This window comes from Euphorbia lathyris, chromosome 8, assembly GCF_963576675.1.
Source record: "Euphorbia lathyris chromosome 8, ddEupLath1.1, whole genome shotgun sequence".
Lineage (NCBI taxonomy): Eukaryota > Viridiplantae > Streptophyta > Magnoliopsida > Malpighiales > Euphorbiaceae > Euphorbia > Euphorbia lathyris.
The window spans coordinates 11,195,562-11,256,642 of record NC_088917.1 but is presented as its reverse complement, the minus strand read 5'-3'; the positions used below and the strand labels follow the sequence as shown (position 1 = coordinate 11,256,642).

General features: G+C 35.7%; 2 protein-coding genes across 2 annotated transcripts; one reads left to right on the top strand and one right to left on the bottom strand.

Annotated features, from left to right (window-relative positions):
- Positions 1-5,652: 5,652 nt before the first annotated feature.
- LOC136203376 (NADP-dependent glyceraldehyde-3-phosphate dehydrogenase-like) lies at positions 5,653-15,045 on the bottom strand. Its single transcript, XM_065994506.1, has 9 exons — positions 14,826-15,045; positions 13,177-13,370; positions 11,916-12,044; positions 10,299-10,418; positions 9,535-9,671; positions 9,303-9,458; positions 8,836-9,214; positions 7,904-8,020; positions 5,653-5,883 (listed from the first exon to the last, which is right to left on the bottom strand). The coding sequence occupies exons 1-9, from the start codon at positions 14,974-14,976 to the stop codon at positions 5,770-5,772; spliced, it is 1,497 nt and encodes a 498-aa protein (XP_065850578.1). The 5' UTR covers positions 14,977-15,045; the 3' UTR covers positions 5,653-5,769.
- A 34,581-nt stretch (positions 15,046-49,626) lies between these two features.
- Positions 49,627-54,303, top strand: LOC136203022 (stromal cell-derived factor 2-like protein). The gene is made up of 6 exons (XM_065994054.1): positions 49,627-50,031; positions 50,305-50,445; positions 51,323-51,463; positions 52,556-52,605; positions 52,695-52,824; positions 53,829-54,303. The coding sequence occupies exons 1-6, from the start codon at positions 49,924-49,926 to the stop codon at positions 53,910-53,912; spliced, it is 654 nt and encodes a 217-aa protein (XP_065850126.1). The 5' UTR covers positions 49,627-49,923; the 3' UTR covers positions 53,913-54,303.
- Positions 54,304-61,081: the final 6,778 nt, after the last annotated feature.

Below are 61,081 nucleotides of genomic sequence, written 5' to 3'. Positions count from 1 at the left end.
TACATTCACAAATTGAACTTAACTGTTTTGTTTTTTGTTTTTGTAGTGGGTTACTCGCTTTTCTAATGTGTGCTTTGGCATGTTAGAAGATTTCAAACAGGTAGATGCGAAAAAGTCAACAGAGTGGGCGAAGGTCCTGGAGCAGGTTATGAGTGATTGGCATTCGGCCAAATGATTAGGGACTGTATTTTGAGTTGTTTTGTTACTAAACAGTATTTTCAGTCGTTTTGTTACTAAACAGTATTTTGATTTGTTTTCTGGCATTTTTTTAGTATTTTGATTTGTAACTAAACAGTAATATTACTAAACATTAATATTACTAAAAAACCAATAATATTTAACAAACAATAATGTTTAACAATATCCTGCAACTCTAGCTAGTCTATCCCACTGTGCTCTTTGATCCGCATACAAGAGGTCTCATCCTTCAATGCTACTTTGACGACATCTACTCCAATTAAGCAATATAGGAGGTACCGGAAAATCTCTAGATAAATCTAGCCGAATATAATGTTGGTAGAAATCACCTAAATGAGCTATAACAATCTCTCGTTGTGGTCGTGTAGCAGTTGAGGGTGCATACAGCGATAGCACAGTACCACATGAAATTAAGCTCTCTCCATTCCCGTATCCGAAAAAATACAGCCGCATTATATAACGAAGCAATCAGATACAAGTCTTCTCAAGCTGTCAACTAATGTGCTATTTTACAATGACCACCATCCTAAGAAATCTGCTTGATTGCCGCATCAATTCCGTCAAAGTAAATTGGCTCATATACTCTACGTTTAGCAAAAATTTCATTTGCTATACTCACTCTTACTATATGCCAACTTTCTTGATCGCCGAATACTCAGTCCGTCACAACGCGGAACCCGCAGTTACCATCGCCTATGACGTCGAGATATGCTTCAATATATGGTAATAATCAATCTCGTCACCATTCCAAACTCCAACTGGCTCCTGAAAATAAATGAAATTCATGAATATTTATAGCAAATGTACGTTAAACGGCTGAAAAATGGACCGAAGGAGTTGATTTTATCAAAATTTGGAAACTTTATAATATATTTCTAAAAATATAGATGGACTGATAAGTGTAATATACATATCATTAGGGATTAATAAATTATTTAGCCTTAGGTAAAAAAAATTACCCTAAATATTAACTTTTTAAATTATACTAGCTATTTTTTTTTATGAAATACTAATTAGACTAATATAACATATTCTAGTACATTATATGTTGAATTAGAAATTTTAAATTAGGTCAAAACATTATTAATTATAAACTGATATGGTATGTAAATATAAATATCTTATATTATGAAAATTAAACCAATTTAACATTTTGTAGTACTCTTCAAATCAAAAAAAAAAAAACATTTTGTAGTATGTTAGCTGAGACTTTAGAGCATCTCCAACAGCCTTTTAAGTTGGCTCTTAAGTTAAAATTTGAGGAGGGAGAATGAAAATTCATCTCCAACAGCCTCTTAGTGGCTCCTCAAATCACTAAGAGCCTCTCAATCCTCTTTATTAATAGAGAGCCTCTTTCCACCTCTTAGTGCCTCCTAACTTTATTTTTTATTAACAATTTATTATTGATATGTCTCTCTCCTCACACTATTGGTAATGTAACAATAAAAAATAATCTTAATAATAAAATAATAAATAAGGAGTGAATATAAGGAGCATTATTGGAGATGATATATCTTAGCCACTCTTAAATCACTAAGAGTCAATTTTTTATATTATTTTTAGAGATCTTACTAAGAGTCTCTTGGAGATGCTCTTAGTCTATAGCTAAAGAATGACATGTCAAAACGTTTTTTTTTTTTTTTTTTTTAGTAATTAAAAACGTTTTGGTTTCTAGTAATGGACAGGAAATATGTGATATCAGTAGCAAAGTTGTGAAAGAAATAATGAAAATCTATATTAAATTGTTATAAATACTAGATTAAATATATAATAAATTAGAAATTAAAAATGATGGATCTAACAACAAAATATAAGATCAATTTTAATCATGTACTAGTACAATCTTTGGTTGATAATAAATAAGAAGAAAACATGTATGATTTAGATAATTAATAAATTACATACATAGTATACAAGAAATTATTAGAAACATCTGGTTCTTAATATCAAATGAAAAACATATGATACATATTTTTTCATGTGTAATATGGATCCACGTATATTATAAGAAGTCTCACCATTTTATTTATTAAACATGATCATAATATTTGTGTCTAAATGTGAATTAGAATTTCTTCAAGTGACATGGAAGTCCATATATTTAATATAAGAACTCATCGTTACATACTCTATTTCATTTCATATTTTTGTATACACCCTTTAAGAGAATGAGGAGAGAGAAGAAAAAAAGATAGGAGAGAGAAGAGAGAATTTGTCGAATTTTGTATAAAATAATAATAATAAAAGTTGGGCAAATTTGTCATTTGCAACGCTAGTAAATTAACGATGTCAACTTAAAAGTCTCGATTTTGATAAAAGTGATGACTGCAGTCATGTGTTTATAAAATAGCACATGCACCCATTTGTAAAATAGTGAAAGCATGTGTTATATTTATCAGTTGTCCAAAAAATTAATAGACATATAGTTAACTGATTTTGATAGACTAATTAATAGACATTTTTTTTACAAAGATAAACTTTCAATTAATGAGAATTAAGATATAAAGCATTAAAAAAAGAAAATGAGAGTCCTGAGACCAAACTATAAACCCTAATATAAAATAACTACGTCAGCTAGCTGGTGAGCAATTTTATTCGAAGAGCGACTAAAATAAGAGACAACAACATCATTAAAAAGATAAAAAGACCTTTACAATAAACTAAAATAAGACTATAAGGAGAAACAAAAGAAGATTGTTGCAGATGATCCACAACAGTAAAAGCGTTTGATTCCACCATACAACTATTTTTTTTAACAGCGTTACGATTTTGGATTGATTTTGCTAACGAAGCGTATCATAAGGTATCTCTTTGCAAATTTTTAAACTACGGTTTATGTTAGAAAATGACCCAAACCATAGAATTTATTTTTGTATTTTTTTTAATATTACTACTGATTTGGAGACAATTAGATAAATAACATTTTTCAGAACATAATGTGGCAGATGCTATAGCGATTTAGCAAGCACTATCGTAGATTAAATTGTCAGATAGAAATAATGTGGTAATTCAATCGAATTGCCTTTCGGTTGTTCAAGCCATTAATAATTCGGCTCACTATTATCATATTTGGCCGACGTGGTTTAGGAGTGTGTCAATTGTTGGATTAAAAGCCATAATGTGGGCTTTACATGTATAATATTGTAAATAATGAGTTATCATAATGTTAGTCCGCTAAGTGATCTAATTTAGTTTATGGGACTGATTTGTATTACGGGTATGGACTTAATTATGTGTAGATATCTGGTTGTAATTATCTAATTCTATGATGGGCAGAATAGTAATTACACCCATTATATTTTACTATAAGTAGGGGTTATGGTCCCTAGGACAGACACTTTACTAATTCTACATTCTCCCCAATCAAAACATAGAGATTCAAGTCGTGTATTGTCCTAGAAGACCAATAAACCCAAGACAATGTCGATTACGTTCAATCCGCTGCGTTATGGATTCAGGTACACTTCCGTTATTGATCCCAATGAATTAACATGAGTTTAGATCTTGTGGTTCTATTGAATAATCTACAGATTATTTCTAACATCAATTTCATTAAAGAGTTAGATAACGTATCAATCTCTTATGTCAAGCATTCAGCAAATTATACAGTCCTTTGCTTAGTTAAGACGGTGATTTATGTGTTTGTTCGTGGAATGTGAGAATGTTCACCTCATTTTTTTATAGATGTATTGGTTTCAGATTTAGTTTAATAAAATTTAAAAAGAAAAGATAAATAACATTTTTAAATGTATTTGCGTAAAAGATATTTTTATCATATGTATACAGTTAATAAAATTTTTTTAACTAACATTGTCATGCTTAAAGTCAATATGTCACATTAATAAAAATCAATATTTCATTATATCGCATCAATAAAATCAACAACTTAACATGTCACATCATCAAATTCAAAGTGTCACAGTTAGTCAAATTCTTTTTCTTAATTATGTAAATCACTTTTCTTGAAAAAAAAATACATTCATAGTACTTACAAATTGGTAAATCGTTTTTTATTTTACTTTCTCTAAATTGAAAATAATTTTTGGATGAACGATGATGCATTCTCATTCAGTAGTTGAATTATTCATATTAAAAATATTTTTGAAACCTAAAGAATGATTTGATAAATGATTCTAAAAGTTTTAGATGTTTGGTTAGGAAACTAACTTTTGCTTTTTTACATATGAAAAATAGTTTTTTTTTTTTTACAAAAACAGTGTTTTTTTTGGAAAATTAGTTTTTTCTAACAGCGAATAACAACCAACGGATAAACCAAATAGGCTTAAAAAGTAGAATCCTTTGATAGATCATGACAACATGAATATTTCTTTTTTGTTTGTTACTTTAAGTGATAAATATAAGAATGCTTGATTAAGATTAAGAAATAAATGCCGACAATTATTTGAGATAAAGTGTCAAAATAGTCACAAAGTTTGTGGGGAAGAGCTAATTTAGCATTCACGTATAAAATAATACAATTCCAATCCCACGTTTAGCAAATGACAAAATCAAAGGTCTTATTAACACAAATTAACACATCAGATGTTGGTGCCATTAACTCCTCTACACCTAGGCGCCACATCATATTTCCACCAACATTAGATGTTGGGTTCTAGGTGTAGAGAGGTTAAGAATACCGACACGTAAGAGCATCTCCAATGGAGTGTTATAAAAATATAAAATAGTAAGCAATTTCAAAAGTTGACACTATGGTCCTACAAATCATTATTTTATATATAATTTATTTTAATTATAAATATTGTAATAAAAATGCATCAACATATCAATAGTAAACAACTATATCATTTTTTATATTAAAAAAAAAAGTTAAGCAACCTTACCAACAAGGTTGTCAAAAAGTGACAAAATTACTTAAAAATCTCAAGCACCCAACATCACTCCAGTAGATGACACTCTTTGAAAGTTGCTAAATCCATTGCCACATCATCAAGCACTCAATCAAACACCCTCTATTGAAAGAGAAATTATTAGGAGCACCCAGTTCTCTATGTCAAATGGAGGACATCCCATACATATTTTATCATTTGTAATATGAATCCACATATATTATAAGAGGGTTCACTCTTTTAAATATTAGATGGGTCACAATACATGTGTCCAAATGTGAATTTGGGGTCCTCCAAGTAACATGGAAGACCCAATACTTAATACAAGAACTCCTATAGAAAATGTTCTAATGCATCAATTTCTGTTAGTGAGGTGTTCAGTTGCGTAACTTGATAAACTTTGAGATTGAAATTATACTGTTTTATAGAATGTTAAATTAGTGTTTCCCTGAAACTTATGACTATTTTAATACCTTAATTTTAATTATTTTGAAAGTAAAATCAGCTAACGTCTACGAGCAAAACCCGAACTAAACACATCCAAAATATGAATTGAAAAGCTACAAAACACTCATTTTTAGCCATTAAAGCTTCTCACTAAGAGAAATAAATAAACAATGAAAGCATAAATTGATCTAATTGACTATACTTGAAGTGTTCATTTTGTTTTGTAAAGCTTATTTAGGCCTAAAAATGGCCATATTGACAAATTAAAGGGAAAAAGTCAACCCATAGTGTATGAAGGTGTAGGCAAATTAATGACAGTACTCTTCACCTTTGTCATCATATCAATGCTATTAGTTATTCCTTGAGACCCTATTCCACTGTCCTTCACACCCTGCATTTTCAAACAAAGATGATTCTAATTAAACAATGGTTTGCAGCTATGTTGCACGGAAACTTTTTTTTAATAATATTTTTTTTGCGTGTCCATTTTGGAAGTAGAAACTTCGGGAAGCTAGTACAATATGTTTTCGGATGCGTGTATTTAAATATTGAAAATAGAAAATGTGTTTCTGGTTTAAGAAACTGTTTTTTCCGGCAAATGCATTCTCACTGTCATTCTGGCTAATTCAAACTTCCTCTTTAGCTTTAACTTCTTAATTGATGATAATTTTTAGGAAAAAAATATAAAAATAGATCTTATAGTTTGGCCAATTTGTAAAGACAATTCTCGTAATTTAAAAGTTTCCAAACAGCGATTTGTACTTTATAAATTTTGCAGTTAAAGAATATGTTGTCGATTTTCCAGCCAAACAATACTTGTGATTTAGTTAATTTACAAAATTAGACCTTGAATTTTGAATAATTTGCAAAGTTAGTCTTTTTAAATGCTCCAAATCGCTCCGTTTTGAAGGTAAGTATTCTCGACAATAATTTTTTAAAAGAATAACTGAGTTTGTAAACTGTAAAAAGCATAGAGCATGTTTACAAACTTTTAAACCACAAAAAATTTCTTTATAAATCGGTCAAATCATAAGATTTATTTTTATACTTTTCTCCAATTTTTAATCCACAATTTCAAATTATTTCTATTTTTCTACTCAGGGTTATAATCATGTAGAGTATAGATCCTAACTTTTTTTTTTATTATACTTTTAATATTTATAAATATGTTCCTACATTTTTAAAATTTACACATTACCCATGTTTCTAATTCCTATGTTTTTTAGAAATAAACCGTCATGCAACATAGAGTGTGCAATGAGGTATCTAAAATTGTCATTTGCCCTCCACAGTACCATTTGGTAATATTTGTCCCATGAGGTATTTCATACGTGACATTTAACCAATTTTGGATGAAAATTTAACTAATTTGTTAATTATTGTCACATAACACAATATTTAATACGTGATATATACACATAACAATTGTTTTAATTATTATTTTTCCATACAGACTTAATATATGGATACATAAAAAAATGATTTCTTATTTATCCACATATTAAGTCTATATGGATTTTTTTTAAACAATTGCCTCGTGTACATGTCACGTGTTACAAATTGTGTCATGTGAAAAAAAAATAACAAAATAAATAATTTTCTATTCAAAATGGATTAAATGTCAACTATCAGAATATCTCGAGGCAAATGTTCCCAAATGATACCACCAAAAGGGGCAAATGATAAAATTTTGAATACCAGAAGGGACAAATAAAGCTTTAATCCTTGAATTTTTTTGGGTACCTTAACTCTAAAAATAAAAGATACATATACAAGTTCAATGGAATTTTCCAGTGACCAATGAGTGCTCAAACCCTGTCCCCTTAGATTGATCCTTGATGATGTTCAAATTTGTTATATTTGTCAAACTATTTGTATTCGACACAATGTGCCAATCGAGCTTGTGTATTTCGAGTTCATGATATTCGGCTTGACAACATAACACGAACCTAATATAAATTTAATGGTGATGAGTAATTTTTTAATTAACACGAAATTGATACACAATTTTTTATATCGGGTTAGAATTGGTCTGCTCTCATATTATTATTATTATTATTATTATTATTATTATTATTATATGCTCTCATATTTTTATACATAGTCATAATTAATGTAATAAAATTACTATTCTCACCGGCGATCATGACTCAAACCTCTCATATTTTACATGTCATCCTTAATAGTATAATTAAAAATTACACGTAACCTCAGAGCACATTACATGAACCTAACATGATATTAACAGATTAGAAGTCTTTTAAATAAATTTCGGGTAAAACTTTTGAATCATCAAGATTAACCTCTTAATCCCAACATAACATGTATTACCATATCCGAAAATATTTTTAAACGACACCATTAACAGAGATAGTAAGATCACACGAACACAACACGAGATAACAGTTCACCTGGAATGGGAAGTGATCAGGTCCCCTAGCTGGTGCTGAATTGATCTGAACCGTTCCTGTCTCCATAGCATCACTGATCAAAATTGCTTTGTTTATATCTCTTGTAAACACACATCCCTGCAACAATATTGCAGCAGCTTAAGGCTTAGATATCACCAGTAGCGGAGCCAAAAATAAATACTCGAGAGCCAATGGACGGGATAATATTAACTATTAAAGATTTTTTTTGAGTAAATTGTATCGACGGTCACTGAAGTTTGGGGTATATTTTACGAAGTTAACTGAGTTCATTTTCTTCCACTGAATTATTGAACTTCAAATTTGATTCAATAAAGTCATTTTGGTCCGTTTATGCATAAAAAACTCATCAGAATGTTGACGTGACACGTAAAACAGTTGATTATATGCTAATTAAATGCCACGTCAGACAAGGATACGATTTTTTTTTTTTTTTGTGGTTTAGGATTCACCATGTGGCTGCCATGTCATCCATAAAAGTCAGATATGTCCTACGTGATGCTTAGTTGGAATATAATCAACTGTCTTCTGTATCACATCAATATTCCAGTGAGGTTTTGTAGAAATTAACCGGTCAGCGTGAAGTCAACACAAAGTCAACGCTCCACATCAACAATTTGACCTTCCTAAAAGCCAAAAGTTGACCGGTCAACGTGCCACATCAGCAATTTTAACTTTTAGGGAGGTCAAATTGATGACGTGACATGTTGACTTCGCGTTGACCGGTCATAATTACCACGTATGTTACTCCAAAACTGTTTTGAGAAAAAACATCTGCGCTCGGCAAATTTTCTGTCCGTATTCTGTGTTTAACCCACAAGCTACGTCCAAAAATTGGTGTTAGACTGAATTTTCGCGACAATTCCGTTGCAGATTGCACTTGCGGACGAAAGTTTTCGCGATAATGGCCATACCTGAAGACCGAAATTACTAGCATTACAATGGTTGATTCCTTCTTGAACAGATTTTATCCTGATAACCGGTAAAACTGGACCAAAAGGCTCTTCCCATGCTATTCTCATTTCCGGCCGGACATTATCCAACAAAACCGGCCATATGAGGTTGCCTTCTCTTTTATATTCGTGACAAAATGTTGCTCCTTTCTGCTTCGCATCCATCACCAACCCTTCGATGAAATTCGCAGACGACTCTGTAACAACTGGAGTTATATCGCAGTCATCCTCAGGCGGTCCAACAGTTAATTTCGCGACTTTTGCTGTAACTTTCTCGACAACAACATCAGCTACCGATTCCATCACTAAAACGACCTTCACGGCCGTGCACCTTTGACCACTGTTTAAAATGACAATCAAATGATTTGAAATCTATATATAACTTGAGAAGTTTCGAAACATTCGCAATGAAAGTTCCTTTCGTTTACCTGTATGAGAAGCCTCCTTTAACAATATTTGCTGCAACTAAATCCAAATCTGCATCCTCTATAATGATACAGGCATCTTTACCACCCAATTCCATCTGAAAAGGTACCATTCCCGCCTTCTTCGAGATTGCTATGCCCGTGTCTCCGCCTGTGAAGCTGATCAAACAAGGCTATCAGATAGGAGAATAGCTTCAACCGGAAAAGGTAAACGAGTTTGATATCGAAATATCACCTTATACAGTTAACACCTGGGTGCATTGTGAGGAAGTCACCGATCTCCGAACCCTTTCCCGTAACACAGCTAATAAGGCCCTTGGGAAAACCAGCCAAGTGAAAGCAATGCATCATGTGAAGTGCAGCTACTGCACCCTGCAAGGAATTGAGGCGTGATGTCGTTAATATAATTAGAAACGACCCGATAACATATGATGAAATGAATTATCTATATAAGGGCAGCCCGGTGCACTACGCGTCTCCGCTAAGCGAGGGTCCGGGGTCCCACCACAAGGGTGTATTGGGGACAAACCTTCCCCTGCCAAGTTTTTTTTGGCAAGAGGCCGCTCCTAAGACTCAAACCCGTGACGTCTCGGTCACACGACAACAATGTTTACCATTACGCCAAGGCTCACCCTCAAATGAATTATCTATATATACAATATAAAAGAACTATTATAACATACAGTTTGAACATGCACTGCGGCAGAGTTACAGGGGGCACAGAGGGTTCCATTGACCCTCCAACTTAGGGGAAAATAAATAAAAATTACAATTACCGACAGATATTTCTGCGCTCAATGTTAAAGCTCCGTCCGTAATTATAGTCTATTCTCAACAAATTTTGTAGTACTGACGGACCTACGACGGAATTGTCCATCGTTGATGCTTAGTCTACAAAATTTTTGTAATTTTTAACAGTTGTTGTCCATGGACACCCGAAAGTTTTGTTCTAGCTCCGCCACTGAACATGAAAATGAGCAGTTAATATTGGATCAATACCTGGGTTGGAGGCTTGAGCACAAGGGCGTTTCCGGAAATTAATGCAGGAGCGAGTTTCGAAACAGCAAGATTGACCGGATAGTTGAAAGGTGGGATAGCTAAAACAACGCCTAGAGGAATCTGCATATCAGAAGTGCAAAATTACACATTCTAAATTAAACTTCAAATCAAATCACGTTACGGAAATTGTTGCTCGTTTGGTCTCCTTTTTACCTTTCTTTTTTGTTGTTTTACTCCAAACAATAGATATATCGTATTCAGTTAACTTATGATTGAAAAACAATTGTTTATAGCTATTTTTTACTTGGCCTCTGACCTATCAAACATATTTGCATTTATCCGCTAACCTATTATTTTTTGACATTGACCTATGACGTATAACAACCAATCACATTTGATCCAATTTAGATGGAAATTAGTGCGTATTTAAGAAGACACGTTAAATTGCGCGTTAGATGATTGCTAATCAGGTGGAGAAGAACTGAGTTCTCCAAGGTTGTAGAAACAAGTGGTTTCGGGTGTGAAATATCATATGTAAATTTAGGGAACTAAGCAGATTGCCGAATAGTTATGTCGCGATTAGCAATCATCAAAAACGAACATTTAACGAGTCTTCTTATATACATATTAATTTTCATTTAAATTAGACCACATGCAATTGATTGATACGCACCAGGGGGTTAATGTCACGAATTAATGATCAGGGTTCAAAAATAGAAACATTTTTTATAGGTTATGAGCCAATGTCACAAAACGTTAGGAAATAAAAGGCGGCCCGGTGCACTACGCGTCCCTGCTAAGTGAGGATCCGGGGAGGGGTCCCACCACAAGTAGGGCTGTAAATGAGCTGACCCGCTCATGAGCGGCTCGATAAAAGCTCGGCTCGACTCGGCTTGATTTGTAAACAAGCCGCTCATGAGCACGATTTATTGGCTCAATTCATAAACGAACCGAGCTTGAGCAGACCAAAGCTTGCGAGCAGGCTCAATTAGAATATTTATGAACAAATTTTAGTTTTGTAGAAAACTATATAGTTTTGTGTTAGTTCACAAATATCTAAATTAATATTATTTCATTTGTTATTAGATGAGTTCGTTCACAAACATAATAAATGAGTAATAGACGAACTATTTGTAAGCATCTTGTTTATTTATTCACGAACTTTGCTTGTGAGCTTATTTATGTACACAATTAAAGAGCTATTTGTGAGCAAACTTCATAAATATAATTAACGATTTACTCACAAACAATTCACGGTTAAATAATTTTCTTAACAAACCAAGTTCAAAAAGGATTTTGGGCTCAAAACAAGCTTGAAGCTCGACTCGAGCTCGTTTATTTTCTAATGAGCTGAGCCGAGCTTGAGCAAGCTAAAGCTCGGTCGTTAATTTTATAGCGAGCCGAGCTTGAGCAGGTCAAAGCTCGGCTCGGCTCGATTACAGCCTTAACCATAAGGGTGTATTGGGGGCAAGCTTTCCCTGTCAAGTTTTTTAGTAAGAGGCCGCTCATAAGACTAGAACCCATGACCTCTCGGTCACATGACAACAAAATGTTAGGAAATAATTTCCCAAATTTCCATCCAAATATATGAAGTAAGAAGGAAAAAAGGCAGATTACCTTAGAAGTGAGACAGTATTTGGTTCTTTCATTGCCAGGAAAACTATCAGACACCAAAAACTTGCCTTCTCCAAGAATTCTGACCCCTTCTTCAGCACAATATGACACCAAATCTCCAGATCTCACTACCTATTTCAAAAAACCAGATATCAATAAATCATGTTTAAGCATGATTTCAATATAGTCGTTCCGCTCAATTTGTGTGCGAAACTCACTGGTATATTGACGTAACACAGAAGATAGTTAACTATATGTCAACTAAGTATCGTGTCAGGCTTTTATGGCTGACGCGGAAAAAACGTGGCACATAAGAAAATTAAACAAAAATAATCTTTTTATTGCTTAGAATGTGCCATATGACAAATATACGACTGCCACGTTTCTATTTCGTCAGCTATAGACATGTCCAGCGTGGCATTTAATTGGTATATAATCAATTATCTTTAATGTCATGTCAATATACCTGTGAGTGTTTTGTATACAAATTAAGCAGAATGATCTTATTGGAATCAAATGTAACTATTATAAGTTCGGTGATCTTTGCGAAACACATTTGAGACTAGGATTGTTAATTTCTAACACGACAATACAATTTATTTCTTTTGGTTTAGACCACATGTTGAGATAATCCTGATCAGGAATTAGTCACAGTTAAGACTCAGCACCCATCCCTACAGGTGGGAATTGAACCTGAAATCTCTTCCTACAAACTCAGATTGCGTTGCCAACTGAACCTTGTAAGTACGACAACACGATTTACGGAAACAATCTTCTTTACACTGTTATCATTTATGTGAATTTATATATTAGATATAAGGCTTATTACATCAGGGTTCCCGTCAACCTAGCCAGAAAAATCGATTGACCATCTGAACTTTAAGGATTTCAATTAGCCCTCCCCCTAAGTCCACGTGGCAACGAGAGTTTTGAAAAATTAAAATGTGTATCACCTTAAGCAAGTTCAGGGAGCCAATAGATCGTTGTAACCATTTCAACAAGTCAATATCTCATTTGAAGCAAGTTTAGGGCGAATAGCTCATTGTAAGCATGTTCATGAAGCTAACAAGACACCTTTAAAGTTCAGATAGCGAATCTATTTATCTGGCGAAGTTTAGTGGACCTGATGTAATTCAGCCTCAGATATAATATGTTGAACATATAAATCACCTAACATGATTATGACACGATATGATATGGCAATCCATTTGATCAATTTCACATTGGCATTTCATCAAACAATAAGAGTGCATAAAAAACATACTTCAGTGACTGCATCTTTAGCTGGTTTTGCAATCTCTTTAACAAGACACTCAGCAATCGGAGCTTTGTGTTCTTTCAAAATCGCTGCTGCTTTATGAAGCAACTCAGCCCTTCTCCAAAGTGGAGTTTTCGCCCATAATTTCTGTGCTACTTTTGCTGATTCTATCATCTTGTTCACCTCTTCTTGAGTACAAGCTGAGAAATAAACAACAAATCAACCAACAACATCCTAATTACGGATCCAGAATTCGCTGATAGTGGTGTTTAGATACCCTCCGCTGATCAATTGATTTTTTTTTTTTTTTTTGTGCTCTTACAGAAAAAAGAAATTCCATGAAGTTTCCTGGCTGTCAGTGGATGCTCAACCCCTTTAGCCCGTCAAAGCATATAATCAGTGATGGATCTAGAGGGGCTAAAGAGGGCTTGAGCACCCGGAAAACAATGAAAGCTGTGTACAATGATAATGGGTAGGGGAAGTCCGGAGCAAATTTGGAAGAGGGCCATTGAATTTACCGGGGATTATGGAAAATATGACGCCAACACCATTTTATTTTATGGTTTTGTACGACTGTTCATGTTAGTCGACCGTGAATCATTTTAGGATTAAAGCTTTGTTGTTGTCTGTAAAAACATCTAAAATACATAAATTGTGCAACCATTGATCAACATAGAGTATCTAAACACTCTATCAATGAATTCTGAATCGGACACTTCAAATAATTATCATAAAATTAACAACATAAATGAGAAATTAACCAACAAGATCCTGCTAAATTGATTTTTTTGGTGCTTTTGCAGTAAAAAATGAAAGCTTCATTCACATCTTTCATGAAGTTTTCTGACAGACAGTGGGTGCTCAGACGATGAAACACTTGTGTACAAAGCTTTAATTTTTGTTTAATACAAAAGCACCTAAAAATACGAATTAAGCACCCATAAATCAACAAAGAGTACCCTAAACACCCTTATCAGTAAATACTGAATCCGACACTTCATATACTTATCATAAAATCAACAACAAAAATGAGAAATTAACCAATAAAGGTACCGTGTAGCAAATAGTTATTAGCTGTTAACTGATTTGACTAGTTGATCGTGTAAACTTGTTTGGTAAAATAACAAATAAGGGCATTGGTAAAGTCTTTATTTGGGGTTAGAGAGTAGTAAATAGGGTAAAAATATCATTTAAAGAGATTGAGTAATAAGTTAATTAAAAAAGCTCGTAAAATTAGCTTTTTTTGACTCGATAAGCTCTTTCAAATCTCTACCCACCAAACACCACTGTTAGGAGTTTGGCTAGTCAAAACCTATAATTTTGTTAAAAAAAAAAAAAACTCTTTACCAAATAGGGCCAAAATCCATTGATATAATCGCTAACCGATCTAGGATTCAGTGACAATGATACTCTCATGATTCATAACTACTCCATTGAAAAAACAATTTCAGAAATTTTCTGGCAATCAATAGGTGCTCAAACTCTCTGTCCCCTTGACCCGTCATTGTATTCATCAGTGACGGATCCAAGGGTCTGTCAGAAAATGTTGATCACCTATAGATCAGCAGAGAGTACTCTAAAGACGCGTGTTAGTGAATCTGAATCCGTAATTGTTTAGAATTGTGAGAAAATCAACAAGGGAAATGAGAAATTACCTTGGACATTGAAGTGGGTATTTCTAGTGGTGGGATTGATGATTGGTACTGATTTAGCAGAGGAAGATATTTTCCATTCTCCATTTGTGTAGAATTTGTAAATTCCAGTATCATTATCAAGAATTTCAGCAAAAACTCCAGTTCCAGCCATTTTTGGAGTAGTTAGTAAGTGAAGTTTTCTGCTGAGTTATTGAGCTAAATTTTAGCTCTTTTAGTTATGATTTTATAAGAAAGGAGGGATCTTTACTGCTTTTTAGGCTTGACCCTTTTCAAAGCAATTGTTTTCTTTTGATCATTTCTTTCAAAGGGTAAATTATATATATGGTCCCTGAATTATATCGTTTTTAACAACGTGCTCTTTAACTTCATTTTTTGATATAAAAAGAGATAAAGGTACAAAAATACGATTAATATTGATAAATTGGGTCGATTCGAGAAATAATTTGTCAAATTATCTTCCCACTCATGAATTTTGTCATCTCTAAATTCGTCTGATTTTATTACAGATCACAAATATATGTATACACATGAAAGAAAAAAATTATATTGTGTTTCGTACCAATTAGACAAAAAATATCCAAATATTTCGTCAAATTTAAAAGTATAAATAATTTATTAGTTCCTATATGGTTATCTAACACAATGTAGTCCAAGAATTTTAATAATACTGTTTAGTTTTTAACTTTTGTTTTATTCAGCAGTTTAGTCCTTAAATATTTGAATAATTATTTTTTCCCTTTATAAGAGACTAAAGTTTTTAATGGAACACAAGTTAAGGACAAAACGGTGTGTTATTTTTTTTTTTTGGTAAGAACCAAGCGGTGTGTTATTAAAATATGGGGACTAAATATTAAGTTAGGCAAAATTGTAGGACTAATAAATTATTTACCCAATTTAAAAATAATTAATCTCCAATTCTATTTGAAATTATAGAAAACATAAAAAAATTAAGAACCCGCTGATACACAACTAATGCAAAATATGGTAACATAATTGATAACATCGGGATATTATCGCAAGGACCAAATGAGATAATCGCCTCAAATATGCCACGTGGCATAGGAAACCGCCCGGCGGATCCCCCTGGGTTAGCTCTAAGAGATCCGTTGGCGGATCTCTAAGGCGAATCTCTCCATTTACTTAAGTAACGGCTAACCGTCAACTCGGCCATAATGATCATTAAATGAATCATTAATAGTCTTAACCCGCCAGGTTAAGAGTAACTTGTAACCGCCATTAAATGAGCATTAATGGAGACTCTCTAGTTACCTAGGAGTTACAAATCTATCTACTATAAATAGCCTACGTCTAGGCTATCAAGGTACATTCACTCATACTTACTTTTCGCTAAGCTTTGTCCATTCAGTTTATTCGCCATATTTGTTACTGACTTTAGCATCGGAGTGTCCCCGGCCGATCCCAACGACGCCTCACAGGGACGTGGTCCGATCAGAAGTTTCATTTGTGTTATCAATTGGTGCGGTGAACGTGGAATCCTTGACCCAATAAAGGATTTTCGGTCACATTGAAACATCATGAATGATGAAATACTAAATCCCTCCTCAGGGATCGAGTCGCCAGTAATCACACCATCCAGTGCTGGGCACACGGGTACGACCGCTCCCATAATGAATATCGATGGAAATATGCCCCCAACATCCTTCCTTGATATGTGTGTTCTGGATATCGAGGCGCGATATGGGATTGAAATTGGAGACCGCCTTCGAGCGTTCACAACTATTCCTTATAGTAGTACGGTTTCTACGTCAGTGGTCTCGTCTCTACCTCCGTTAAACTTTGGTCTAGGACCAGGGGCTCGTAGCTCTTCATTCCTTCAAGCTCATAATGTTGACTCTACGGTAACTACCACGGCGCCAAGTGGATCACGACCAGTTATGAGGGAGCTGTTTCCTGGCGAAGGAAGCCGTAGGAATGACGTGGTCCCCCCTGGCGGATCAGAAGTTCCAAGGTTTAATCTTGATGGGCCGAATGTACCCAGACGACCACGGACGAATTCGTCCCTTGGGGGATTTAAAGAGCCCATTCATAAAAAGCACAGAAAGAACAAAGATAAGCAGCGAAGATCTCCTTCGCCCCGGCGAATAAAATCTTCACGCCGTGGCAGATCTCCTCCATCTACTGGTCGTAAAAAGAGTAAGAGACCGGAAAAAACATCTCATTTAGGAGGACCGCCACCCCATCCATCCTCGGGAACTGTTGGACACACTCTGACGGGAGGTCAACAAGGAGGAAACGAGCTGAATCCTCCAAACAAAGGAAGTGGGGGAGGAGGCAATGGAGGAGGAAGGGGAGGCGGACGAGGAGGACATTCGCCATCGGATTCATCGTCCGAATCGAGTTCTTCATCTTCTCCGAGCAGATCGCCACGAAGAGATCATCCCAGGGCGGAGCCGGAGAATTTTGATGACAGAGTCAGAGCCCTAGTGCTTCAAATGAATGAAGAAAATGCTAGGCATAATCCATTCGCCAACAGGGATTCGCCTTTTGCGGCTTGGATTGAAGCAGAGGAAACGGAAAGAGCGTTTAAAATCCCTAATCTGGCAATTTATACAGGTAAGGACAACCCGGAAGCTCATGTTCGAAAATACAGAATCATGGCCAGACTCAATCGAGCCACCGAACCTGTGCTTTGCAAAATGTTTGTCACCACGTTAGGAGGTCCGGCTTATTTGTGGTTTCAATCCCTACCTCCAGGCTCAATAAACAGCTTCGATCAATTGAGCAGGGAATTTTGTGCTAAATTCGCCGGTTGCATTCCTGCAGTGGTGAAATCCGGAAAGCTTTTTGAGTTAAAACAAAAGGCGAATGAATCCCTCCGAGACTATGTAGACACTTTCAATCAATTGTGTATACAGATCGTTGACGTAGACATCTCCGTAGCTGTGGAATGCTTTGTGAGAAATACTACTTGTAAAAGTTTGCAAGAAGACCTCATCCGCAAGAAACCAACCAGCATGGCGGAATTAATGGAACGTTGCAAAGATTTTATAGAGGTAGATGATATTCGCCGAGGCTCACCATCATCGCCAAAGAAGGATCGAGGCGAATCCCGCTCCCGAGACCGAGATCGGGACAGAGACAAACGTCAAGATTCTCCTCGAAACAAACGAAGAGATTCCAGGAACAAATCAACATTTGTCACCTCCTTCACACCTCTTAATGCTTCTAAAAGTGAGGTTCTTATGTGGATCGAGAACAGCCAGCACAAACGGAACATTTCATACCCCGAGCCAAAAAGGGGGGAGTATACCAATAAAGGCAAGGATCCTAAAAATTATTTCAAATATCACAGGAAAAATGGCCATGATACGGATGCTTGCTGGGAGTTAGCTCGAGAAATTGAACGACTCATTGAAAGAGGTAAATTGGATCGGTTCATCCAAACGGAAGGAAAAGACGATGATAGATCCAAGGAGGATTCAAAGAAGAAAGGAAAGGGAACTATTAATGTCATAGCTGGCGGACCTGGTTATCAGCCAGCATCAAAAAAGGCAAAAATGATCAACCTTGATGGGATATCGTTAAATCGCCCTTTTTCAGACGCAGGTCTGGAGATTGCACCCCATGCGGATGCACTGGTCGTCACAATGATGGTTGAAGGCTGGGAAATTAGACGGGTGATGATTGATACGGGAAGTTCATGTAACGTCATCACTCGAGAAGCATTCATCAAACTCAAAGTTGATCCTGTCCAAGTGGAACCAACTATGGTCGATATTTTGGGAGTCACTGGTCATACCATTCAGACGAAAGGCCAAGTTATTTTGGAGTGCGAACTTGCTGGGGATGATCAAGTTTGGAAAGGAGATCTGGAGTTCTCAGTCCTAGATAGACAATTGGCCTACAATATTATTCTCGGACGACCATTTATCTCCGAAGTTGCGGCCCTTATCTCTATTCGCCATCTAACACTTTACATTCCTACGGTCAAGGGGGGAGGGGAGTGATGGTTAGAGGTTGTCAAAAAGTGGCTCAAGAAACTTATTCGGTTTCGTTAATGATTCGCCCTCAATCTAAAAAGGAAACAGAAGAGGAATGCACTACAATAGCAGTGGATAAGGATGATGCGGAGGACAATACATTACCACACATGGCGAATCTCTTGAGCCGACATAAACACTTGGTCAGAGAATGAAATGCACCTATGGTCTTGAGTACTCTTTTTTTCTTTAACAAGCTTTTTCCCACGAGGTTTTTCTTGTTAAAGGTTTTAATGAGGCTCATTTGCAAAGACCTATTTCCTGTAATAAGGTGTTTCTTCCATTAATAAAGATTGTTGGTTTCATTATCCATTTTCTTTTTTATGATTCACTACTGCAATATCAATATTCCAGTGATAAAAAGGAGGCATCCAACGCTCCTCACAATCACAACAGATCTGCCACTTGGCAGATCATGGTCACCAATAGAGTTAAAACGATCCTTGGACGCAAGGTCTTTACACTCTCTTGTCCTTCCCTAAGAAGGACTTACAAGTCCTACGGGCGGATCGTTTCACCTCAAAGATAGGTGGCAAAACGAACCCCTGGGCAGCTTTACTTCCTCTAAGGAGGAATAGAACAGCTTCAAACCTTCACAAAGGTTCATACGGTGAAGTATGGCTGGCCACCTACTTCAAACAAAAATCCTGAACATATTCACATTCAAAACACTATCGGGCACAAAGTGTAAAAGTGAATTAAATAGCAATGTTTGGAATCGTACTGGTTTTTACAAAAACTTACACAAACAAAAACTAAATGATAGCAGGGGCATCCCCTTTTACGCTTCCCTCACCCGCAGGGCACACCGAAGGATCCTTTTTCTCCACAGTTGTAGATTCGCCACCAAGAGATACCTCCTTGTCCCCTTTTGGTTCTGAATCAGCCTTAGACGGTATCTCCTGAGGATCATCCTCCACAGCTATGGTAGAAGTCTTAGCCTCAGGCAAGGTTCCTTTCATCCATCTTCTTACATAATCGCGGAGATACCCCTTGGCATCAGGCATCTTCTTGAACCTCGCCACATCCTCCGGCTCAGGAACGGCGAACTCAGGATCTGTGAAATCGATTCCGGGATGAGCTAAGGAGAAATACGCCATAAGCATCTCTCCATAAAAGAATGCTTGTTCGCCTGCCGTGTATTCCGCCTCCCCGAGAGCATCTTTATGATTTTTAGCATCGGAGGCTATCTTTGCCTTTAACTTCTGTATCTCCTCATCTCGGAGAATCAAAGCAGCTGTGGCAGAGGCCAAGTTCGCGTTAGCAGAAGAAAGGTTGGCATTGGCAACGGCAAAAGAAGAATTGGCATTTGCCAACTCTTTCTCCAGCTTCTCAACAGTAACCCTATCCTGAAGCAGCCCGTTCTCCAAGGTACGTAGGCGGGCGTACAGCTGAGAAAAGCAAAACAAGTTAGCCAAAAAGCAGAAACAAAGAAATCATCACACTCTTCCAAAAAACTTACTGAAAGAAGCTCCGATTTCCCCTTTTGGACGTGGATCGATCTGGGGATTTGGTCATAGCCCCTTTGTACTTCTCCTACTTATCCTAGAGCTTCGTCCAGGTTATTCAAAAGCGATTCATCCTCGAAAGTTCGTCTAGCCAACTTGGCGGACCAAGATTCGCCAGTACTGGGCTTCGCCGTCTGCATAAGTAAGAAAGACCATACGCCACTTCAAAATCTGACAAGCTGGCAAAAGAATTAAGAGATGCATTACCTGAACCGTTTTTTCAGTAGTCTTGGCAGATTTAATGGCATCCGCCATTATCTTGGTACTCCCAACGGTATTGGGCCGCCTCTTCTTTAGTGGCGGGTCAGCAGTCGTCTCCATAGGGCGTTTGCCCGTATCAGTTTGAGGGATAGCCTCTTGATTTTTCTTGCGGGCTTCCTCTTCTCGAAATTGCCTGCGCGTCTCTGCAAGAGCACGACTTGCCTTAGATGCAGCCCTGCCAAAAGAAGATATCAAAATAAATTAAAGCTCCAAAAATAAATAAGGTACCTTGATCAAATTGAGTTATTTTCGAGTAAACAAGTTGATCCTCCACTCGGCGGATCAAAGGAACGTCGCTCATCATGAAGGCTAAGGCATCCTCATAAGTCCAGGCATCCGCCTTAATTTGCTTCATGAGATCCGCCACAGCCTCATCACCAAGCGTTAAGATTCGCATGTCTCCCGCCATGTGTAGTGGACGAGAGTTCCAGACTAAAGGAAAGTCCAATGGCTCGTCCTCCTTTATCCTCACATAGAAGAAACTCTCATCCCAGCTATGCACGTTAGACATTTTGTGGTAGAAGGACGAATAAACACCAAATTTGGCGAATGTAAGATAGGACTCGGACTTCCTCTTAGAAGGTTTGTGAAAGGCTCTGAAGATACGGCCATTATACGTTACGCCTAAATTCGACGCCAGATAACAATCCAAGGCCATATCGAGCCAACCATTAGGATGTAGTTGGCTGACAGCGATGTCAAAATACGAGAGGATATCCGCCAACATCTTGGGAAGAGGAAGGCGAAACCCTCTCTCAACATGACTACAAAAAACAGTAAAAAAGCCTGTCGGCGGATTGGAAGGGCGTTGATGTGAAGCAGGGAGTTGGGTTTCGTAGTTTTTAATCCATGGAAAGCGATCTGATAGGTTCGCCAAATCCGCGGCACTCATGCGAGACGAAGTGGATTCTGCTCGAGGTGTCTTCTTCCTAACAGGAACAGAAGAAGAAGCCATTGAACCCAGAAACCGGTTACGGGCACCGGCCGGAGTGAAACTAGAAGGAAAAGAAGGATTTCCAGAGGAACGAGTCCGATAATGGCTCTGCGCCGAGTTATTGAACTCAGCTAAACCGGAATTAATTTCTCCGGCAAGAGATTGGGAATCCTCCGACGAAGATGGAGACGAGGACCAACTAAAATCTACTTCAATGTGAGGAGAAGATGGCAAATTAAAAAGTTCTGAAGTTGACCCCGAAGACGAAGATGAACTTCTAAACATTCAAAAAATGATGTAAAGAACACTTACATAGAAATGCAGAAGCTTGAGGTTTCTGAGAAAAAGCTCCGAAAAACAGAAGAAAATGGAAAGCAAGGGAGAAAGAGAGCTCCGGAGAAGGAAGACGGCTTTTTAAAAAATGCTCCTAGGGTAGTGTGATTACACGTGTCAACCATCAAAGAGCCTCGAACAGAGTGCTCATTAATGCGGAAGCGTGTGACGGCGCACAGAAGTCTAAAAGCCCTAAAGAACTTTAAAGGAATTTTGGGGGGGCTTCTGATAACATCGGGATATTATCGCAAGGACCAAAGGAGATAATCGCCTCAAATATGCCACGTTGCATAGGAAACCGCCCGGCGGATCCCCCTGGGTTAGCTCTAAGAGATCCGCTGGCGGATCTCTAAGGCGAATCTCTCCATTTACTTAAGTAACGGCTAACCGTCAACTCGGCCATAATGATCATTAAATGAATCATTAATAGTCTTAACCCGCCAGGTTAAGAGTAACTTGTAACCGCCATTAAATGAGCATTAATGGAGACTCTCTAGTTACCTAGGAGTTACAAATCTATCTACTATAAATAGCCTACGTCTAGGCTATCAAGGTACATTCACTCATACTTACTTTTCGCTAAGCTTTGTCCATTCAGTTTATTCGCCATATTTGTTACTGACTTTAGCATCGGAGTGTCTCCGGCCGATCCCAACGGCGCCTCACAGGGACGTGGTCCGGTCAGAAGTTTCATTTGTGTTATCAATAATATTTATGTTTTTTTTTTTAATAATGTCAATGTTATGGGTATAACTACTTTGGCTGCCAACCTTAAAAGTAAAATTGAACAATTTTAGACGTTAACTGTTTAATAATTCAAATATTTGAGGAGCTAAATTGTTGAATAGAATAAATGTTAAGAACTAAACAATAAATACGATGACTAAACAATGTGTTAGATAAAACTGTACGAACTAATAAATTATTTATCCAATTTAAAATATATTAATCTCTAATTCTATTTGAAGCAAAATCATTTTTTTTAAATCAACTGATGTGCAACTGATATCAAATACGAAATATAACATCTATATTTTTTAATAATGTATGAAATTGACTCAATTTATCTACATTAAAGCTAAAACTATTATTGGCTGCCAATCTTAGAAAAGAAATTACATCATTTTAAATGTTAGAAGTAAAACGACTTCTAACAATCAATATTAGAGGTATTTTTACAGTTTATCCCTATAAAAAAAATTACGAAACTTTGTATCATTGTCATATAAAAGTCCAATGGAGGAAAATCTGTTAAAAATCTAACATAATGCCAACTTTGATTACTTGAACTACATTATTGAGTCTATTTTGGCTTAGTTGTTGGCTACAAATTTCAACTGCCTCATTAAACTTTTAAAAGTTATAATTCATCTTTTATTTTTATCCAATTATTTTATAACCTCCTATATTTTAATAGAATTTATTGAATACATAAAGTAGGAGATACACTTTGTCATGTGTCAAAAAGAAAATACTTTTTTTTTTTGAAGAAAAAATAAGAAAAAACGCCGTTGCTGGGGATCGAACCCGGGTCACCCGCGTGGTCAAAAAGAAAATACTAAATAGACAAATAGTTAGGAACTTCTAAAAATTCACTGGACAGTTGAAGTTTTGGGATTTTTTAAAGCAATTGGATAAAAATAAAGGGTTACTGAATGTAATTGGACAAAAATTAGAGATTATTTGGAATTTTTGAAAATTTAAGAAGAAATTAAAATTTTGAACCAAATACAGAGAACAACAAATATATTAAGCCGTTTATTTTATTTATGTTACTGTATGATACATCGTTATATACATATCCTTTCAAGTTTGATTTTACTTTTTTTTTTTTTGTGTGCATTTAAACTTCAAAACATGATATAAAAATCTACAAATTTAATCATTATGTTAATAGTTTGTTATGAAAGTAAATAACCACAAAATGACAGTTGAAAGCCCCAAAATGAAAAAAAAAACTTCAAGGAATGAAGTTATTTAGAAGCACATTTTTTTTACGTTTTAGATTTTTCAAAATCGCTATTTTCATTTCAAAGCTGTTTTATCTCAAAATAACAATTTTATTTTTTCTAACCAAACAATACCCAAATAACTCTAAAATCAAAAAGTTTAATAATGAAGTTGCTTAAAATATTATTTTTATCAACTTTAAAATGGAGGATTACTTATTATTAGAGTGTTCAAAAGTTAAAAGTCTTTTATATTTCGGAACGCTTATTAATGACTGCCGAGTTATTCTAGGGTCTAATCCTACTTTTTCAGTATCATATGTTAGTCGTTTAGCGAATATGGCTGCTCATTTGGTAGCTAGACATGCTTATTCCAATGCTAGCGATTTTTTTTTCGTCTGAAGTGCCAAATTGGCTATCAAACGCTATTTTTGAGGATGTAAATCCTATTTATTTATGAAGTGATTTCTTTGGGTTAAAAAAAAAAAAAATCTTTTATATTCCGTTTTGAAGGTTGGAACATAAAAAATGTAAAGTCCAAGTTAAGGGTCATGGATATAATTTTGTGATTATACATTCATTTTATCTCTCTCTTATATATATATATATATATATATATATAGTTTTAATAATATTATAAAGAAAATTATATGAGAGTAAAACATGTATTTAACCATAAATTGTGATATTATATATATAGTTATTTTTATATATTATTTTGAGATCGTTAACGGTTATTTTGAGGCATTATGTTATGTTTTGAAATTTAGTACTCATATCGTAAAAATGAGGCCATGAGCGTAATTCACCCATTATTATATGAAAAACTTATTAAAATTATATGCTGAAATAATATTGATCTTCATTATTATCATATGCTTTATAAAGACGAAATTTAAGCCAATTTATTTATCGTTTTTATTAAGAAAATAGAAAAATATATGGCTAAAAAAATACATAACATGAAAATCATTATATTTTTAGTGAAATAGTGAGTTGCTCTATTATACGGTAAAACGTTGTTGCCGTGTGACCAGAGGTCACGGGTTCGAGTCTTAGGAGCGGCCTCTTGCCAATTAAATTGGCAAGGGAAGGCTTGCCCCCAATACACCCTTGTGGTGGGACCCCTTCCCGGACCCTCGCTCAGCGGGGACGCGTAATGCGACCGGGCCGCCTTTTTAGGAGGGCGAGCCTTGGCGCAACGGTAAAACGTTGTTACCGTGTGACCAGAGGTCACGGGTTCGAGTCTTAGGAGCGGCCTCTTGCCAATTAAATTGGTAAGGGAAGGCTTGCCCCCAATACACCCTTGTGGTGGGATCCCTCCCCGGACCCTCGCTCAGCGGGGACGCGTAATGCGACCGGGCCGCCCTTTTTTTTACTGAGTTGCTCTATTAATAAAATGAGAAAAACACCTTTGGAAAATAATAACATAAAAGGAGTAAAATTATCAATTTAATTATTTTTTCATTTTTTAGTACTTTGAATAATAAATTAATGTTATAATCAAAAGCACTATAATAATGAATTTATAGAAATATATAATATGTGCAAATCACTCAAAAAGAAAATTCTCATTTTAGTAAAGCAAACTATAAAGTAACGTAATGAAAAAAATAAAATTAATTATTATACTTTTTCTTTTTTTTTTTGGTAGAAAATGAAAGGAAAGTAAAGCAAAACAAGCAACTACACCGGGATTAGCCTAGGAAAGCTAACCCCAATCCTATCCTCTAAAAGAAGAGGAGAAAGAGCGATATGGGGAACGGTAAGGGTAGAAACACCTAACACCCCCTCATGGCCTGCCGCCGCCAAGTGATCTGCAACACGGTTCTGCTCCCGGAAAATGTGGCTGAACTCAAGGATATCAAATGAGGGGCTAAGCCTCTTAATAGCTTTAATAAGGTTGCGGCTATGAAGACCCATGGCATGACTACCCAAAATCATATTGATGGCCTCCAAGTTATCTGACTCCACAGAAAGCCTCTTAACACCTAGCCTAATCGCCAGCTGGATCCCAGAGAGAATGCCCCAGAGCTCCGCAGAGAAGGAAGAACCCAAACCCAAATTCTGGGTAAACCCAGAAAGCCAGGCGCCTCCCGCATCCCTAAGAACACCTCCGGCAGCAATCTTACCATTACTGAGGCAGGAACCATCAGTATTCAGCTTCACAACCCTCTCTCTCGGCCTGCTCCAGCTCACGAGGTGGACATCACTACTCGGGGAAGATCTGGCAAGGGACTCACCTTTGAAACTATCAATAATATAGGAGAGTTTCTTCAAGAAGAACTCAGCTAAGTTATACTTTTTCTGATTATTTAGCTGAAAAATAATTTACCTCAAATATATTTCCACGCTCCCAAATAATCATCGAAAAGAATATCTCGGATGCCTGCAAGAGGCACACCACACTCGTCGTGGTCCAAATGTAAAGACCCTACATAATTCGGCATTCAATCGGCAGCTCAATTGCCCTTACGAGTGAATAAACCGAATCTCCCACCTCAGGTCCCAAATCTCATGGCACCAGTCATGTACCTTACAATAATAATAGAATGACTTAATACATCATTTGCCTTCTAAACTTGTATAAAAAGTTTGGTTGACCCCTCTGATATTATCTCGATAACCTCTTCAACTTGCATAAAATGTTTAGATAACTCATTTGACTTGCGTAAAATGTAATCAATTAATCACTCGGTTGTAAAAAAGTAAGTTACATGTAGAAGGTGTGGTGCACGTGCCTTAGAAAAGTAAAACAACCAAAGTCGGGTATCTGATTCTAATATTAGAGATGAAAATAAGTTTTACAATTGAGAAATGAAGAACTTCCTTTTCAATATGTTTTAATTCATTCTATAAATTGTGTAATAACATTTTAATGTGCGTGCAATACATCTTTCTCATGCATCTTACATTTTTGTAACCGATTACATTTTGCGCAAGTTGAAGGGGCTGCCTGAACTTTTTATACAAGTTGAGGGGGCTATCAAGATACTTTGAAAGTTCGGAGAGCCAATCAAGCTTTTTGAATAAGTTCAGAGAGCAAATGATGTATTAAGCCTAATAGAATTAAACTTCATAACCTCCTTCCTGTACCTAGGGGTGTTCAAAAACCGAACCTAAACGAAATAATCAACCGAACCGATAAATTTCGGTTTTCCGGTCTATTAAGTTCGGTTTCAGTTTTAGTTTATGAAATATATCGGTAATATTGATAGGTTCAATTTTTGTAACAAAATAACCGAATTAACCGAACTGGCCGAATAAGTTATATAATAGTTTATATAGGATATCTTTTTATGGAATTAAATTTACTAACTTATTTATAAATTATTTATTTGTATAAATTATATCTAAATTATTTATTACTTACTTATAGATTATATAGGTTATCTCGATTTGAATTTACGAGTTATGTTCTCAATTTTGAATTTTCAATAACTCTAGTTCATTCTATGATAAAATAAGAGAGTAACGTTATATAAGTTGATATATAATAAATACATTTGATAAGTTAATATATAATAATTTATTAATTCTAAATAGTATAGATATTATAATTACATAACATAAAGCAAGAAATAAAAATAATTTATCTAGTATATGTTGAAATCAAAAACCGAACCGAATCAAAATATTTGATTTATAAATATTATTTGAATAAGTTTGGTTTTCATTTTGAATGTTATTAAATTTTTTGTTATTTCGGTTCGGTTTGATTTTCAAGCCGAATCGACTGATAAATACCCCTATCTGAATCCACTCTCCGAGCCTGTTTGAGTTTAAAGTAAGCAACCCAAAGCTTAGCTAAAGACAGATTTAAAAACTTTAACATGTAATATTTGTTGCTTTTAAATGAATATTCAAAATAACTCCTATTTTTTAAGGGATAAATCGTTTTTTTCTTGGTTTTAAAAATATTTTCGATGACGATTTAATATAAATAGTAAGTATTTAAATCCGGAGATTTTATACTATGATATTAAATGGACATTTTACTTGGAACTAATAACGAGTAATTAAGATGCTCCATTTACGTGGGTCTCGTGATAAATTAAGTGAGGTCCAATCCATTAGTTTTAAAATGTGTTGAAGGACTTTATTGATTGTTAGTTCCAAATAGAATGCTCACTTGGAAATATGATAGCATGGTATAGTTTCTTTTAACTTGCGGTTTAGAGCGTCGTGATAAGATCCTAAGATATAGAAATCAATATAGTGAATAAGAAATTCCATTATTTGCTTCCTGAAATTGTCCAAAAAGTTTGATTGGCTCCTGAATTTTCAAAGTGTCCCGATAATGCCATCAATTTGCATAAAATATTTAGTTAGCCTCTTAAACTTGCGCAAAATATAATCAATTGATCACCCGGTTGTAAAAAAGTAAGTTAAATACGGAAAATGTATTGTAGGCATCTTAGAAAAAGTAAAACGACCAAGATCAGAGTATACGATTCTAATATTAGAGAAGACAAGTTTTATAGTTGAGCAAGTAATAACTTCTTTTTTAATCTATTATTAAATTATGTAACAACTTGCATAAAATGTGTGGAGTACATCTTCTGCATTTAACTTACTTTTTTACAACCGAGTAATCAATTGATTACATTTTACGCAAGTTGAAGGGGCTATCGGGACACTTTGGAAGTTCAGGGGGTCAATCAAACTTTTTGGACAAGTTCAAGAGGTAGAAGATGTATTAAACCAATTAAAACAAAAAGATACATCCTACATATATAAAAGGGATAAGAAATATGCGTATAGAAGTATCAATTTAAACTCTACGTACATAATAATACTAATATAGACTTAACGTTTAAAAAAAGGTGCCAATTTAGACATTAACTAGTTTTTAGCACGTACATGCACGGATTCATCTTAACATATAAATATTAATAAAATTATAATCTAATAATTACAATTAATGATATAAAGATGCTATATAAATTAAATATTATTATTTTATTTTCACATTTATTTTAAATAATCTTTTTATAGATAAATATAATAATATAATTAAAATTAATATATTATATATTATATTATATATTTTGTTTGTGTTTCTTTTCCTTTTCCTACAAAAAAATATATATTATATTATATTATATTTTTTATCTGTAAAAAATGAAGAAGTGATATCTCAGCTCCATCGTTACTGTTTTATATTATATATAGATATAGATATGCAGAGAATTAGAGAGATTTTAGGGATTAATTTCAATTCTGTAGAACTTTTAGATATAATACGGATAAAATAATCTTTTATACATAAATATAATAATATAATTCAAATTAATATATTATATATTACATTATATTTTTTATCAATAAAAAAAAGAAAGAAGTGACACTTAAACTCCATCGTTACTGTGTTATAGGAGTATTATATATAGATAACGAAACGTTATGTGATCAAAATAAGCTTATGTTATCTCAAAATAACACCACGTGTAGAATCCTGAGGTTTGGTGAATAAATTTGCTATGTGATCATGTGAACGAATGGGAAGTAAGTAGATGAATGATTTGCTGGAGAAATTTTTGTCTAATAAGGTGATAATCCATTTCAATATGTTTGGTACGTTCACGAAAGATAGAGTTATGAGCTACAATTTAATTAATTGATCACTCGATTGCAAAAAAAAAAATAACTTGCATAAAATATTCAGTTAGCTATCTAAACTTGCGTAAAATGTAATTAATTGATTACTCGATTGCAAAAAAGTAACTTAAATACGAAAGATGTAATCCATGTGTCTTAAAAAAGTAAAACAATCAAGATCGGAAGTATGCGACTGTAATATTAAAGAATACAATGTTTATAGTTGAGCAAGTAATAACTTTATTTTTAATTTATTCTTGAATTATGTAATAACATTCTAAAACACATGGAATACATCTTCCACATTTAAGTTATTTTTTTTACAATCGAGTGATCAATTGTTTAAATTTTACACAAATTCAGAGAGCTAACTGAATATTTTATGTAAATAGAGGTTATTCAGACACGTTCATGGTGCCAATCAAACTTTTTAAACAAATTCAGTGTCACACCCGACCCTAAATGACTTCAATCGGCATCGGGCGTGAAATAGAAAGATCATAATCAATACTGAGGAGTCTCCAATTTATCTCAATATCATAATATCATATTATATTACAATTGAAATACCAAAGTTCTAACCATAATTCTAACAATAAGCAGCCAACTTTCAAACCTCACCAAATCGGACGGTAACCTCTCTATTTAGGACTTAGATCTATATATAAAGATGCTATGTTTTCAATTTTGAGTGATTTGGATGGTCGAATCTCCGTAAATCAAAGAAACGGTGGAGAAACGGTTCGTAGAATGGTAAATGGAGGTTTAAGTCTTCCTTGATCCCAATTAGAAGTGCATATTGCACGTCAAGTGCGGGATTGGCATCGAGGACAACCCACAGGCAAAAAAGACGAGCAGAGGACTTGCTTTCTTTTCGAACCTGATAGGTTACTGTGAGATTCTTTCTCATAGCAGTGCGGAATCTTTGTTCAAAGCATTGAATAATCACAAGAGTTGAAAAGAGAGGATAAATAAGGGTAAAGACCCCTTATTTAAGGTGTCCGATTGGAGTCGGTTGATTAGATATAGACCTTCCTTACCCGGTCCAAATCGCCTATCCTGAATACAAAAGATCTCTCGCTCCAAAGATCTTCTACTTTCAGAGGAGTAAGTATAGCGAGGCCATTCTTTCAGACCAAAGAAAAATCAACTAAAGAGAAGCGTGCGCGCAATGTATTGAACTGAAGAAAGTTGAGCTTATGTAGGCTACAGACACTCTCAAACCGTGAGCTCAGAAGCCGTGGGTTCCACTCTATACGTCAATTTTCGATCTGGATGTGCGGCGGGGAAAGGCTTAGCAATAAAGAGGGCAAGCGCTTGGAACTAGAAGCCTTGTCTTTTGACTCATGTCACGTCGATCGTTGATAAGTGCCCGATCTGGGATAGGCTGGCTGGGCACAGTTTTGAAAATCGGATTATTGAGTTCGCCTGGACTACGCTATGCCCCCATCACCTACAAAAAAGGATCCGTTACTGGAGTGATGGGCTTCTCAGCGCCCTCCGCGTCAGAGCTACCCCCGATATTAGAGGCTGTTCAAGTTCGATCCATTAGGTTCTTCGATTTGTTCAGAAAAAAAAAACTCAAAAGAATAAAACATCTTTGATTACGATTAAAAGGAACAATCTCAAATAGACCAAGATCCAATTTCGGGTCATTTCTTGGTGAACATAATCTGCCATAATATCTTCGATCCCTTTATTTATATGCCAGAATAAAGAGAGATTTAGATTTAGTAGGAAAGTGGTGGCCCGATTGATTCGGTCTGGCCTGGTCGGGAAGAGATTCACATAGAGACTACTGTTATCCGGGAATTACTTTCTATATTAGCTAGCGGGGGCGGGCTTTCCTATGGTAGTCCCGCTCCGGCCTCTGACCGTCCGTCCCGTCTCATCTTGATTTGGTTATATTTGTATGTAGCCAGCCATGTTAGCTTCACATGAGAGCCTTTTTCTAATTCTAAAGGCTAAAAAAAAAGGCACTCATCAGTCAGCTCGGCCCCTTTCCTATTCAGCTTTGCCGCCTATTTAATATAATAGGTCCCGGCCGCCCGCCCTTATTCATCTATACTCGCTGCCACGCAACGCACGACCCAATAGGAACGATTTCATCGCCCCTCTCCAGATAAGAAGCAAAGCGCGCCATCACCTACAGCCCTTTCCTCTGCCGGGGACTTCCATGAAATGAAAACGGGCGGCATTGTCGTATGCTCGACATTTGTTGCCCTGGTTTTTCTCCCGGAGTACTCCTATGGCCGATCTGTCACCCAACTTCCTTAAACAACCTAAAGGCTGGGCCCCGTCCCGTTTGGAGTTGGAGAATGGGCCTTATGGCGCGGCTTAGTCAGTTATTCTCGCAGTTCAAAGATTCGGACCGCCTCTAAAAGCATGGTTTTTGCCCCCCTCTCTCCTACCTCCTTGGAGCTCGTCCATTCGTTGGGTGATCCCTTGCTCTCACGTTTGAGTGTTTGCTCGTCGTTTAGGCCGGTGAGTGAGATTTCTGCTCATTGCAGTCACCTCCGGGGTTCTTCGCACCTGGATAGTACCAGGACCCTTGTGCCCCGGCTCTTGATCAGATAAAGCTGCCCGCCCGAAGCCCGCCCTATGACCCACAACTAAAAATGAGCCTTGCGACGAGAGGCGGACATTCCCCATGCTGCGGTTCCCTCCGGTCCGTTCCCGGGTTGGGTTAGGGGAACATCCGAGCGATTGCCTTCGCGGATCCAAACGCGCTCACAAGACGCACAATAAGAATAAGACCGATAGAGACTTCATAAGAGACCATTTGAGCTGCAGATCGTAATGCTCCTAGAAAGGCATATTTCGAATATAGAAGAGTGAAAGTTCCCAACAATCAACGAGTTGATCATACCCTTCTATGAACCGTACGAGCACGTTCTCTGTCACCCCCCATCGCGCTTACGGCTCTATACCCCAACCCAACTTGCTCTGGCCCCGGGTCCTCCCTTTCTATTCCTCGGTAAGCGGACCATGGGAGCATGGGGGGGGCGGTATCTGCTTTTGACTGATAATGAAAATGAAAGAAAAAGGAAAAAGAAAAGAAATCATATATATGTGTTGATCTGAGTATATCGAATATACTCTGGAAGGTTTGAGATAAAGTTTGGAAAATATCACGTTTGATCCTCCATCATTCTATAATCTTTTAAAAATTATCCTAACTTTTAATTTACACTTAAAACCATCGAATTAACTCCAAACTTATCCTATAGCACCAAATAAAAATCACCCACTTAGTAATTATAATATATATTACTATCAAGGTATAAACTCTAGAAATTTAGACACAGATATGACATTGAGGGGATAATGTATTAAGCCAAAAATAATCCTTGACCTGGAGCATTTTGATGTATATATCTAAGCATCATATGTGCCCTTTTGAGGTCATCGGTGTTAGGATGTGCCAAATGTTGAGATAATTGCCTGACTATATACTAGCATATATCAAGTCTAGAGTGAGTTGGGCTTAATATATCATTTGCCCCCTCAAAGAAAAGTTAATTGGTTACTAAACTTTCAAAGCGTCTCGATAGCTTCCTCAACTTGTATAAAATATTCAATTAGCCTTCTGAACATGTATAAAATATAATCAATTGATCACTCAGTTGCAAAAAAAGTAAGTTAAATGCGGAAGATGTATTGCACGAGTCTTAAAAGAAGTAAAACGGTGGATATGCGGTTCTAATATTAGAGAATACGAGTTTTATAGTTGAGCAAGTAATAAGTTCTTTTTTATCTATTTTTTAATTATGTAATAATATTATAAGATGCGTAGAATACATCTTCTGCGTTTGACATTTTTTTTTTTTTGCAACCGAGAGATTAATTGATTAACGTTTACGCAAGTTCAGGGGCTAACTAAACATTTTATGCAAGTTGATGGGACTATTGAGACACTTTGAAAGTTCAAGGGACCAATCAAACTTTTTGGACAAGTTCAATGGGCAAATGATTAGTGGCGAATACAGGATTGCTCGGTTGGGGGCCGATTTTACACGTGGTGTGTAAAAGAAAAAATTGCTAAATCAGTGTCTAATAGAAAAAATTCGGATTTAGGGAGAGCCTAAAAATAGAAATTTAGATTTAAGAAAGGCCTAACAGGTAAAAAAAAAATAGAAATTTGGATTTAATGAAGGCCTAACAGGCTAAAAAAATAGAAATTTGGACTTAGAGAGGGCCTAACAGCCCCAAAAAAATTGAAATTTTGGATTTAGAGAAGACTTAACAGGACCTGGGCCAATTTTGGAGTACTAATATAGCACCCGACATAAATTTCTTGAAAATAGAGGGACCGGAATCACCACAACCTTAAATTTTGCCGAGACAGGGGGCCAAAACTACTCGTGGCTATGGTGGTTCCGATGGCCGGAGGGGCCCGGACCCCGGCCCCCTGTCTCCGCCTCTGCAAATGATGTATTAAGCCAGTGAGTTAAGTCAAGGAACTTACCAACCAGTTGCCTATAGTAAGTGATATCAGGAAGAAGTACATCATTCAAATGTTATCACTCTGTTAATTATATTTTTATACTTGAACCAAGCATATAATTGGCATATATTGACACTCACATGGATTGAGAAGTTGTAATGTGTATGTCAACAAGTTACTAAGGCCTTTCATAGGTTCATTTCATCTCTACTAATCATCAAATTGCTCACACCTATATGCTAGGATGCTCTAATCTTTTTTTTTTTTTCAAATGAATAATCCAATCTTTTCTAGTCCTATATGTTCATAGGCAGGCAGTCATTAGTATTACACAAGCTTCATTGAAGAGACCATACTTATTATTTCAATAAAGGAAAACATCTGTCGGAATCAGCACACCTTTTTATTTTAACTCAAAAACATAGTCATAAAGGTTAAAGACATATGATAAAGATGATATGGTGACCTTTACTTCTATATGTATATTTAGTCAGAGATTGTAAATCATGTATCTATATCTGCAACTTGAATTTCAGAGACATACATCTGTATTTAGAATAAGAGAGAATCTGATGGATCAAGTTGCTCCCGAGTTTATCTCAACACTTTCATATTGTTTCTAAACTTGTCTTTGCATATACAATAATTACTTTCATTCCTTATGTTTTGAAATGAGTGCATTCTCTAAGTTATACTTACATATTCCTTATCTTTAATGACCCTATCAAGACTGAAGAAACTTCCATTCTGTAACCATATGGATTAAAAAAATTAAGTAGATAGACATTCTAGATAATTTGTTTTTTTTATTATTATTATTTTGGTTCTGACAATCTGTGTAAAATGTATAAGCACTCTCATCAATTCTTTGTAAATATTGAAGATTGAAGATTTGGAGTTAATGTATAATAGAGAAAGATCATAATAAAATTTGTGTTGCTGAGAGGTTGTTTCTTACAATAAAACAGCCCGATAAAGGCCCATGGGCCCATTGGCCCCATATTGAGTTTTTTCTTTCTTTCTGGAGCATTAAAATGTAGTTTTGCATTTGTTTTAATTATTAGGGTAATTAATTTATTAGTCCCTATATTTTAACAAAACACACTGTTTAGTCCCTGTATTTTCAAAACACACGATAAGGTTCCTAACCTTTTTCTCGATGAACTGTTTAGTCCTTCCGTCTGTTTGTTAGATTCTTTTACCGTTTATGAATTCGTAAATGACTAAATTACCCATTACTATTTATCAGTCAAAAGCAATTCACACCTCTATGTCTTTCTCTCACAACTCGCGATCACAAAAAAAATGGAGAAAGGATTGAATCCTTAACCCATAATCGAATCACTCATGCTCACTCTTCCTGTTTGAATTGAAGGTAGAAATCGATTCAAATCTCCCTCGCTTACCTTCCTGTTCGAATTGAAGGTGAAAATCATCTTACTCTCAATGGTGAGTTTAATTTCCTACATATTCTCAACTCATGTTTACTGCCAACTGCTTCAATGATGACGAAAGATGTTTCTGCTAATTTTGTTATTGTTGTAAACAATGAAGATAATGGTCTTATATATTTGATTTTATGGTAAAGGGTAGTTAAGGCATTGCATTTTTATTTTAAATAGATTTTGACTCAAATCCAAATTGACTAACATAATCTTCACGAGAGTCTAACGACATGGACTAAACAGTTCATCGAGAAAAAGATTCGGGACCTTACCGTGTGTTTTTAAAAATATAGGGATTAAACAGTGTGTTTTGTCAAAATATGTGGACTAATAAATTAATTACCCTAATTATTATTTTGGCACCTATCAATTTTGACATTTTGCACTTCAAATAAGATTGTAATCATAACTCAAGGTAAAAATTGTGAGTAAAATACACTAATGGGACCTGAACTTTACTCTAATTCACACTTTGGTATCTAGATTACATTTTGTCTCAAAAATATATCCGAAGTAACGATGACCGGACAATTTAGTATATTTTACCAGTCAATGGCTGGTCAATACGATTTTGACGAATAAATTACACTGATGGTACCTGAACTTTATCCTAATTCACACTTTGGTACCTAGATTTTATTTTGTCCAAAAAATATACCTCAAGTAGAGATGACTCAATATTTTTAGTACATTTGACCGATCGGTGATCGGTCAACGCAAGTTTGTACATTTTAAATTAAAAATTGAGATCCATCATATACTCAATTAATATATTTTATGTTAATTGAGTGTATGGTGAGTCCCAATGTTTAGTTCATATTACCCGGTCACTAACCGATAAAATAAACTAAAATTTTCAATCACATTTACTAGTGTTATATTTTTAGGATGAAATAAAATATAAGTACCGAAGTGTGAATTATGGTAAAGTTCAGGTACCATTGATGTAATTAACTCATGAAACTCGCGTTGACCGGTCATTAACCGGTAAAATATACTAAATTGTCTGGTCATCGTTACTTCATGTATATTTTTTGGATAAAATATAATCTAGGTACCAAAGTGTAAATTAGGTAAAGTTCAGGTACTATTGATATAACATTGACTTTTGTTAGGTTCACACAATTTCGAGCAATTAATATGAGACAAATATCTGAGCCTTAAGTTAATTTGCTACTAGAAATCAATTGTAGGTAATTTAGGCACACATAATGCATTTTGTAAAACCAGCTGAGAACTAACCTGAACTGTTGCAATGTGACACTTTGTCCATTTGGCAATTCTACCTTGCAATTATTCACAAACTGATATTGATTTGAAAAATTCAGATCACATATAACCAAGGTTGTAAAAAACGTTAGGTGCTAGTCGGGCGGATAGGGCTCGAGGATTAATCGGATTTGTATGTTTCTATTTTTTAGATCACATATAACCAAGGTTGTAAAAAACGTTAGGTGCTAGTCGGGCGGATAGGGCTCGAGGATTAATCGGATTTGTATGTTTCTATTTTTTATTTATTAATCAACAAATTATTATATAAATTCAATTAAAATATGTATTATATTATAACAAGATTATAAAATTATTTAATATACAAAGATACGTATATTTGGAACATATCTTTTTAAAAATGTGCAAATATCAACATTTTAACATCAATATCATTGAAACAACTCAAAAGTGAATTATAATAAAGAAAAAAATAAATTCACAATATTAAATGATTTTCTTCATCGTCGATTAGACGGTGCCTAGGCGGCGTCTATACGGTCTAGGTGGAGCCCAAGCGACTAAAAAACGCCTACAGGGACTAATTTAAGAAAATAGGGGCGAATTCTCGATTTCGAGCGTCTAGACGGTCGAGGCGGCCTTCGTTTTGAACAGTGCATATAACATGATTTTTGGCTCTAGTGTCTAATATACATAGAGGTGGCATTTTTGGGTTTAATGTGTCATTTTTGGGTTAACACAAAACTGATGCGCAAATTTTTGGGTTGGTTTAGGATTGATATGCTAACCCGAAAACAACACGAAATGACACGAATATTTAAAATTATTGTTATATTCTCTCATATTTTTATATGTCATTTTATTAATAAATATAGTAAATTATATTTACTACTTGCAAATATTAGACCTGGCAATTATCGTGTTCGAGTCGTGTTCGTGTCGTGTCATTTCGGGTTCGTGTCAAAAAGAGTAAACCCAAACCCAACCCAAAAACTTTCGTGTCAAAGTCGTGTTAACCTGTTCGGGTTAGTGTCGATTTCGTGTCGTGTTTTCGGGTTACATGTAATTTTGTTATGCATATATATTAATAATAACTCTTAAAAATATAAGAAGATATGGTACTGTTTTTAAACATTTTATATCATTTTTAGATTAGTATGTTAACAATAATTATCGAAAAGTTCGATAATATCATGTTAGAGGGTCATGTAATGTGTTTATAACAATTTAGGAAATTCAAATCAATATTTGCAATTAATAATTATAATTTTATTATCTTTATTAATAAAGTGACATAAAAAAACACTAGAGAATATAACAATAATTTTCAATATCCGTGTCATTTCGTGTCGTTTTCGGGTTCACTTATCAACACTAACCCAACCCAAAAATTAGCGTGTCAGTTTCGTGTCAACCTAAAAATGACCTATTACCTATTTAGCTCAACACTAACACTAAAAATCCGTGTCGTGTTCGTGTCGTGTAATCGGGTCGTGTGTCATTTTGCCACCTCTAGCAAATATGATTTGAACCTCCTAAATTGTTATAAACACATTACATTACCCATTAACATGATATCAACAGACTTTTCGATGGTTAGTGTTAAAATACTAATATAAAAACGACACAAAGTATTTAAAAAAAGTACAATATCTTCTTATATTTTTAAAATTATCATTAATATATATGCATAACAAAATTACAGGTAACTCGAAAACACGACACGAAATCGACACTAACCTGAACATGTTAGCACGATTATAACATGAAAGTTTTTGGATTACGAGCACCTTCAGTGGTGGATATTAGCATTGCAACACCCTGTCCAATACCATGTATATATTGTCCGTTCTGGCCCAAATCCAACACCTTGGATCTCACGGCTTTAAATTGTGTCTGTATGTATTGGATTCTCATCTTACTAATAAGTTAATCACTCCCTCTCCACTTCCGATGTGGGATATCAGTTCATTCTTTTCTCCATCGTCATCTCTTAGGGCCGCTCCTTACTCAGACCTTCTACCCCGGCGCCACCCACTTTGGACCGGGTAGTTACATGCATATTGGTGTGTAAATTCCTTACCTTTCATGTTGAATTGCTAGGGAAAAAACCCTGTTAAAAGCTGGTAAAGGCTCTTGCAACAATATTTATGAGCGAATGGTGGTAAAATTGCTATTTAATCCTCTAAGGAAGGTAATTACCTCATAATCTTGATAATTTTTAACTAATGGCTCCACATTGACAGTTTGGATTGCAAGTGCACTTTAGAAGTGGTCTATAATATGCCAATTCATCCTATAAAATCTTGAGTTGAATGTAATAAGCATTTACTGATAGACTCATCAGGGCCCATCCTCAGGTTTTAGAGGGCCAAGGGCGAGTTACTAATAGGGGTCCTAATAAATAAGTACAAGTAAGAAATAAAATAGAAAAGTTAATTGTATAAAACAATATTACTTAACAATGACATTTTTTTTGTTACATTTAACAAACAATCTAATAAAAAAACATTTTATATTCCTTTGAGTACCCAATTTCTTATACAAAATGATGTCTATGAGCATTTCTAAGTGCAAAATTTTCAAATTTAATAGATTATGAAATAGTTCTAATAGATTTTATGCTCTACAAGACACAAAATATGATAACAGAAAAATGACAACTTAAATCTGAAAATCATCTCACTTAACGGGCTTTAGTGACTAAGTTCTTGAAATTGGAAGATTTTGATGCGTTTCTCCCAAATTATCTCTGAAGACAAGTAAATCAGAATCTGATAGAGTTTTGCAAAGACATGAGAGATAAATTAGAAATTTTGTTAGGAATAATGGGTGGGAGAGATAATTATGGAAAGACTCTGAGATAAATTAGGGAATTGATGTCTAACATTTTTATTAAGAAATTTGGAAAGTATATGAGATAAATTAGAGAATTTGGAAATACTACATTGATGCCCATGTTTTTAATCAAGTATAATTTTTTTTTTGAATTTAATCTAATGTCAAAAATTTTAATTTGGAAAGAATCTTATGACAATGTTTTGAATCAAAGTATATTTTCCTTTTGAATTTAATTAAGTATAGTTTAAAAGCCTATAATAGTACCATATATTACTATAATTAGGCCTCTTTTATCCATGGACCCTAGGCAGGCGCCCCTCCTGCCCATGCTCAGGGATGGGCCTGAGACTTATTGCACTAATGATTGGATCTCCTTTTGCATCTCAGAATGATGTTATTGTTACCGCAGTATTATATAGAGTCTAGAATGTAGTTCATACCTTGTATATACGCTTTTCTAACTTAAATATCCCAGTGTATAGCGTCTTCTGCATATTATATGTTGAATGAATGTTTTAAGATATTTCAGGAGCAATCAGGCATGAATCAGAGCAACAATGAGTAAAAATGAGATGTTGCTCGGCAAGCTACATATGTTACTCGGCGAGTCACACTCTACTCAACGAAGAGTTAAATTGGGAAACAAAAGTCAAACAGAAGAAATCCGTGAAAAATGATGTTGCTCGGCGAGGTGAACTATACCTGCTCGGCGAGCTGCGTCTAACAGACAAACCTTTTTCTAACGTGTCTCTACTTTGGGAATCCCATCCGAATCAATCTCATACATCATATTCCAACTTTAAAGAGGCAAGGAGACCTAAACGGACACGAGGGCCACCCCTAACACTATAAATAGATGCTTAAACTATGTATTTGATTATTCAATTTCTAGCATTAGCTTTAGTTCACTACAATTTAACTTTAGTTCGTTTTTACTTTTTTTCTTCATTCAGTTCAGTTTAGTTTCGGTTTTGATACATTCTATTAAGGTACTTTTGTTCCTTTAAGCAAGAAGTAAACATCGGTTTGTCTTCCATCTTTCATTATCTTATTTTTTTTGTTATATTCAAGTTATTCTTTCATCTCATCTTTATATTCTTGAATTAATAAACCTGATTTAATAAACATGGGCTCACAATCTCTCCATCTTACCATTCCTCTATGCTTTAGCTCGAAAATGAGCTAAATCACCTTTGGTTAAGATGGAGGTGAACCGTGTTTAACAAATATGGATCATTAACGAATGTTTATGTTGTGTTGTAAGAAATAACGAGAGAATTAGTTGAAAATATATTACTCACCTCGAACTAAGAAACCTAATCAAGTCAATATAACCTATATTGTAATGAAACTTTCATTATAACAACCATTAGTACGTACCAAATGAGGTATAGTTTTAGTGCTCGTTTGTTTCTATTTTGCGAAACTACTTTTTGTATCTTAATTTTAAACAGGAGATGAAAAGTATTTGATAAAATTTTGAAACTAGTGCTTTTGCCGAAAAATCAATTAAAAACCTATCGGGACGTTTAGTATTCTAGGATAGGGATAAAATGGTTCATTTTACTATATTATCCCTATTCAAATTTAAATAGAAAATATATATTATTGTAGTATCAACGTGGACTGAAATTAACAAATTAAATCTACCAATCTAACTTTAGATATATTTGGAACACTGTATTAAATTTTTAAAATACAAAAAATTGAATAACTTGAGAAATACTTGGAACACCGTATTATATTTTCAAAACACAAAAAATGGAATACCTAATATATTTAAGATGATAGGTTAAGTTTAATTTTTTTGTTACAATAAATTTAATTAATTTTATTCGACATTGATAAAAGGGCGGTCTGGTACATTACGCGTCATCGCTAAGCAATGGTCCGGGGAGGGGTCCCACCATAAGGGTGTACTGGGGGCAAGCCTTGGCAAGAGGCCGCTTTTAAGACTCAAACCCGTGACCTCTCAGTCTCACGACAACAACGTTTATTCAACATTGATACTACAATAATATATAGATAAACTTAAAAGTTCAAAGATTAAAATTAACTTAGAAATATTTGGAACACCCTACTAAATTTTCAAAACACAACAACTGAAATAAATAATAAAATTTGAGAGACAAATTAGACTTTTCCTTCTAAATAAGTTATTTGTATAATTTTAATTGGGTAAGAGGCTTATCCCTCCATTGTCTCACTTTCTTATTTTCCAAGGGTGTTGTTAAACCCAGCCCCAAATTCTCACCCCTAGTCCCGTGAAATGACGAAAATGCCCTTTCATGGGTTTTGGGAGGGGAATTTCTATTTTTTTTGCCAATCCGACACGCGGGCGTGTGGATATCACGCCTCACCGCGTGGTCGGACGTGATAGACGCACGCCTCACCGCGTGGTCGGACGTGATAGCCCCACGCCTCACCGCAAGGTCGGGCAATTGACTATCACGTCCGACCACGCGGTGAGGCGTGTGTATATCACGTCCGACCACGCGTTGAGGCGTGATATCCACACGCCCGCGTATCGGATTGGCAAAAAAATTAGCTTTTTAACCCCGTAAATAGTTCGTTAAACCCGTAAATAGGCCGTTAAACCCGTAAATAGGACGTGAAACCCGTAAATAGGCCGTTAAGCCCGTAACTACAGAATTATACGTAACAAATAAAATTTAAAAACATAAAAATTAAAATAAACATTAATAAACATAAACATTTATAAACGTAAAAGAGTAAATATAATATCTACAACAAAAAGTGTTAAAATGTATGAATTTCTACAACAAAAATTCAGCTCGCCCGACGCCACACATCCATAAACTCATCCATCTCCCTCTTAATGCGTGGAACATCCTCGTCAGATCGGTGGGTAGCCGATAGTTGGATGACACGCCACAACCAGGTAACCCACTGCAAAAAAAAAATTAATAAATAAATATTAACAATTAAGCACATATAAACTAATACTAAATAATAATATTAAATAATAATAAACTTACAAATTCGCTGTTGGCGCGAGCATGCTGTACCGGTCCAGCCTGTGGTGCATGAAGGAGATGGGGATGTGAATGTCGCCTATACCAGTCCATATAAGCAGGCTCACAGGCAGTGGGATCGTATCCAACGGGTCGGCATCTCCTCCGATCAATGCCCCGAGCCAATGGAAATCTCCGCCAGGTATCCTCAACTGTGACTAAGGAATGCGTGAGCTTATACGCTATAGATCTTCATGGTCGTACTGCTTTATCAGGTCTAATACGCTCAGCTGGGATAAGCTGAGTATATCCGACCTGTCGCAGCGCTCGATCGGGCATATACGGCTCGACGATGTCTCTACACTGTATCCAACCGGCGTAGGACACTCGAAGCCGATCATCATCGGGGACAGGACCGTAAGGCAACCACGTCACCTGGAAAAAAGTAATACTCAATAAAAAAAATAATAATATACTATAAATAATACTTAAATTAATTCTAAAATTTTATAAAATACCTCTGCCGTCGTCATACGGTCCAGCTGCCCGCGAAAGGTATCTAGTCGGGCGGTCGTCTTGCCTGGTACCCCGACCTCCCATCTCAGTGCACGGGCATGGTCAGCTGGGATCAAGTGAGCTCCTCTATGCGGCCGGAACACCGGAAAATACTCGTATATCCATGCCTGCAGTAGGGTCAAACATCCGCATATACCTGAACAGTCTCCTCTGCTCGCTATCCCTAGCTGCCGGTACAACATGGCTAGTGTAGCAAACCCCCATGATAGTCCAGCTGCCCCGCTGACACCGCTGTAAACCTCAGCAAGATGGACCGGCCTAATCCTATCTCCACTCTTGTCAACAAACAGAGTGGGTCCAAGCATAAGCCACATCCACGCTGTGGCCCAAGTAGCGTCATCCCTACCCTCGGTCAGAAACCCCTGTACAGCCCCAACAAATACACCTCCACCACCCCATAAATGTCGGGTCGGCAACAGAAGCTCAGCCTGACTCACCCCAAACATCATCATGCACATGGCATGAAGCCCGTCAATAGGGAGAGACTCGGACACCATCGGACCGTCGATCGGGATCCGAAGAATCTGCCACACATCATGCAGCTGGATAGTCATCTCCCCGAACGACATGTGGAAGGAGTTCGTATCGGGCTGCCACTGCTCCACGAACGCAGTCAACAGCGGAGTGTCGAGGTTTTTGAACATGGCATGTGGAAGGTGAGACAAACCAGTCCTCTCGATCATCTCCCTCAGCTGTAAAATGACACATATACAATATATACAATTACTGAATGTTTTTTATGTTTATAGTTAAAAATAGAAATTACAATAAATGTTGACACACTATATTATGCTTACCTCGGGTGACGCACCAGAAAACCACTGACACAAATCTCGGCATGCTGATGATCTGTTGTAGCATGTCAGAAACGACCGAATCTCTCCTCCCAACATCTGTGAGGCAATATGTCCTAGAAAACTAGGAATCATGGAACCATCAACGGGACCACCATCAAACGGTGCAGTAACTACCCAGCTCTCGTCCTCACTACCTTTGGGACGTTTGCTTGTCCCTGAAAATTATAAAATTATATTAAAATATCCTAAAAAAATACTAAATTATACTAAAAAATACTAAAATTATACTAAAATAATAAATTATACTAAAATTATACTAAATTATACTAAATTATACCTAAAATATACTAAATTATACTAAAATATACTAAATTATACTAAAATATACTAAAATTATACTAAATTATACTAAAATTATACTAAATTATACTAAAATATACTAAAGTTATACTAAAATTATAAATATACTAATATACTAAAATTGTACTAAAATTATACTAAATTATACTAAAATATACCTAAATTATACTAAAGTTATACTAAAGTTATACTAAAATTATAAATATACTAATATACTAAAATTGTACTAAAATTATACTAAAATTATAAAAAATACATGTACTCGCAAAACGACCTCCTACGCGTTGGGTCGGCTGTCTCCCCGGGATCGGCTGCTCATCGCTCTCCTCAACCTCACGATCATGTGCAACTGCAGACTGTCGCACTGCCCGGGCTGCCACATCCAGGTAGTCCTGAAAAGAATCGCTATCAGGCTCTCTGTCATCAAAATCAGTCGCCCCTCTGATCCATGAATATCGGGCTGATCCACAATCGGCCCCCTCCTCACCTGCTCCGTCGCAGCCCCTCTCAGCCTACGAGTAGATCCATCAATACCACGCAATCTCGTATGCCGTGGTGTATCATCCTCGTCGTCCATATCTAGACGACGAACCCCTAGTAGGTCGCTCCGTCTACAAAAAAAATTACACTAAATTAATAAAATTGTAAATAATGTAAATTATACTAAATTTATAAAATTATGCTAAAATACTACTAAATTAATACAATTGATAATAATAAATTACACTAAATTAATAAAATTATAATAAATTATACTAAGGTTATACTCAATTTATACTAAATTATACTAAATTTATAAAATTACCCTAAATTAATAAAATTGTAAAAATCATGCTAATACTATACTAAATTTATACTAAAATTACACTAAATAACTAAAATTTTAAATAATATAATTTTTTATAAAAAAAAACGTGGGCGTAAGGGAATCACGCCCGAACCACTGGGCGGACGTATGAACATCACACCATATCAGTGGTTCGGGCGTATGAGTATCACGTCCTACCACTGGTGCGGGCAAGTGGCTATCACGCCCGCACCACTGGTCGGGCGTGATACTCATACGCCCGAACCGCAGATCGGGCGTGATTCTAATACGCCCGACTGCGATTTCGACGAATTTAAAAAAACCACCAACAGATTCAATTCGATCTAAAAATCAACGAAATAAAGCGGTAAATCTTACCATTTTAACTTTTACTTTACGGTTTCTGTCACCATCCATGATTCGGTTCACTAATTTGTCCGGATTTGAGCAAAAATCGTATAGGGTTCTTGAGATGTTTTGGGTTTTTTCAAATTAAGTGCAAAGGGTAGTTCGGTCTATTCCCGGAGCTAGAAGTATAAATTAGTGGTTGGATTTAGTAACCCACTTTTCCAAACAAACATGGAATAACTTGTTTCGTTTTTTATCCATATCTCACCTGTTTGGTTAACCGATAATTCAATTCGGTGCTGATATACCAAACGGGTTAGTTTTAGTCAAGTCAAAGTAAGGCTCCAATATAATTTGTGGGTTACTAAACCCAGCCCCATTTTCACACTTCCAGCCCCGAAAAAAGACTTATCCGTCCTTTGAACAAAAACACAAAATTTGAATCCCTCCCAAACTCTCTCAAACCCATTTTGATCCGAATCAAAGATAAAAAGTTTGATGGAAGGCAATCCGTTATCACCGAGAGTAGACGGGAGTGATGCTACATCCGAAGTGGAGGTATGTTTCTGATTTAGCTTCCTTGAATTTCTATGATTTGAAGTGTTAAAAAATATTCTGGTTCGGCGCGCGGACGTATGAGTATCACGCCCCACCACATGGTGGGGCGTATGAGTATCACGCCCCACCATATGGTGGGGCGTGTGGCTATCACGCCCCACCACATGGTGGGGCGTGATACTCATACGCCCCACCATGTGGTGGGGCGTGATACTCATACGCCCCACCACATGGTGGGGCGTGATACTCATACGCTCCACCATGTGGTGGGGCGTGATACTCACACGCCCGAGCATATTTGTGGCTGTATCCGAGTTTAGACACCGAAACGCTATATAAATGTGACGTTCTAATACAAAATGTTCGTTATTAATCATTTACAGGAGGTTTCGTGGGAAGAATTTGGCGAAAACGGCATAGATTACAGCTCGCATTTTTTCCCCAAACAAACATTTCAAACATATCATGAAGCTGTTAACTGGGCAAAACAGACAGCAATTGGGATCGGGTTTGAGTTAACAACAGCGTCGCACAAGACGGGGCGCAAGTCAAAGTGGATATTGGTTAAATGTGCTCGTGGTGTTAAGAATTATAAAAGGAAGAAGGATATGGATTTGGATGTTATATTACGAAAGAATACAAAAACAAAGTATTGTGGGTGCAAATTCCAGATAAAGGTTATGAAAATCGGCGAATTGAGCGGTTGGGTGGTGAATGGGATTCCTGGAGATAGAGGAAAACACTGTCATCAGTTGGCTGTATATCATCAGGGCTACAGACAGATGAGCGGACTAAGCCCGGCTTCCAAGAAACTCGTTCGTGAAATGAGTTCAGCTCAAGCTAAGCCTTGTGCTATTTTTGCTGCAATCAAAGAAAAACATCCGGAGGATTGCCCGACACAAAGGCATATCTACAACTACAGGGAGAAAATCAGGACTGAGAGCTTTGAGGGTCGGGATGTAATCGGTCAGTTTTATCGGCTTGCTATAGATAAGGACTATGTACATTGGACGTAAGCGGTGCCGGGCAGTAATGTTGTGACTCACTTATTTATGGCACATCCAACATCGATCACACTGTTCCGATCTTATTACTTGTTTGTTGGTATGGATTCAACATATAAAACAAACAAGTATAAGATGCCATTCTTCGAAATCATTGGTATGACGCCTTCTAACAAAAACTTTTTGATCGCCTATGCAATCATGAAGGATGAAACGGAGGGTAGTTACATGTGGGTGTTACAAAAATTGAAGCTTTTGCTCCAACCTGCTATGCATCCGGCAGTCATTGCTACAGACCGGGAGTTAGGACTGATGCGGCCGGTTCGTGAGGTATTTCCTCATTCTCATCATTTATTGTGCACATGGCATATTAATAAGGATGTGGAGGATAGAGTTGGCAAGTTGAGTGGAATGAAGAAGTTTGGTGAAATTTTTAAAAATTCCAAATGGAAACATATTATTGAAGCTCCGACAGAAGCTGAATATGAGGCGGCAGTGGTAGCTATGAAGAATACTACTGGCAACTGGCCTGGTGTGATTCAGTACGTGGAGACCATGTGGCTAGTGCATAAAGAGAAGTTTTGTCGAGCATGGACGAACAAGGTGTTGCACTTAGGAAACACCACAACCTGTCGAGTGGAGAGTTCACATGCACAGTTGAAACAGTGGTTGAATTCATCTACTGGTGCACTTGATACAGTGTGGGCGAAGGTGCACAAGGACATTGAGGCTCAGATCGAGGCGATCAAGTAAGACATTTATTCTGTTATTTTCTTTAATCTTTTAAGGTTTAATACATTAGTTTTATAATCCGTCATTATATATAATCAGATACTCACTCGAGGACTCAAGAAGAAGATCCGCGGTGAATCACTGTGGAGAACCTTTCACGTATCTCGACTTACACGTTTCACATTACTGTTTGGCTGTACTAAATGATGAGCTCAAGCGTATGCACGCATTGAGTACGGATGTGGTAACTGAATGCGGATGCGTGTTGCCCATGACTCATGGCATTCCGTGTGCATGTGAGCTGAAAACATATATTGACACAAATGAATTGGTCCGCGTTGACCGCATCCACCCTTTTTGGAGATCTCTTGCGTTTGAAGGGTTGAGTGACATACCAGTTACTGCTCCAGTATATGCTGACGGGTCTGAGGATCACCGATTTTTTCAATCTCTTGTGGAAAAGGTTGAAAAATTAGATCCTTCAATGGTGCGTAGCATATCGATGATGATTCATGATCAGATAAACCCGGAACAAAGTGGCTTTAAAGAACCTGAGGTCAAAGACACTGTTAGGGGTAGACCAATGGGAAATTCATCAACAAAACGAAATCCGAGTGCATGGGAGTACAATCAGTCACCACGAGGTCGAGCACGGTCCTCGGGTTCGAGGAGTAGTCGTAGTCGATGACGTTCTTCATCCTCATCTGTGCATAACAGCCAGATGCCGGGTATATTTTATTTCATTTATATATATGTTGAAGTTAAAGTAAATATATTTTTATTGATAAATTTCATATATTAATATTTTCAGTCGGATATGATGCGGATATCGCCAGTTACCACCATTTACATCGGGTTCAACGTCTCATCGTACCATTTATTACTGGATTCCATGATGTTGTAGCAGATGGTAACTGTGGATTTCGTGTTTTAGCCGATGCCATCATTTTTAATCAAGAGGAGTGGAAGCTGATGAGAGTGCTCATAGAGAATGAGATGCGGGCAAACCGTGATCTGTATGTGCCAGTGTACGGGAACGAGTTTGATGCTGCCCTCACACGTATTAAATGGGGAGGAGGGGGTTGTGGCGAGTCCCACTGGATGGTGGTTCCGGATGACTTATTTGCTGATGCATCTGTATTGAACGCAGTAATTTTCCTTTTTACTACAGAACAATTAGGATGTTGCACTATACTGCCAATGCGTTCGGACGATGGAAGACCACCTGAGCGAGAGATTGTGATTTGTCATTTGGGAAGTTATCGTCACTACATACATCTTTATTTACATCCTTCGTTTCCAGTGCCTCCCATTGCCACCCAATGGCGATTATTTTCTCATCAGAGTGTTCGTCATTTGGAGAATTTATTTGCTGAAAGGAGAGAGGCTTGGACTAGATTATATTAGTTTTATATGTTGTGATTAATAATATTTATTAATTAACTTATATTATTTTTGGTTTTAAGTACAATTCTGTAGTTACGGGTTTAACCGCATATTTACGGGTTTAACGAACTATTTACGGGTTTAACCGCATATTTACGGGTTTAACGGACTATTTACGGGTTTAACGGACTATTTACGGGTTTTGGGAGGGGAAAAGCTATTTTTTTTTGCGGAATCGACACGCGGGCGTGTGGCCATCACGCCTCACCACGCGGTCGGACGTGATAGCCCCACGCCTCACCGCGTGGTCGGTCGTGACAGTCACACGCCCGACGGTAAGGTAGGGCGTGTGACTGTCACGGTCGACCACGCGGTGAGGCGTGGGGCTATCACGTCCGACCGCGTGGTGAGGCGTGATGGCCACACGTCCGCGTGTTGATTCCGCAAAAAAAATAGATTTTTTCCTCCCAAAACCTATGAAAGGGCATTTTCGTCCTTTCACGGGGCTAGGGGTGGAAAAATGGGGCTGGGTTTAACAACACCCTATAATTTCCCCTGTATTTTGGCTTCACTTTCCACAAGTCAAGAAGGAGTCATGATGTCTAATAGAAAATCTCCACGTCACCCAGATGCCACGTGTAATCTCTCCATTGGCCAAAACCATGTCACTCAACGTATCTGAAGCTTCTCCCTGAAAAAGAAAAACACAAGTTCTTCGCGATCTCAGTTTCAGTTCCAAAATTGAGCTCTCCAAACAAAATCGACCGATCAAGAACTGGAAAGCCCTACGAAGTTGATCGAATTCCTTCCCATATTGGGGCATTTCTGATTAAATTCCTCTAATCGTGGCTTCCTCAGGCCCACAAGGTCCTTCTCGAAGGAAACCCTCTTCTTCTTCTCAATCGCAATCTCCGTCGCCATCAAGAGCAGCTCCGACGAGAATTGTGTATAGAGAGCCCATTCCTTTCTGGCAGAAGAACTGGTTCATTGGATTGCTATTCGCTATGGCCCTCGCCTTCTTTGCTCTCTCCATTTTTCTCTTCCTCAACCTCGATCTTGATCAAGGCTCCTTTTCCTCTGCTTCTGCTGCTCCCTCATCTGAAGGCGCTGAGGTTTCTTTCTCATTTTCACTTTTTTTTTCCTTTGATATTGTTCAATTTCAATTGCTGGATCGATATTTTTGGATTTAGTCTGTTTAGTTGATTTTTGTGGGGAAATTCAGTGGTCTTATTGTTTTTGTGGACTTCAGAAAAGCCGAGTGAATGTGTGTGAATTACGATACTATTGGCAGAGTTTTATTTTGCTGTCACAAAATGAATTTGAACGGAATATTTAAGACCTCTTGAATGTCTAGTTCTGAGTTGTGGTGTTTGTTGTTATTTCAGATTACTTATGGATCTGTTCTCAAGCTGATGCACGAAAGAACCAAATTTCGGCTCCATTCTCACGATGTACCATATGGCTCTGGCAGTGGGCAGCAATCTGTTACTGGATTTCCTAATGTCGATGATGCCAATAGCTACTGGGTATGGATACTTCGATTTTAAAGCGTTTGACATTTCTAGAACAATTTTGGAAACTTGTACAAAATGTTCAGGTCACATTTTTTTAGAATTTAGAAACTCCATTTCTAGGATGTAATGCGTCTTCAGAAGTAGATTAATGTTAATCATAGGTTCAATAAATCCTTAATATATTCTTGATCATGTTCTATAAACTTTCAAAATGAAAAAATATTTTTTCCTTCTATTATTATTATGTGATTTCATTGACTTGTATGGAGAAAAAAATGACTTGTATGTCATTTTCTTTTATGTATATATGAATTTTTTTGAACATACATCCTTATAATTTTAAAAAAATTGTAGATATACCTTGATAGAGAATATGCTATTAGGCATAAGGGTAATACGGGAATTGGGGGACACCTTGTCTAGGGTCCTGGTTAGTGAAGAGACAAAGTTGTAGTTAGTATATATATATATAGCAGTGGGGAGAGAACGAAAGGGTATGCAAAATCATGTTGTTTGGCTCATTTGAGTTACGCTCTGTTCTTTGAGTAGGGAGGGAAGAATATCTTCCTGTGGGGGTTGAGTTTAGGCTCAATCCATTCTATTTTTGTCTTTTTCATTTGATTAGCAGTGTAATAGTTCTTCAAGTTCTTCAACCTAATAGACTGCTGTTTGGTAGTTTCAACCTTCTTTTCTGTATTTGTATTTTGTTTCTGTCATACCTTTACTTTATTATTATTATTATTATTATTATTATTATTACACGCTTCTGTTTCAGTTTTGGTATCATTTTCATTACCATGTAATATAGCTTGTATCTACTGTGATGAAGCCTTTGATCAGTAGATCTTTTTATTAACAGTTACGTATTTTGTGTGGAATTTTTTCGTAGATCGTTAGGCCTATGCTAGACTCAAATGCGAAACAAGGAGATACTATTGAGAGTGGGACACTTATACGCCTGCAACACATGAGGACTAGAAAATGGTTGCACAGTCATTTGCATGCATCTCCTATATCAAGCAACCTTGAGGTCAGTGCTTGTTCTACTTCTACAATCATGTTTTGTCACAGTTTGCAAAATAGTTATTTGGTTTGTAAGGTGGTGATGAAGAACATCAATTGAATTATAATGTCTAAAGACCTAATTGAGCTAAATAGAGAACATGTGATGTGATTGCTTTCAATGACACATATTAGTATAGGAACCATTAGAATAAATATAATAATTGCTAACATTTATATTAAGAAGGGATTCCAATGATGTTGAGATTTGTTAAGTTTCAAGGGCTAACATGGCTCCTAAAGTTGACAGGCGGGATTAATTTAGCCGCAATCAAATTTTAGGTATCAATTCAACCCTAAACTTGGTAATATTTGACAAATTAGCCCAAGTACAACCGACCTCTTTCTGTGTTAGTCACACTTTTGATTGTGAGAAATAAAATGCCAAGCCTCTGCATCCTAAGAAAGTGGGTATATATATATATATATTTGTAATTAGATATCAGTTTTTATCCATCACACCCTGAATTCTTAAAATCTTGTGGTATTAGAAACAAAATGCATAGCCATCTTTTGAGGATTTTCTACAAGAATTTAGCATTTTGGTAGATAAGATCTGATTTCTAGTGTCAAATATATATACCCACTTGGGCTAATATCAGATATGTAAATGTCAATCTCAGCCTTTTGTTTCTCACAGTTAAGGGCGTGAGTAACACGGAGAGGGGCTGATTGTACTTGGGCTAATCTGTCAAATATTGCCATATTTAGAGTTGAGTTGATACCAAAAATTCAATTTGGACTAAATTGATTATGCCTGTCAACCTTAGGGTGTCATTTTGACCCTTAATTCCAGATTTTGCATTTGTTTTTGTGCAATAACCTTTTGAGTCTAAGAATTTTATTGACTTGATTTGCTACCATTTTGCATTGAGAAGTCCGCTGAAGTAAGTGGCATATGTAAGTTGTGAATAATCTTGCTATTTCGTTGACAGAGTTGCTAATTGTTATTCTGTGCGATGAAAATCTTACTCTCGAACAGTCATGAACCTAACCTTTTGAGCTCTTGAAATTTTTTATTGCACTAATATCTCGAGCTACATCTTTTCTGTGGATGTAGGTTAGCTGCTTTGGAGGAGAATCTGAATCTGACACTGGAGATCACTGGAAGTAAGTTTAGATAATAATCCTTTATATTCTCCAACGCATGCACCTTCTTCTTCTCTTCGTTTTGCAATTCATAGTGGATTCTGTTTCAGGCTTACAATTGAAGGGAGTGGAAAAACTTGGAAGCAAGATCAAAAGATTCGGCTACAGCATGTTGACACCGGGGGATACCTCCATAGCCATGATAAGAAGTATCAGAGAATAGCTGGGGGACAGCAAGAGGTGAGGAACACTACTGCTCTTCTGTTGTTTACTAAATCTTTTCTTTTAAGTGAAGTTCTACAGTGGACTGGGTGTGATAATAGACCCGATCAATGAAAAAGGAGATGCATACCACTTCATTGGAAAATGATTGGTGTAAAGAAAAAAGTCGTTTAATTATCATATTTTCATTGGTAAGGTCGAATAGACCGAGGTAATAGTAGAATATCACTTCTTATAGCCGAAAGTAGCTAGTAATTTTGGTTTGCATTTCCATCAAAACCCTAGAGTAGTGAACTTGGCCTCGGCCAGCTCTATGTGAAAGTGCATTTGACCTTGATGGTTCTCTTGCTGTCTGGGAGCAGTAGAACTTTCAAAATGGATCATGACACGACAACACGATTCATGTAACCCGTGAATTAAATGAATTAAGGTTAAGGCTTAATGGTTCAGTTGTAAACAGGTTGACACATTTAACCCACAAAATAAATGGGTTATGTCGTGGGTTGACTCGTCAACACGTTATGACCCGTACAATTTTTGACTTACAAGTTGGTGGGTTGTATCAACACGATCCATCTAATCTTAAATATATTTAAAATAACATTATTATTATGGATTTATAAGTCATTTTACTCTAATGTCTATATATATACTCTTCTCTGTTCTCTACTAATTCTAATTTATTAGTAATTTTGGTTATAGGTTAAACCGGTTGGTGGGTTTTTATGACCTATTTAGTTGACTACAAGTGTTATAACATGTTAATCGTGTCAAGCGGGTCATGTTATTTTTTATTCATATTATATGCAATTCATTTAATTAACTGTGACGGTCCGTTTAAATTTCATGTCATGTTTGTCAACCCATTTATTAAGTGAGTCGTGCCAAGGTTGATCCTTTACGGGTCAACAAAGTACACAATACATATACGACTTGCCAACCCATTTTGTCAACCCTATGCAGCAACGATTATAAACTCCATGCCACTGTTTTTCTGTTTTCTGATTTCGGAGCTTATACAGGTCTGCGCTATGCGTGAGAAGCGTCCTGATAACATTTGGCTTGCAGCGGAAGGGGTGTACCTTCCTGTCACCGAAAGCAAGTAGAAGATGGCTTTCAAGCTTCACTACTTGGTAAAAACAGGTGCGTGGGTTTTGAATTTTTGGGGGTGGCTGGTGCCTGTTATCGTGGTAGCTGCTAGTTGTTAGATGTTGCTGTTAAACGCCGGAAATACGTTTGGCCACATATATACTAGAATGTAATTCAACTAATTGTTTGTTCTAATTGCACAATATGCTTATCACTGTTTTATCTGAAGAAGAAAATAATAGGTGTTGTGATATGTTTCTTATAAAATCAATGTATGAGCTCCGCGGAAAGACTTTGAAGAATTCCATCAACATCTGTATTGCTTCTCAGTTTGTTTTTTTAGGGATGGATTAGGTAAAAATGTCTTTATCGTTAAGGTGACAATTTTGAGTTTCATGTTATTTTATATATATGTTTATATAATTATATATGATATAAATGCTAGAAAAAAAAATAATCGGTTAAACTGTTTCTGTAAATGGTATTATCGCAATATAGTTGTCAGATAAAAGCAACTTTCATTTTTTAACACTAATTTTTGGTAAATTGGGTGAATTTCATATATTATTAATGAAACTCTTTTTTCAGTTCATGTTATTTTTTTTTATCGATAACATGTCAAAGACTATAAAGACATAGCATCGAATGAGTTCTATATTGTTTGGATTTTGATCACATTTGTTGTATGGGCAAGTTAAAAATAAGTTATCGAGTTTAAAAAAATGCCTATTAATATTTCTTGGGTCAGGTTCAACTTTGGAGTTGATTTTTTACGCAGAGTACATAGTAGTCCACCTAAGGCCACTCATTCCGGGGGATTTTATATTAGGGTCCCGGAGTTCCAATTCAAATAAAGACCCCCATTCACCTATTGGCATCTGTATTTCTTTTTAAATTAAAAAAAATCTCATTCTGAACAAAATAAAACGTGGCCCCTTCATCATCTCCCTTCTCTTGACCTCCTTATTCTCTCTCTAGTATCTGTTATTTCTCTCTTTGTGATTTCTTTTGCTGCAAAAATTTTTCTATCAAATTTCCCACAACAAATTGAGAGATTTTGCTAAGATTATTAACTTATCAAAAAGAGGGAAACGAGATTAGAAACCATTAATTTAAATAGTGATGATTTTGCTAAGATGATTTTAGTAGATTATGTTTTCATCATTAAGGTTTTTTTGAGTTCAAATCCTTACAATCCACAAATGATGAAAGATGTAATCAAACAAAAAATAATAAACTCAGAGCTTGTAAATTTCAGCACCAATTAATCTTATCGAAACTTGATTCCGACAGTGGCGATCGGTGGATATCGACGGCCGCAGTGGATTTCAACGGTGGAGATCGTGATTTGGTCGGCCCTTTTTTTGCGAAAGTTTGCAAAATCCCTTCCATATATGATATTAATTAGCTTTGAGGTCAGGAGAAGAGAAAGGATGGAATGAAGGTCCCAAGAAATAACAGAGATTAGAGAGAGAATGGGGAGGTCAAGAGAAGGGAGATGATCCACGTTTTATTTTGTGCAGAATGAGATTTTTTTAATTTAAAAAGAAATACAGATGTCAATAGGTGAATGGGAGGTCTTTATTTGAGTTGGAACTCCAGGATCCTAATATAAATCCTCATTCCGGGAGACTTCTGATCCAATTTTACGTGGATTACTAAACCCAGTCATGAATTTCCATCCCTAGCCCCGTAAAAAGATCAAACTACCCTTTATCCAAAATTTGAAAAAACACAAAACCTCTCAAATACTCTATACACTTTTTGATCAAATTCGGACTAATTTGTGAACCAAAACATGGAGTGTAACAACAACCGTAAAGGGAAAGCGAAAATAATAAGATTTACCGTTTTTGTTTTTTTGATTTAAGTTAAAAATTGAATCTGTGGGTGATTTTTTTAAAACGCCGGAATCGCAGTCGGGCGTATGAACATCGCGCCTGACCTACGGTTCCGGCGTATGAATATCACGCCCGACCTGTGGTTCGGGCGTGAGGCTATCACGCCCGCACCATAGGTCGGGCGTGATATTCATACGCCCTCACCATAGGTCGGGCGTGATGTTCATACGCCCGACCTATGGTGCGGGCGTGATGTTCATACGCCCGAGGGGTTTTTGAAATGTTTTTTAAAAAAATAAATTATATTTACGTTTTAATTAAATTGTTAAATGTTTACATTAATTTGGGGTTTAATTTATATATGAAATTTTGATATTAATTCGATTATAATTTATATGTTAAATTTTTAGATTAATTTAGTGTAATTTTGTAGACGGAGCGGCCTACTATCGGGGGGAAATCCGTCCCGTCACCTGCTCGTCGTCTAGATATGGACTAGCGGACTAATTTTTTTACGGGTTTAATTCAACAACGGACTATTTTTTTTACGTAACAGGTATTTACGGATTTAATTCAATAGCGGACTAGCTATTTTTTTTGCTCTCCCGACACGCGGGCGTGTGACTATCACGCCTCACCGTGTGGTCGGGCGTGATAGCCCCATGCTCACCGTGTGGTCGGACGTGATCGCTACACGCCCGACCACACGGTGAGGCGTGGGGCTATCACGCCCGACCACACGGTGAGGCGTGATAGTCACGCCCGCGTGTCGGGAGAGCAAAAAAATAGCTTTTTCCCCTCCCAAAACCCATGAAAGGGCATTTTCGTCCTTTCACGGGGCTAGGGGTGGGAAAATGGGGCTGGGTTTAACAACACCCAATTTTATTTATCTTTTTAATAAAGTTCAAAATTTATTTTATTTACAATATAATAATTATATTATTGAAATATCATGTGTTAAAAATCTCATCTGTTAAAAGTTATCATAATTATTATGTAATTATATAAAATAAGAATATAACCTGAATCCATAGTCAAATTGTTCTTTTTTTTCCATAACGAATGGCGTTCAGAATTTATTTTACAACTTTTTAAACAATGTAACAAGGGATAAATTACACTTTTAGCTATGGTTATTGAGAGAATTGATTTAGCTTCTATGTACAAACCATATAATGACTGAAAAAAAAAACTCATATTTCATTAATGTGGTTTGAAATTGCAATTTGTGGTAAACGTTGGGCTTAATATTACTGTGTTTTGTACCTAAGCACTAAATTTGTTCTTTTCCAATAATCATAAAGCTAAATTTGTACTTTATCCCATAATAATATAGTTGGTAGCTGAAATTTTAATTTGTTTTTTAGAAATTAAAATTAAAATTTTTATTTGGTTTTTTGTGGTGGGTATCCGTTTGGCTCGTACAGGCTGTATCCTTTGAATCAGATTTGGACAATGAAAATTGATTATAGGTCCAAGTCCGTTCAAGTCTACCTATTTTTTGGACGGGCTTGGAATTGATAAAAATAGCACGGACCGGCCAGTCCAGCCCGCCTATTAATATTAATTATTAATGTATATATTTATATACTCAATTTTAAATATAAATTTTATTTTTTATAATTAAGAATCATGTATATATTTTGAGATGGATTTATATAGATTGGATTTGAAATTTGATTCTTAAGTCTGAGTTAAATCCGACCTGAATCCGTCTAAATTAATAGTGGGTTGGACTGGACTATGTTTGGATTGAATATTTTTATATAAAACCCGGCTCAGTTTGACCCATTGACAGATCTAGGTGCTATCAAGAATTAATTAATTAATTTTTTTTTTTTTGAAGCAAAGAAGAACTTTTATTAACTTAAATCAGAAGATAACACATCAATAATAAACGGTGGTGGACAGACCCACTCACCATGAACAGAACTAGAAGTAACAGTTTTAACTAGGCTATGGGCTGCTAAATTCACCGATCGTTTAATAAAAGAGATCGAATATTTATAAAAAGAATAGAAAATTTTAACAATGGGTTTGTGGGCTTCTTCTTTATCAGCTAGCTTCTCAGAGTTAGATGGGTTTAGAAAGCTAATTTGGTTTATGTTTAGACTTGCTATGAAACAATATTAATTACTATTATTACATATTATAATTGGGTAAATTACATCCACTTCTACTGAATTTTACTCATTTTCACAGTATGACTAGTAAACTTCTAAACATAAAATAAAAATTATTTAATTTTATACTTTCTAACATTAAAACCACTAAACTTCAATTAAAGCTTCAAAATGACCGTTGACGATCTCAAAATGAAAATGTCAAAAATTAAAGTTGTTTAGAACCATATTTATCATGGAACCATATTTTTATTTTTCAAAATCACAACTTTTGGAGTATTCTCTCTCTAAAAATTCACTTTCTCTCTCCTAACCAAACATCACCTAAATAACCTCAAAACAGAAATCTTGAAGAATTAAAGTATTTTAGAATATCATTAATTCCAAAAAATTTATTTTTAGGTCATCAACTGTCATTTTGAGGCACTAGTTGAAGTTAGTATCCATAATATTAAAAAAATATAAAGTTGAGTGATTTTTATATTACGTTTTGAAGTTTAGTGATTATACCGCTAAAATGAGTAAAATTCAGTGACCTTAGGTGTAATTTACCGATTATAATTTATAAAATTAAAATATGTAAATTAAAACTCTAAGTTATATTATTATTATGGGTAATTAATTTATTAGTCCCTATATTTTGACAAAACACATTGTTTAGTCCCTGTATTTTTAAAACACATGGTAAGGTCCCTAACTTTTTTTCTCAGTGAACTGTTTAGTCCTTCCGTCTGTTTGTTAGATTTTTTACCGTTTATAATTTCAGAAATGACTAAATTACCCTTTACTATTTACCTTCAAACTTTAGAAGAGGAAATCCAATTTAGAAGAAGAAGCTATTTGTATGGAAAACAAGAAAAAGAACAGACCCAATGCTTACGAATTTGAACGATTAAGAAAAAAATCAAGAAGAAAAACACTTAAAGTTGATTTCAAATGCATTAGAGTTTAAAGGAAAAGAAAATAAAGGAAACGAATAATGCAAATCCAAATTGACTAACAAAATCTTCATGAGAGTCTAACGGCAAGGACTAAACAGTTCACTGAGAAAAACGTTAGGGACTAAACAGTTCATCGAGAAAAAGGTTAGGGACTTTATCACGTGTTTTTGAAAATACAGGGACTAAACAGTGTGTTTTGTCAAAATATATGGACTAATAAATTAATTACCCTATTATTATTGAATAAAAGTTTATGTGGGTTGAATTTAGAATTTGATTTTCAATTTTGTATCCTTCCTTGGACTAAATATTTTTAGATGTAAATATGTTCAGTATAAGCTAGGTCTATTGTGAAATAATTGGTATAGAGAAATAGGTTGTATAGTTATTTCATTTTCACTAGTAAAATTCAATACCATTATTATACCAATTTTACCCTTTTCTAGAATAAGTGGTCCTACAATATGAATAAGAAAGAAAAAAGTTCCACTTTTGGAATAAAAAAAAGAAAAGAGTGAACCACATTCTCAAAATCTTAGTGCTTGGTTGGACCACAAGTGCAATAAATATCAGATTCAGATTGGGAAATAAGGTTTCATATTCTCAACTCACATGATTTACTTTCCTTAATTCTTTATATATATTATATAAAGAAAGTGCATATGGTGTTAAAAAAAATAGGGGTGTAAATGAGCTGAGTCGGTCATAAACGGCTCGACATTCAGTTTGATAAAAACTTGACCCTGCTCGAGAATTTTCTAGTCGAGTTTTACCATGCTCGATTATAATATTAATTAACACGTTGTTCGATTTATTTTTTAATAATAGTATTTTTTTATGGAAGGAGAAATGTAAAAGAACGTAGTTTTGTATAAACTTAAAAGATTTCAAAACTACGTAGTTTTGTGTTAAAGAAATTTCAAATGAACATAATTAATGAGTTGTTCGTAAGCGAAGTTTATGACAAAAGTAACAAACTGCTTGTGAGTAAGGTCTTGTTTGATAAATCACTTAATTGCTTAAATTAAAATGTTAAGCACTTATTTAATTTAAGTGCGTTTGATAACGGTTGTTTCTCCACCACTTAAATTAGTTAATTAAGTTAAAAACCACTTATTTTGATAAGTCAAAATATTTAACTTAACATTTTAAGTTAAACATTATCAACTAATATTTTTATATAAATTAAATCATTCAATATTTTCAGCACTTATAATATTCAGAACTTAAAATCCAGTACTTATTTTTTCAGCACTTAATTTTCAGTTTTATCAATCATCACCTAAATCTCGTGAACAAGCTTGCTAGCAACTCACAAACAGGATTTTGAGCTCAAACTCGTTATTTTTTTTACAAGTCGAGCATGGACAGGTTAAAAGCTCAGGTCGACTCGATTACAGATCTAGTTAGAAACAAATATTCGGAGTCAATAGATAAAAATATATTAAAAATTAAATACTTTTTTTTAGATTAAATTTCAAAAACTGACAATTTCTTTGCAGATTTCATTACTGATAGCAAATTCATAACATAGGATAAGATTGCCGATTGAAATATTACACTTAACAGTGGAAATTTCCGTATGTAATTCTACTTATTTTTTTCTCCTCAGAGTTGAAAGGGTCGATGGATCCTCTCTGACTCCCTCAATTGGGAATAACATAAATAACTGTTGTTCAAATAGCCGTAAGAATTAATGGATGGACTGAATCGTGACTGGAACGAATGGTCTCTTTATCCTAGTTAGAGACGACTTTCTATATAATCTTTCATGATGAAGAGGATGAGAAAAATAAATAACCTTATCTTCTTTGAAAAGTAGTCTCATATTGTAAATAAAGGTTTAACTCACCCGAAAAAATATCTCGAACGGATGAATGTCTTACATATATAAAAAGATTAAGATATATCACTTTTTAATTAAGCAATGTGAGATATTTAACAACACTTTCGCGCCCAGAACTATCACCATTTTGATGATGAGGTAAATATCCATGAGTGATCTAAAACTGAATATAATACTCTCGTATCATATAAATAGAGATAAAACTAACAATACCTTAAACGAAAGGAGATTATAATCCCTAATTAAGCAATGTAAGATATTTAACGGTAACTAGGGTCATCCCTGAGCCAAGGCGGGGGGGAGTGTGTCGGCGGAGTCTGCCTCGACTAGGCTTTCGCCTGTGGAAGGTTAATCATGACACTAGATACTGTTTGGATTCGGAGTCTAATTGAGAAACATCAACTAGGCTGGACTTGTGTCGAAAAAAGTCACCCC

Excerpts from the sequence above, each read along its gene's own strand:
- LOC136203376 (XM_065994506.1), bottom strand. The coding sequence starts at position 14,976 with ATGGCTGGAACTGGAGTTTTTGCTGAAATTCTTGATAATGATACTGGA. Across the intron at positions 9,215-9,302 it reads AAAGGAGGCTTCTCATACAG|TGGTCAAAGGTGCACGGCCG; the intron begins GTAAACGAAAGG and ends CATTTTAAACAG. Across the intron at positions 5,884-7,903 it reads CTGATCACTTCCCATTCCAG|GGTGTGAAGGACAGTGGAAT; the intron begins GTGAACTGTTAT and ends TTGAAAATGCAG.
- LOC136203022 (XM_065994054.1), top strand. The coding sequence starts at position 49,924 with ATGGCCCTCGCCTTCTTTGCTCTCTCCATTTTTCTCTTCCTCAACCTC. Across the intron at positions 50,446-51,322 it reads ATGATGCCAATAGCTACTGG|ATCGTTAGGCCTATGCTAGA; the intron begins GTATGGATACTT and ends ATTTTTTCGTAG. Across the intron at positions 52,825-53,828 it reads TAGCTGGGGGACAGCAAGAG|GTCTGCGCTATGCGTGAGAA; the intron begins GTGAGGAACACT and ends GAGCTTATACAG.